Raw genomic sequence first — 72,089 nt, forward strand, 5'->3', positions numbered from 1 at the left:
TACTGGATTTTACACTGGGAATTGCTTCCAAGAACACCTGGATCTCTGAAGAGTGATGAATTCTCACATCATATGTAAAACTGCTGGCTTGTCACATGAGAGGGATCTGCTTGAGCCACTGGGTTGGGGTGGGGTAGGATAAATGTCCTGAACCTTAAAGCATCCTCGATGCTTTACACTAGAATGTCCAAAGGAGGGAAAATGGTATAAGTTTGCATTAGACTTCTCTTAGAGTGTTAAAAAAGTTTGTGGGGCCTCTGAATAAACAGCTGATTATATCTTACTCTTAAATCTCAACAGAAAGCGATGGGACAAAACAAAAAGAAAAAGAAATGAAGACCGAGAGAAAAAAGATAAGGAAGCCGAATAAGAGAGAGAAAAAGGAAGGGGCAGCAAGAAAATGAAGGTTGTTATTTTCAAACTTTCATATTTCATCCAAGAATAGTCTAAACTCAACTGAATGCCTCTAGGTCAGTTTTCCTGGAAGTTCGGCATTCTGCAATCCCTTTCAAAAAGAGAAAAGTTTGATAATGCGGTCCAGTTTTTAATGAAATTCAATAGATAGTGTACTAATATAAAGATAAACTCTCATTGCATTGAAACAAAGTGTTTTCGCAGGCTTGGAATGCACCGGTTTCTATTGTGTGGTTGCCTCCTCATGCAGAGGCAAGGTCCACACCTGCCGTTGGATCGAAGCTAACAAATTGATAGCCTTGTGCCAACTGCTTCAGCTCAAGCCCATTCAACTCAGTGTTTCTCTTTCATGTGCTGGAACTTCATTGGTAGCAAATAGAGTAAAACTATATTCAGGGTACAATTGATTTGACCCTCACAGAGCAAAGCATTGCCAATCAGTCATGCGGTGAGTCTGCTTTTATAATTTCTTTTATCGTTCCTTTCATTTTCTCATTACAAATCCAGCTCCCAAATTTTTAACCATACCAGATCCCAGGGCTAGGTGTGGGAGACCTCTTCTCTAGGTGATGGTCAGGCTGGGGTCTAAGAAACCCCAAAACAATCTAGGATATTGCTGTTACTCTTGGTTGCCTAGCATAACTTTATGCTAAAAGTCTATTGTTGAAAACACCACACACTTTTGCATCAGACATAAAAAAAAACAAATCAATGTTTCTGATGATCAGGAACATCCCAGCCTACTTGCTAGCTTTCACAATGATACAAAGTTCTATGCAGCCTTCGGGGTGGGCTTTGGGGAAGATTGTCATCAGTATTTCTATCCAGCTAGAAACCCTGTGAGCTACAATGATGAACAGTCTGGCAAGATGCTCCAATTGATGCAGTAATGGCATGAATGTTATAGGGTAACAACACACTTCCTAATTGCATTTAAGGCACACTCACAGGAGGAAACTCAACCCTGTAATAAGCTTACCTAAGAACCTATGACTGGAGAGGTCATAGAATTATGGAAGAACCAACTGGTAGTGTTTTGCTAAAATGGAATAGCTTCAAATTGATTTATAAATATCCATTTTCTAGAGACTGACTTATTAATGACATGGGATACAGCTAGTATCCAACTATTAATTGCTAATGCCGTGGATAAATATGAAGAAACCAGACTCCTTGTTGTGGGGGCTACTGATTGGGTGGCTGGATTTAGGATTTTCTAGTAATTCTGGGTTGTCTCATAATATTAACAATTAAGGATGGGAAAAGGAAGAGGGTGAGGATGAAGAAAGACAAGGAAAAGCAAACATATTAAAAGAAAAATCTCATTTTTGTCAACTATAGTAGTAATACTTAGAGTTACTTAGTCAATAAAAATATGAATAACTTTGAAATACACTCAACTAACCAAAGCTAGTATCCCTGAACAAATGTTGATATATTATAGATTTTCTCAAGAGTGGTCATTCTCAGTCCTTAAGCTCCGTGAAGAGGCCTCCTTGGAAATGCTGTTTGTTGGGCCTGTGCTATGGATCACGTATGCAGTAGGAAAGGTTTCAGTGCTAAAAGGAAGGGTGTCATACATCTTACTCTAGACTAAAAAGTTTGTAAAATTAATCATAAGATCAATATTCAATCATTGTAATAAGAAAGAGTATCTTTATAGTTTTTAAAGATATTGCTCATATGAGTACAATGCTAAAGCTATATGTTCTGGACTTTTGCAAATAAACTAAAAAGTAAGGCTTTATGAAAAATAATAAATGCTTATCAACCTGACCATAGATGAGTCCAACCTTCAGCCCTCCGTGGAGAACCCGCTTTGGTTTTGCAGTGGACAGTGGTTAACACAGAGGTTCACAACTGGTCAAGGTGCAAAGAAAAAGGGACTGTGGAGCAGACAGTTTTTAAAAGGACATCTATGTAATGCCCCATTGTCCTAAGACGAGGGGGACCTCAAGGAAGAGGAGATTGTAAGAGCCACAGATCAGAGAGAACTGTGTCAAAATGGTATCTTCTGAATACATTGTACTCATGAATTCACAGAAATCCTGTACAAGATCAAACCAGAAAACATTCCAGTGTGGAAGGGGAAAGGCCCCACTCTTCACTGAGGATCTAGGGCAGTTCATTTCTCTGAAGGGACATAGCTCTGTCAGCTGCCAACACTACAGTGGATGACTCTATACCCATGTGTGTATGGGCAACACTAGCTGGACTCAGAGGATGCAGAGTTGGGAGGAGGATGTGACAGGAGAGGGAAAAAAGTGTTGGAGGGTGTGTGGAGGTGTGATATCATCAAAATAAAGTGTTTGCGTGCATGGAGTTCTCAAATAAATTTTGTTTGTTTGGTTGATTGGTTGGTTTTTTTGAGACAGGGTTTCTTTGGGTAACAGTCCTCGTTGTCCTAGAACTCACTCTGTAGATCAAGCTGACTTCAAACTTACAGAGATTTGCCTGCCTCTGCCTCCCAAGTGCTAGGCCATCATTGCCCTGCATTTTTTTTATTTTTAAGAAATAAATCAAAACCTTGGTGGATAAAAGGGTTTTCTGTTGAAAATCACCATTGCAAAAGAAAATCTCTGTCAGTCTAAGTGGCAAAGAGGTTCATTCCAATAGCTAACTGTTGTTTGGTATTAGACAGGACCAAGGACCTGTAGAGCTCAATGTTAATTTCCTAAGTGATCCTCAGTGTGGTATAGATCCAACACAAACAGAATCTCTACACAGTCTTCAAGTGACTTGGCATATGGAATGTACAGACTTTTTAATTCCAGAAAACACAGAAATGAAGTGACTTGTCAGCCTTGAAAAACAGTCCAGAGCCTTCCACAGTTTGCAAACCCTGCTATTACATATCTAGCATCCTAAGCAATTAATTTTTGATTTAAGTACTCCCTAGATACATTGGACTCTTAAAGAAAATACCTAACTGGATATAATTTAACATCTGTGTAGAAATATTTTTAATTTATTTAAAAAGGCAATTTCTTAAGTGCATGTATTTACATGCACATGTAAATATACAATATTCAAAATATTGTATAATCAGCAATTGTAATTTATCAATATACTATGCTCTCCAAGATTTTCTTCACTACTGGGGTCCATTTGCTAAGGCCTGTAATTCAGGGACAAACTGGTAAAATCAGCTACCCAAAAACTTGAAAAAGTCAGGAAAAAATGGCTTATAATGCTTTCTAAAATAACAGAAGGACTTGTCCTAGCCGAATCTTTAAAAATCATCTTGTAACTTAAAACATTTCTTTTCCTGTTTTTCTCTGAAAAATATGTCAGTGGGTTCTGGATGGGTAGCTGAGCATCAGTGTTCAAAATCAGAGTTCAAAATCAGAGAACCCAGCTTTAGGAGATCCGACACCTCCTCTGGTCCCCCAAACATTTACCATTTACAGAGAGAGAGAGAGGGATATTAAATATAAATATTTAGTAAAAGACCTCTCTTCCTATTTTATATTGTTGAGCAATTCATCTGTTTTTAAAGATATTTTTCTCACCAGGAGCTATAGTCAATTTTTCTGATGAAATATTGCTTTATCTGAACATGCCATCATTTAAACTATTCATGTACACCAAAAGGAGAGAGAAATGTCCCTATACAGTTTAAAAATCCTCTGTGATTATTTGGATTCTGTTTTCTGTTTGTTTGTTTGTTTTACTTCACACTTTCTTTGCAGAAAAACAAAGTTTGCAGCCAGATAAACATCAGATCACATGAGCCGAGCAAAGAAACCTGTTTCAAAGGGCCAGTTTCCAAGACATTGGATTTCTTGACATAGGACAAGTTCATGATACTTTTTTGACAAACTCATACTAAATGCAGTTAGCATCCATTGCAGTATCCATCATGATTTCTGTTTCATCTATATAACCAAATTTCCCTTCTGTGATGTTAATTTATGTGGAAGTACATTTAGAAATAAATAAGAAACTATTTTTGAGAAATGGGAAATTTCTTTCTCTTAAGACCATTTCTGATGGCTAATTCTTGCATTTTGATTTCGTTCCTAGAATTAGCACAAGTCAACAGTTTATAATGCCTCTAATTGTAATCAAGATCAAAGGATAAATATCAATAGAGCAACTTGAAGAACACTTTGAGAATGGCAGACGAGCTAGATTAATAGCTGTAATGGTGATGAAGGCGATACTTAACGTACCAGTGATGTTATCATTCAGAGTCTCAGAGACTGACTTTACTAAGCATTTTTATTTTACCTAAATAAACCTGATTTTGGATTCATATGCACGTCTATAATTTCCTTCAGCTATCAGCATTGGTTATGCATACCCAACCCCTAAATGTCAGCTTTTCAGTCATTTTTGCATTTGGTTAATTTGAAGACTATTGATACACTCTTTGATTTTCTAAAGTAGTTCCTGAGGAAAAATTACAGGTGTTATCTATGTTAAACGTCTGCTATAAGCAATATCAAAGTAGGTATAGTTATTATATACATTTTCTCTAAGTGAAAAATGCGAATTTTAGTTATCAAGATAAACAACTTTTGGGGAATCTGTTTCATGTCATAAAATTTATTCATCTTGATGTTGCACGTTCAATTTGAATATTTGAGTAGAAAAAAATCCTATTTTCATAAATTCCACTTTACATTGCTGGGCTCAGGGGTGGTGTGACACTGTAAGGTGTCTAGGATGTGTATTTATCCTAGTGTGCTCTCCTCTGCTGTGAAAACCTCTCAAAGGTGGACTGAGCAGCGCATGTGCTATTAAAGGCCAGGCATCTCTAGGGGATAACAGAGTTTATGCTGGAGTACAAGGCCTTGTGAAGCCAAGGATCTCCTCCAACAATCTACTCTCAGACTCCAAGAACCAACCACGAGTAACCCCAGACCTCTGCCGTGGTCACGGAGTCACAGTTGCAGATATGAGCAGTGTACCCAATAGGATTGGTAAGAGGGCCTGAAGGGCTAAGGCTAACACTGTTCCTTGGACCACGCCAGACTCCCCATGACTGTTTACAGCACAAGAACAATCTTGCTGATAATAAATTAAACAAACAAAACAGAAAGTACGAAGTTCAGTTGTTGACTCTTACTTGGGTCCATGAAGTGCTCTCTTTGGAGAGATTTTAGGGGACTTATGAGTCCTCTGATTGCAATCAAAATTCATGATAAATTTGTGCATGGGAACTTTTTTGGAATCCATTTATCACATTCAAGATTCTAAAAAATCCTTCACTCAGACACTGTAGGGATCTTTTTATGGTCTAATAGTTATCAGGTTGTTAACAATAGCAATGATGACATAACAGGAAGGTCCCCTCCTCTCCAACTGGCCATGCTCCACAGACACACCCCAAGGAAGCCCAGATGATAGCATTTCTGTCTTATGCTGACCATTTCCTAATGATTTTGAGTGTAACAGACTATGAAGCTCACGTGCTACACTAGTGCTCCACCATTCCTGGGACAGTGTGCTTCCTGATAAGTCCTAGTTTCTTAGTTTCATTCTTGTTCAGTCATCATATCAGCTACTCCCCTTCCACTGACACCAGATAAAATGAAAGCTAAAATGCAATAGATGGTTTGCAAGATGAAGGTGCGGAATACCTGTGCCTCTCACACTATAAAGTTTATAAATCAGCTCTTAAGTATGGAAGTCCTGGTTTGAGTTAGGATAAAAGCCCCTTCCACTTTCAGGATGAGGATGTACTGGTTAAGTAGTGGGTGGGGTCGTACACAGCCTGTGTAGAGCAGAAGCAGAACTCAAGCCCAGTAGTTATGGCTCAAAATCCCATGTTCTGGAAAGTGAGATGGTTTTTCTGAAAGATGTGAGATTTGGCCCTTTACATCGACCACTGGTCAGGGCCTACTAGGGAATACCATTAGTTTGAATTCTACCCATCTAGAAGTTTTGTATTTTTTTCTATCTCCCTCAATCACAAATGACCCCTTGCTGGCACAATTATCATACCAGTGCAGGCACAACCTGAGCATAATAACCAGAGGAGCTGTCTTTTCTCTGAGGGGACTGTCTAGTCACATCTAAGATAGCAAAATTGAAACACTTTTTATTTTACTTTTTATATCTTTAAATATTTCTATTAAAAGCATTTTAGCTTTCATTTTGTCTGATGTTAGTGGAAGGGGATTAGTTGATATTATGAATGACTAAGAAGGAAACTAAGAAACTATTTTAAAATTTTTCCTATCTTTAAATATTTTTATAACTTTTTTTGGTTTTTCAAGACAGAGTTTCATTGTTGCTATCAAGCTTGTCCTGGAACTCACTCTGTAGCCCAGGCTGGCCTCGAACTCACAGAGATCCACCTGCCTCTGCCTCCTAAATGTTGGGATTAAAGGCATGCACCACCACCACCTGCCTGTATTTTTATATCTCTAAGTATAAAATAAATATTTTATATCTTAAATATTTCTGTGTGACAGTCACACAAAACTCTATGTATTTGGTTTCAAAAACCAATTTAAATGATCTTGTAGAAGCAATGGACCAAGAATTGAGAAAAAAATCATTTTAGTTTTCTTCCTCTAATAACTTCAAAACACATTATTATGACCAAGTTAGCTCCTGAGAGGAAAATATAGCTTATCTGTGTAAGTATGCCCAACTTTTAAATCCACACTACTCCTTATCCCACACGCTTCCCAAAGCAGCAGCCATCTCTATTTTTTTAAAACTGGTCCTATAGACTGCCTTACTGTTATAATCAGGTCTGAGGCATGCTTGTCAAATCAGTCTTCCTAAATCATAGGCCACATGACATTCATTCCCTGCCCCAAAATGCTCCACTAACTCCACTAGTCATGACCTACTATAGAATATCATTAATCTGAATTTTACCCACCTAACAGTTTTGTGTTTTTTTTCTATCTTCCTATGTCACAAATATGTGCCTTGGTGACACATTTGTCATAGTTTGTTTCCCAAGCTCAAGAATCCATCAATTACACAACTGTCAAAAAATTATTATGTCTAATGCATTCAATTAAACTTAGGAGTACCGTGAGCATAATAGTGCAGGAGAATTATCTGTATTCTGTCAATCATGTATTTTAATAAAACGCTGATTGGCCAGGCAGGAAGTATAGGCGGGCATACTACACAGGAAGTAGAGGTGGGGCAATGAGAATAGGAGAAGGCTAGGGAGGAGGAAGCTCCCTCCGCCATTCCTGCCCAGACCACCAAAGAAGCAACATGTAAGCTGACAGCTGAAAAAGGTAACAAGCCGTGCGGATATATATATAAGTTTATGGATTAATATAAGTTACAAGGACTAATAAGAAACCAGAGCTAAGGGCCAATCAGTTTATAACCTAGTGTAGACTCCGTGTGATTTTCTTTGGAATTTGCCAGCTGTGGGGTATCAGACGGTACAGAGACCCCAACAAGCTGGATGTCATGTTACAGGATAGATTCAAAGACAAAGAAAACCTCTAAATGTTTTACAGTGTGTTAAAAATATATGCAGACTAAAGGTTAAAGTTCTTAAAAAAGAAAGAAAGAAAGAAAGACAGACAGACAGACAGAAAGAAAGAAAGGAAGGAAGGAAGAAAGAAAGAGAGTACTTGGGTGTGTTGGTACACACCTTTAATCCCAATACCTGGGAGGCAGAGGTAGATTGACCTCTGTGACTTCAAGCAACAGAGGTAGATTGACCTCTGTGACTTTAAGGTGTGGTAGAACACACCTTTAATCCCAGCACTGGGGAGGGAGAGACAGGCAGATCTCTGTGAGTTCAAGGACAGCCTGGTCTACGGAGTTATTCCAGGACAAAGATATTTACAGAGAACCTGTCTCAAAAAGTCAAAAGTTAAAAGAAAAAAAAGAAACGAGTTAAAATAAAGCTGCATAAAGATGGAAAATACACAGAGAATCTTGATACTGTATGCTATTATGCTCTCTTTGAATTGTTTGATTCCTGAGGAAAGAGCAACAGCTGCTAAAAGACTTTTGTTTATAAATGCTGCTGAACTAATCCAAGATAGGTATTTTGAAAATATCTTGGCTTCAAAACTGAAGTCAAAAGGTATGTTACTTTGGAGAAGAGATTTTGCTTTTGTTTCCACAAAAAATGAGAGGCTGTGGATTCATTCTGAGTTAAGAAAAATCAGGTTCAATAAAAGAAGACCACTTGAGAAATCTCCAACAGGAACAGATGGCCCAGATGACAGAGTTCTTCATCCAGAACAGATTCAAGACTGCTGCCTGAGATGATCAAGACTCACAGGATACTCCAGTCAGAACTTAATTATAACTTTAAATTTTCTTTAGGTCCCCATAAGATCATCAGCGCCCCCAACCAGCAGGAAGTAGCCTGGAATACTACGCCCACATTCCTAAAAAATGGGCTATGGATATTTTCCTTTGTTTTTTTTTTTTTAAAAAAAGAAGGGGAAGTGGTGTGGGATAATTATCTGTATTCTGTCAATCATGTATTTTAATAAAACGTTGATTGGCCAGGCAGGAAGTATAGGTGGGTTAACCAGACAGGAAGTAGAGGCGGGGCAATGAGAACAGGAATAGTCTGGGAAGCAGGAAGTTCCCTCCACCATTCCTGCCCAGATCACTGAAGAAGCAACATGTGAGCTGCCACGCTGAGAAAGGTACTGAGTTGTGTGGCTAAAATAGATAAGAATAATGGGTTAATGTAAGCTATAAGAGTTAACAAGAAGCCTGACCTAATGGGCCAATCAGCTTTATAACTTATAGAGATCTCTGTGTGATTGATTTTCTCTGGGACTTGCCAGCTGTGGGTACTGGGCGGGAACAGATACCCCCAACAAGCCGGCCCTCATGTTACAGCATAAGATCTCTCACCTCACAGAGTTCATTATTAAGTGGAGAGGACAACAGTTCTGCTAATAAACAAGCCATGAGTATTGCTAAAGAAACAAAGTAGTCACTCTGAGAGATAGCAAGCCCATAGACTGGTGGAGGACTTGTGGAGATCTACGTGCAATGATTAGGGAATATACTGGCGAAAATGGCATTTAAATAAAAGGAAACCATCTCAGCAAGACAGCATCCTGGATTAGGAAAGTAATGTATTTGAGAGCCCGGAGAGTTTGTAAAACTGAAAGAAACCTATCTGCTTGCAGAGCAGAAAAGAGAAGAGGGGTCTCTAAGGGCATGGAGTCTAAATCACAGATTCCTGGCAGATGTGGGAAGACTTTGCACTTTATCCTCTGTAATTAAAAGTCACACTTCAAGGAGGGAAGTGCCACAGCTGTGAAACAGCATGGAGACTTGAATAATGGAGCTAGGCCTTTGGTCTTACAAGAAGTGCAGCAGTCGTAAGCAATGCTGGAAAGTAGAAAATAAGGGATAGGAGAAATGACACAGCACATTCATTATATAAGCATGCTTATTTCAGATATTACGTGAATAAAAAATAACTGGAAAGTTGTGGATTTTCTGTCTGTGAGCGAGAAGGATCTCAACCCTATCTACTCAAAGTCTTGTACTCCACACAACCTAATGATAAATATCCGTGTCCCCAAACATAACTAAACACCCTTGTTTATACCAATACGCTACAGACATGAGTAATGGGTTACACCATGCCATTATGACAGCTAGAACATTTCAAAAACATATAATATATGTATTTACCCACAAAACAGCAAAGTGAGCATGCCTGCAGACTATCTCCGTCCATTCTCAGTAATGCATTTGATATGCTTTCAGTTTCATGTCACACACCCTTCTGTCTTTTCTTAATCTATATATTATTTTTCAGCACAAATGTCAGGTAGATCTAAGAAGAAAAATGTAACATATAGATTTCAAATAAAGTATCTTAACAGTGAGCTGCAATGCTTCAGGAGACAGCAGCGCTGGGTTGAAAGTCTAGGCAGTTTTCAGACTTCTGAGATCCTCTGCGTTTGCAATCGACTTTCTGTCAGTTGGATCTAGATTGTCCTATTACTTAAAGCACAGCTGACCCTGAGTTTGTCGTGTGGGCTGATGTTGACATCTCCCTGCTCACGGTGCAGACCCATGTTGCTTTTTCTGCTAACCCCCTAGTGTAGTTCTGAATCAATAACTCTCTGTTTTATTTTTTTATTTTTATTTTTAACCAAACCTTTTCTTAAAAGCATATGAAAGCCTGGTCTACAAAACAAGTTCCAGGACAGGCTTCAAAGTTATACAGAGAAACCCTGTCTCAAACAGAACGGAACAGAAACAAAAAAAAAAACAAAAAACAAAAAGCACATGGACAAGATTTAAAGTGAAAGCGCTCCTGCATTGCTGGTGGGAATGCAAGCTGGTACAGCCCCTTTGGATGTCAGTGTGGCGATTTCTCAGAAAATTAGAAAACAACCTTCCTCAAGACCCAGTAATATCATTTTTGGGTATATATACAAAAGATTCTCAATCGTGCCACCAGGACATGTACTCAGCTATGTTCATAGCAGCTTTGTTTGTCATAGCCAGAATCTGTAAAAAACCTAAATTCTCCTCGACTGAAGACTAGATAAGGAAGATGTGGTCCATTTACACAATGGAGTACTACACAGCAGAAAAAATAACGGCATCTTGAATTTTTCAGGCAAATGGATGGAGCTAGAAAACATCATCTTGAGTGAGGTAATCCAAACACAGAAAGACAATTATCACATGTACTCACTCATAAGTGTTTTTTAAATATAAAGCAAAGAAAACCACCCTACAAACCACAATCCCAGAGAACCTAGACAACAATTAGGACCCTAAGAGGGACATACATGGATCTAATCTACATGGAAAGTAAATAAGTCAAGATCTCCTGAGTAAATCGGGAGCATGGGGACCCTGGGAGAGGGTTGAAGGGCAGGGGAGACTCAGAGAGGGGAGTAGAGAAAAATGTAGAGCTCAATAAATATCAATTTAAAAAAGAATAGAAATAGAAAAAAATAAAAGCATACTTTTTCAAAAGCTCAAGGCTTTTTCCTTCTTGCTACAGAATGTTGATCATGGCTTGCTGATATATAGCATGGGACAGGTAAAAGGATAATCTCCTAACCACACCAGACAAGGGTCACTAGCTCGGCAGCACAGTGCACTGATACACTGTGTGCAGATTCCAGTGTGACAGTCAGACTCTGCCAGGCATCAGCAGAGCTGTAGCATCGGCATTTAGGAAATGGGAAACAATGAGGTCCTTATGCATTTTGGGTTGTCATCTTTATGATGCTAACGGGAAGTCGGGACAGAAGAGTAAAGCAGAGAGTGAGATCCAGAAGTCTTTGCACCAGGGCTGCAAAATTAGCATGGGAAGAAAGCCTGTTAGCAAAGAGGAAAGATGGAACCCCTAATAGGGTCTGCTAGAACTAGATGGAGCCAGCAGCAATGGTACAGGAGCAAAATACTAAACATACAACCCTGAGCCAGGGGGAGAAGGGTTTTTAAGGAGGGGAGAGAAGAATGACAAGGGCTTTTGGACAGATGTGAGGACAGAAGGTAAGATACTTGCTATTCAGTGTCTCTGAGGACCATAACTCTACCTCAGTCTTTGAATGTTGAGTTCTTCAGAGGGGCAGAGATTTAGTTAAGTTCCCTTCATAGCTTTGAAACAGTCAGTATTTGAAGAATCAGAATTCCCACAGGCCTGTGCAGCCTAACCACTGCTTAGAGCAGGACAGTTACAGTTGCTAATTCAGACTGCCGTGGATCAAAAGGCAGAAACAATCTTAAAAAGAGGACAACAGCAGCAAAGGTATCACACCCTATACCATTCTCCAACAGCCATGCATCATAGGACACACATCTTTCCAAGCACATGCTGCTTCTCACAGCAAGGAACATTAAGCAGCAGTGTTGGAGGTTTATCTTCTTTAGGGAAGTTCATGGAGGTGAAAGTTCTTCTTGATAAGGAAACTAAACAAATTAAAATACACAGCAGACTATGTCCGCATGTGGTCCAGCGCAGAAAGAGCCAACTCATGTGGTAAAGTTCAATAGTATTGAATGGATGACATTTCTGGTGCTGTGACTGAGTCTGTCACAGTCATCACTGTCATTACTAAGAAAGGGAGCATGAGGCACTTTTAATTTTGAAGGAAAAGTTTCCTTTTCCTTCAGGTGGACTTTAGCTCAGGGATTAGGGTGTCGGCTGATCATAATCACACAGATCTGCTGCACAGCCAGAGGCCTCCGGATTTCTTGCCTTATGCATTCAAACGATGAAGTTCACAGATCACAGAGAGCGTGTCTTATAAAGAAGTTTGATATAGATCATAGTGGAAACATAAGAGGAAGAGAAAAGGCAGAACAGTTCCAAGCAAGAGAGGGTCCTGGAAATTTGGAGAGCATCTAACTGCTTTGTCTCGGGATTCTTAAAGGACTTTGGAGCCGAGTCTGTGGTGAGACGTAGAGAAGAATACATGTTGGTCAGTCTAGTTAGGATACCCATGAGTGTCCTGGTGCCTCCTCTCAGTAGCTGTCATGTCCTGGCTCATCAAGTACAGGTTCAAGTACTCATTTGGGAGAAAATATAATGAGGAGCCTAGAACACTCTTTGAACAAGGACACAGTCGGAGTTACCTCTTTGCAGTCCCCACTGTGGCAAGTTTCTACCTCTAATTTCCACCATTATCATCTCTGCATCTCTACTATGTATCATCTCTCTGAATTTACACACCCAAACTCTAAGGAAGCCTAGTCAAAGTATCTTACTATAATTCCAAAAAAAGATACTCCCTACAGTACAAATGTACTAGATTTTCCTCTGAGCTAAAGTGGAGTCACAAAGGGGAATCTGTGCCTAAAAACTGTGCAACTTTGAACATGGGGCATGAGAGGAACAACAATGCCATTTGGGGATGTTTCTGCAATGTCCTTTGTGTGTGTCTCCAATCGTGAAGTCCAATTCCTCCAAAGGTCTCTTTTCTCTTCCTGGAGTCTTTAGGTGTTGCAGGAAAGAGTGGTCGCCTGTGATGAACACTCACACTTCTCACTCTCTTCTTTTGGATTACAAAGCAGTTTCTTTCTGCACACTGTCTCCATACTCTTGGATTCTGCCTGTAGTTTCCTATGCTAGATGAATAGCTTTGCTCAGGAGCTATCTAACCCCTTTTCCGTGGGAGCTCGCCATACGTTGCCTCTTTCTCTCTGCTGTTTTCTTCCTGTACTAAGGCATCTTCCAATTGTCTTCTTTCTATTTCTAAAGAGGAGATGCTCCTTCTTTTGTCTCTCTTGCTTTTGTAACTTTTCAGTGGCACACGTTTCCCTGACATCTGCAGTGGCTGCCTGCACGCATTCCTGCGTCCTTCGGTAGAGTACTTGCTTGTTTTGATCCTCATTCCACTAATCCTCCAGTGGCCACTCCAGGAGCTGTGCTCTGATGGCACACGTATTCTCCTGTTAGCTTTCAGTACAACTGCCCTACCCTGCTCTTCCTCCTGCTCCTCAGCACACTTTATATTGTCTCCTGGAATCCTTGAATTCATTCTCCTGTACCGTATTTTTCTTCATTTATAAAGTTTATCATTCTGAAAGGATCTGATAGTCAGGAAGATATGCCCTATAAGTACAAGGCCCACATGATCTACACAGTGAGACACTATCTTAAAAGAACAAATAAAACCAATGAAGGAATAAAAAGATCTGTTCTTAAGCCTTGTATAATTTCTTTTGCTCCTCACCTGTACGAAGTATGTATAACTTGCTTCTGTCTTTCTGCTAAGCTGTGTCACCTCCTGATTTCTCTTTTTTTGTCCAAGTAATGCATAGTCTAGGTCAAAGAGGCAACACAGTATAAAGAACAAATGAGAAACTTGGGGTTCTGCAGGAATTACATCATTCATTAGAAGCCTCGTAATGTCTCTGAACTTTGTCTTGGTGTCTGCAAAGTAATAACTGAATACAGAAACCACTGGGAAACACAATGGTACCCTGAGGGGAATCTGGGAATGGTGCATCCCCCGCCACTTCTCTTCTCATCACACATACTACGTCTCTAGACTCCCAGAATTGAAAGCACGCCTTTAGATCTGACCTTTTCTTTACCAGCCCCTTCTTCCAGACTGTCTAAGTCTATCTCCCTAGCACATCCTGTGTCCCTCCTTCCCAGGGTGCCACCTTTGACACCTCTGGTGGATAGATGCTCCACGTCCACTAGCATATCATTCCCTTACTAGCAATTCCTCCCTGCTTTCAACTAATCCTCAACAAAGACACAAGGTCAATAGTCTAAATTTTTACTTCAGATAATTGTTGTGGGATATATGTATATTGTGTTAAAATTTATTGCTGTAATATGTAAAATTAAAAAAATTGAACATCCAATAGCGAGGCAGGAAGAATAGGTGGGACTTCCAGGCACAGAGAGAGGAAATAGGGGAAGAGAATCAAGGGGCAGGGAGACACCAAGAGATATGGAAAAAGTTGCACATATAGAGTGAAAGAAAGGTAAAAAGTCACGAGACAAAAATGTAGATTAATATAACTGTGTTAATTTAAGTTATAAGAGCTAGGAGGACAAGTCTAAGCTAAGGCCAAGCTTTCATAATCAGAAAATCTCCTGTGTTGTTATTTGGAAACTAGATGGAGGGACAGAGAAAACTTGTTAACAATAGTTACTTTCTAAAAGAACTTAATACACATAAATTTACACACACACACACACACACACACACACACACACACACACACACTTCCTTACAGAGAAAATCCCAACAAGTTGTCTGCTCTTGAGCCTTCAGCCCTGAAGCCTTAATTAATGCCCAGGAGTGGAATTCATCCTTATCCAAATCTACTACAGTGTAGCTTTCTGGGCTTTTCCTTCAGATCCTAAGGCAACAACTTCCTCATTCTTCCTCAAGTAAGCTTTCTTTATCCTTTAGGCCACAGCTTTGGGTTGTGTGACTGGATATGTGAATCATGAAAAAAAATTGCCACCAGTAAAAGATTTACAAAATACAACAACTAAAACTCAATTCATAGTCAAGCTGAAGTGAAGGTGTTGCTGAAGCACACACCTATGTGGTTTCTTGTGGTTTGACTTCAGTCTTGGTTCTGAGCACACAGCTCTGCAGCACATGTCCTCACACCACACAGTACCAGTGAAGGCTGCCTGACTCACCTGAGCTCAGATTTGGGACTATTATATGTTATGAGTTGCATTGCTTCTACTGTACATGAAAAATTTTCTGCTCTGGTAGTAGCATAATGATTTAATTACAGAAAGCAAAGATTAAATATTTTCTTCTGTCATTTCCTCAGCTTGAAGTATCAGCTTAGTATAACTTGGTACTGCGTTGTGTTGGAATGTTTTATTTTAAAAGCGCTAGCTTGAGTTTCAATAAAAATGACTTAATGAGGGGCTGGAGAGCTAGGTCAGTGGTTAGGAGTGCTTGGCTATTAGCATGCACATCAGATGGCTCACAGTGGGTTATAACTCCAGCCCCAGGGAATGTGACACTTTCTTCAGGCCTCTGGAGGCACTCACTATCAATCACACACACACACACACACACACACACACACACACACACTTACATAATCTTTTTTTAAAATCATTTAATGAATTTTGACTTATGATTAGGACAGAATTTCCAAATTTCTGACAATTTCTAAAATGAATCCAAGGATACTTCTGCAGCTTTATACTGTGAGTTGATAAAAGCTTGTGCTTAGCACTGACAATTATGTAATCAAACATAGAAGATGTTCTATGTTCTATATCAATACTTAGCAAAGATTTAATTCTATATATGATAGTGAATAAGCGCATCTATCTTATTACCATGTAAGTTCATTTCCATCTTTCGTAAATGATAAAATTATATTATATCAAAGAATTGTTTTAGTTGCTGATTTGTGCACCTATTTTACAACTATGCATCTGTGCAGGTAAAATAACAACAAGGGGTCACAGGTGCAAGGTTTAAGTCAGGATTGCTTTGGGTTTAAAGAGGGTGCTTTCAGCTACCTGAAACAAATTCAGGTGGGTTCAAAACTCCAAGGTTTATATATAACAATTCACAGATGTAGGACAGCTCCAGATACTTTTAACACCACAGTGGAACCACAAGTTTTGGAATGAGATTCCTTCCAACTCACTTGCTTCTCTGAACAGCGTATCACCTGAACTCCATGTATAGCTTTTCCAAATACAACAATATCCACTTCGAAGGGGAGAGAGAGAGAGAGAGAGAGAGAGAGAGAGAGAGAGAGAGAGAGAGAGACTATGATACTGTATGCAGATTTCTGAATAAATAATCTCATTCCTTCCCCTTTCTCTTACCTCAGCACCCTTAACCTAACTTTTTTTGATGTTTCACAGGCCAGAGTTGTCTCTCCATTGCTAAGCAATAATTTACAAACTAAACAACATATTACTAGACAAATTCAGGAGATTCCAAAAGTTTTGAATAATGCCCACAGTGGGAAATGAACGGTGTATTGGTACACACATAAGTTCATTACATACACAAACATAAAACACAGATGATCGTGACACAAAATTAAACCTGTCTTTCTAGTCCAGTCCTCAGTTTTTCTCTTCTGTTTTATTCTCTTTTAAAAATCATCTTCATTCTGACCAATAAACTGATTTGGGGAATCTATTGACAGCACGGCCAGAGTGACCTACCCTATTCATAATCTACCCAAGCTGTGAGAAAGGGGCAAGCCTAGAAGTAGAATCAGCAGCCATCTTTGAGAAGAAGAACAGCTTTTTGAAGCTATTCAATAGTGCTCGTTTCTAATGCAGCTTGATCGTATATTTATTCCTTTCCCAGATATTCTCATTTGACATTCATTTGCTAAAATGTTGGATGTTTCAACATACTTCTAGAGAATTACTATTTCCAGAAAAAAAATGGCAGACTTAAGTCAGAAAATAAGCTCCAGCAGTGCTTAAAATTTAAGATTTATGATGTGAGATCCCCCTCTGTGTGCTGTGAATACCATTGGTTAATAAAGGCCTGCTTTGGACCTATACCAGGGCAGAACTTAGCTAGGTGGGGAAATCTGACCTGAATGCTAGGTAAAAGAAGGGTGGAGTCAGAGAGAAGTCATGTAGCCCAACTAGAGACAGATGCTGGGAACTTTACCTGGTAAGCCACAGCCTCATGGCAGTACACAGATTAATAGAAATAAGTTAAAGGAAGAGGTGAGAGTCAGCCAATAAGAAGTTAGAGCTAATGGGCCAAGCAATGATTTAATGAATACAGTTTCTGTGTGATTATTGTGGGTCTGAGCTGCTGAGAAACTGTAACTAACTAGCAGCCTCCCTACAACAGATCTACTTCTTTTGATGATATTGATAGGGCCATGGGTCATGAGAGTTCAACTAATTTCATTTAAAATTCTCTTTTTAAATAGTGTTCAAGGGATAAATCATCAAAGATTAATCAGTGATGACTGGGTTGCTTTCCTTGTTTAAAACGTTTAAGGACCTGAAAGCAGCTGGCCCCATCTTTTGTCTCTCTTCTGATTCATCTTATGGTAACATCAAAAAGAAGTCACCTTGTGGTCCTAAATCACACAAAACCTGTCATTTCCTCTGTATAATCACCCTGCTTTTCAGAGTCTTGTTCAGCTAAGACCAAATCTTTACAGATCCTGATTTTTATTTCCCTCAGTCTGTTTACTCTGCTGAGCCTGTTGCTCACAGATCTGTGAGCATTGGTAGCTTTACAGTAACACTGAGATACCCAACATACAAGAGTATCTGCTAAGTTCCAAGTCCTGTGCAAGGCTTTGGGGAACCATGAGCAAGGCATTCATCTTATAGAACCTCTTAAGCAGTCCAAAATCTAATACAGGATGAGCCTCTGGAGATCTGCAGGAGAGAAGAGTTCGTAGTGTCCCATACTATCTAGCAATTATACACTAAGCTATGAGTGTGAGCCCTGTCTTACTCTACTTATATAAACCACCTCATCAGAAAGCATGACTGCTTTGCAGTGTTATCACCCCCAATTCACAGATGCAGAAGCTGAAGCTCAAAGAGACTCTGGAATATTCCCATAGAACATCCATCAATGCGAAGGAGAAGACAAGTTCAGAAGAAGATCCTTCAGGCTTCAAATTTTGGGGTTCTCATTTAATTTTCCCTGCCTTATCAAGCATCAGAGAATTTTACCCAATTGAAATAAGATATACCTAATAGAGGGCTTTGGGGAAGGATTGTATTTCCTTTGGCAACAGAGGAACTGAGCAGAAGTGCTAGGAACAGACCTGAGCCTTTTGTGAGCCATGCGGGCAGAAAAGACCTGACTATGCATTTTGGTTATTACATGAGGTGTGTTGAGGGGAATAAGAATAAACTAATCTAGAAAAGGGGGTGAAGACTGAGAGCTCCCACTTCCCCAGCTTATAATTCAGTACAGTAGCTGTTTCCAAGGCAGAAGCTCTCTTCTATAGCTTGTTCATAAACTTAAGTTAAGATGGCAGAAATATATGAACAGATGCAACCTTCTAGAAACAAGAACAGGATTTTCTATTTCGTTATGGCTTTCACTGCAAGACACAGAGGTTTATAACTAGAAAGTCAGAGGGATATATGCAATGAATGAATCAAAGATGAAAGAAATTGTCTATTCTTTCTTGTAATGGTCCTTAAGGAATGGTACTAGATAAGGAGACACTAGGCAACAGGATAGGACTGGTTGTACGAAGCTTGGTTGGGGCAAGCTTGCCTCTTTACTGTTCAATCCTAAGATGATTGTTCTAAACAGTGTGAGCTGTATTTGGGTCAGACATAATTAAGCAGGTTACAGGATAGGAAATATTCAGGAGAGAACAAACTGGAAAATATTTGAAAGGATTTCAGTGGTATCCACAAAGAAAATAACCCTATGACTCACATCACTGCAAGTCCAGGCCACATTTTATATATACACAAACTTAGAGTTTCACTTGACAATGAGGAAGGAAACAGTCTAAACCACTTATTGCCTTGTAGGACAGACAAAGAGAGGTGCCATTTGTGTGGCAATCAAGCAATGTTGTGCACCACAGCTCCCGATGCAAATCTGCGAATGAATACAACTTCACGGGCCTTGTGGTTTGCCAATGTACAGATTGACTGAACTACGTGAGAGAGTTTATCTTGAAAGATTCCTTCGCTCAGCTTTAGGACCCGACCAACTTAGGTCTCTCTCCGTGCAAAAACTCACAGCTGGTCAAAGTGCTAGAGCAAGTGTCAACACAAAAAGGACATTTGCAACCTCCCCATACCTCAAAGTTCAGGAACTGTTATAGAAAAAAGATCGCAGGAGTCAGAGGACAGGGATGAAAACAGCGTCTTTTGGACATAAATGGGTGTTTTCCTTTATGTCAAGAGATAAAACTAAGGAAATATTTGGTGTTAAAAAGTCCAGTGTAAGTGACTAACTACACCAGAAATTAGTCAATCAGTCATAGCTTTCCACGGTTTTTACATAAGCATCAAGTGATCTCTATACTGTAACGAATCTAGGATATCATATAACAGACACATCTTCACACGCATTGCCTTTAGTAACCCTATTCATAAGAGTCAAGTCAGGGTATCAGTCTAACTGTCAATCATCAGATGACTACTGAGGGGCTCCCTGAAGGTGTCCTACTGGGAAGCACGACGCTCGAGGAGATGAGAATGAAATCCTGGTGGAGACTGATTTCATCAACCTAGATCACACATCCAGGAGTCTAATGCCAAGCAGTTCATTATTTAAGACACAGTACAATTTGGGAAAAGGTCTTCAGGCAACAGTCATCTCAACTCCAGATACACAACAAAGCTTAAGGTATGACTACATAGAATCGCCTTTACAAAGCACACGTGACCATCAGAGTGGGTTCTATAGCCGAAAGGCCTAGAATCTTACGTGGTCTCTGGCCAGCAGCACAGAGATCAGCAGACCATAAAGTACATGTGACATCTCACCTAAGGTTGAATAATGGCCTAGAGAGGGAAGAATCAGAGACAATCATTCCAAAGAATTTTGGGGAGACCTGCCTCTATAACCAAAGATGGGAAAGGTCTACCACCACAGACAGCAAAAAGGTCACCAGGTCATTAGAAAAATCCACTCTCAGCTTTCTGGATGGAATGCAGGTATGTGACATTATCTCCTCCATTGAGGAGACATCCCTGCTTGACTAACATTGTTGGTTCTCTTAGTGCTTCTCTGTGAGTACAGGAGTTCTCTATATGCCCCCAAAAAACTACATAAATAAAACAAAGCACATATGACAATGAACTTTAATGAACTTAATGAGCCAAAGAGAACACAAGTGTTTCATGTGCAGCTAAATGGAGAGAATTGGAGACTGTCATGTTAAGCAATAAAAGCCAGACTCAGAAAGATTACATTCTTTTTAATTTGAAGTATCTACATTGTGTATAAGTACAAATATAATTATAAATACATTGACATACCAAATATATATCATGAACTAATATGTATGTGGTATGAAAGCAGAAGAGGAATTATTTGGGGGATGGAAAGGGAGAGGTAAAAAGGGACAAGACAGGGCAATGGGTGATGAGACAGAGCAAAATACATGACATACATATAGGAAAATGTCGCTATGAAACGCATCATTTAATGAACATATGCTAATAATATTTTAAGACTAAATTGGAAAAGGTTTTCCAAAAAGAAAATCTCTGGAACACAACTCAGTATATTGTAATTTTCTCCTATTCTCTCTTTCTCTCTCTCCCTCCCTCCCTCCCTCCCTCTCTCCCTCCCTCCCTCCCTCTCTCTCTCTCTCTCTCTCTCTCTGTGTGTGTGTGTGTGATTTTCTCCTCTGTGTGTGTTGTCTTGCTCTCTTACACACACAGAAATTCACACCCATCATCATCAACAACATCATGTTGCTGTAGATGAACTAATGAATTTTAAACAAGACTGATTTCTTGGAAAATCCAAATTCAAAGTCTGAGATTTTTGACCCGCTTCCCTGTCTTTCCTGGTAGAAATGTGTGTGTATCTGCTGCTATTTTACTTTCTTTCCCTCTAAGTAAGGAGCTTCTATGGGCAGCAACTAATTTTCGGATGAAGCTCCCTAGTCTTCAAGTTTCATATATTAGATGGAACTCTCTCTCTATATATATATATGTGTGTGTGTGTGTGTGTGTGTGTGTGTGTGTGTGTGTGTATCGTTAATGATCAAATATCACTGTCTTCAAAGACTTTATTTTAAAAAAAGACATCCTGAAGCTATAATATGCTGAGGTTTTGACACTGATAAAAAGGAAATGAGATAAATTTTCGCCAGGTGACCAGCTTCCTTCATACCTAACTGCTCCACCTCACATTTGACCACAGTCTCAATAGGAAGATAATATCTAGAGAAATAGCTGGTCTGATTTGAAGGCATCTTGATGTCTTCTGTTTGGAAAAGATGTCATCATAGAATGAATGAGTGGGCCTATTTCTTCTCATAAGTGAGGAAGTCTTGGCCCCAAATGTTTGAGTGACTTCTTTTCCCCAGCAGCCTCACTACAAGCAAATCTAAACTTAATCTAACTCCTTCCCCTCACAAATTCAATTCTTCAGCAGCATACTGTAGAAAAAAACACCAAAATCTGTCTTTGCAAAATCATGGAATTTCCTTCTGTAAAGGGTAGAGAAACTCCCAATATAGCAGAACCTTAAAAAGTCAAGTTTTGCCCAGGCATGCTGCTTCTAGGGAGGTCTTCTTATAACCCAGTGTCTTATTCCCCATGTCCATTGCTGCTGGCTTGGCTCCTTCTCCTTTCCCACCATATTGTTTTATATAACTACATACATGCTTGTATGTCAATTTTCTATACTAGATGTTGAATTTACGAAGAACATGAGAGTGTAAAATAAATTTTGTGAAATGAATATTAAAAAATGCAATACTTTTGCCTTTTTATTTCAAAACAAGAGCAATAATGCCCATTTTATAAGATTACTGTGAAGTCTAAACATGTTTAATACATATGAAGTATTAGCTGGGTATAGTGGTAAACACGTTTAATCCCAGTACTTGGAGGGTAGAGACAGATCTTGTGAGGTTGAGCTCAGCCTGCTCTCCATAGGAAGTTCCAGGCCAGTCAGGGATACATAGTGAGACTTTGTTTCAAAACAAAACAAAAAAATGTATACTAAGTTCTCTTCACATAACCTTTAACTATATCAAGTTACACACTAGTATCTCAAAAGCATCTCTCTATTGAATGTTTGCACATTCTTCTGGACTTATCCAAAAGTGATAAAGTATCTCTACAGGCTAATAATTACATTATAATTTCTTAAAGTTCAATATTTCTTTGGGCTGCCAGCTCATGAATAATGACATGGAGATTTCTTATTAATTATAAAATCATGGCCACTATCTTAGGCAGGTCCCACTAACTCTTATAACTTAAATTAACCTTCTTTTATTACCCTATATTCTGCCGTGTAGCTCAGTTACCTCTACTCTGGATTGCATGTCCGACCTCATCAGTGTCTCTTTGGTATCTCCATACTGCCTATCCTGCTTCCTCAGCATCTGGCCGGCAATTCCCTTTTCTTTCCAGAATCTTCTTTGACTCTGGAAGTTCTTTCTAACCTCTTCCTGACTAGTTATTGGCCATTCAGCTCTTAATTAAACCAATCAGGAGGTGGCTTGGCAAAGACACATCTTCACAATGTAAACAAATCTTCCTCAACAACTTCCCTCTTCTAAGGAATGGTAAGAGGGTGAGTGAGATTTCAGAGACTTAATTTTGCGACTGTGCAAATTCTCATGGAACCTTCGCCCACCATTAGAAACTTCAAAAACCGCAGATAAGTCTGGTTCCTAAAATGAGCTCTGTCATCTATCACAAGTCTTTAGCACGGAGTAAACTCTTCCTGATCTGAGCAAAGCATAAAAGTTTGAGGAAGGGAGGAAGACTCAAGAAAGAGGAGAGCACATTTCCTTTGCTTTCTGTTTCTAATATTAAACTCAAGACCAAGTCCATTCTCTCCATCATTCCATCCTCATATGGGTCAGAACCCGTACTAATTCCCGAAAATTCTGGCCCCAGTAAAATAAGCCATTTGCCCTGAAGAAACCAACAGGCAAGGAAGGGGGCATAAAAAACATTTCAGCACAACATAATGTTGGTGATAGGATGAATGCCAGCATATGGACTTTGTTTACCTTTAGTTGGATCATTCAAGTAAACCTTTGTTTATCTAATCTATGCCCTATATTTTCTTTCTCATGTATGTCAAATTCCTTGAGAATAAAGATGTTGCATGGATTAATTTTATGTGACCGTTTATTTAAATGCCTCTTGTCGGTTAATCACAAGTGCTTTCTCATCTCGTATTTACTCTGATCAAAAGCAGGTTAGACCAACAAAACCTAGCCGACTTTCGTACAAATACAGATAATTCCAGTCTACAATGGGTCAACTTGACAATTTTCTGAGTTTCCCATGATTCAAGAGTAATCCACAGAAACCAGGTCTAAAATTGTGAGTATTTATACCCCCCTACCAAGGACTATACAAAGGAAGAATGATTCTCTCCCAAGATATTGGACAAAGACAGTAAACTGTCCATCTAAGTCGGTCACACCAACATGAGGGAAACACTTAATAGAAACTGAGCAGGCTGTGCTCCTAAACTTGGGTGTTGGGCAGGACAGCAATTTACATGTATTTTCAACTGAGGATATTTTTGATCCGTGATGGTACACACTGGGATATAACCCCTTCTAAGGATCCTGTCTGTACTGCTGCTATCCCTCGCCAGCTCAGTGACCAAGTGGCCGGTCTATGCCTTATGTTCTACCAGATACACAGAGAACTAGGGTCCCAAGTGACTTTTAGAACACACACAGATCTTTGCTTACAGCTTAGCTGATTATTGCTCATCATCTGGAAAGACCAAATGCTTATTACGTTCACCCCCCACTTACTGTAATTGTGCTGCTTCGGTACAGCTAGTAGCATCCTCAGCGATCTCCGTGCTAGCAATCGGGCTCCCTCTAAACATCCTTGAGAATGTTTATTTGAAAAGATTACCCTGTTTTCCTTCAGGGTTAAGCCATGGTCACTGCAGGAAGACATGATGCGGAGCAACAGCCAGCAGGGGCTGAACGTTCCTTAGAGACGGCCCTTGCTAAATGCGTAGTCCCGTAGAAAGGTAAAATGCATTCTAGCCCACACACGTTAGCGACATTTTTCAAACACCTAGATTAAGGAAGATAAGTATTACAAATAACATATTTGTTGGAGAGAGTGAAGAAATCCCAAACTTGCTTGGATAAACACTATTAAATGCATACTTCAGGGGCTGGTTGCGACAGGTCCCCCCTGGCACTCACCGACAAGCTTGACTCTGGCCGTAAATTAGGTTGCAAAACTCCCTTGTCAGGAAGCTCACCCTGTTAAGAGGACTCAACCCTGGCTCTGAATCCACAAGGACAGAAAAATCAATGCGACAGAGAAGCAGTTGCTCTGTCAAGCCTAAGCAAGGAGAGAAAGAGGTTTAAATTAATCATGATTTGAGGACACAGGGGAGCAGCGCAGAGGCATATTCCCTGAAACACGAGAAAGTGGGGCATGGAATGTTTTGCGTTTGCTACCCACAGATACTCTCCTGCTCTCTATGCCTCCGTGTTTACTGTGGAACTAAGAAGGCATTGCTGATCGTGTGTGACCCGCTGGAATGCATTGACTGTTGACGATTACAGCTGAAGCAATGGAGAACAGTCCTTTTGGCGGGTAAGCTGTGACTAATAAAAGCTCCGTATTCTCTTCTAGAATCTGGACGCATCTCAGGTCCTACATTAATTTTACACAAAAGGAGTGGGGAGGCTGGGTGTGGGCAAGCAAACTTCTTTTGGACTGGCCAATACTTTCGAGCAGAAATTTTAAAATGGTCCAAAAGATCTGTCACCAGAACTGTTACACATCATCATGACGTAGCACCAGCCAAACAAGAGTCCTCTATGGGCAGAGATGAAACCCCATCTCAGTAATTATCGTCCATTAGTCAACCAAGACCACCATAGCAAGATGCCAGCCACTATAGACTTTTTAGGTAGCCGAGTCTCTGCATCCGAGGGACTAGCACCTCCATCAGTTGTCTGCAGACTGATCTTGTCCCAGGGCTGGTACCACCCCTTTCTCACTCTCACCTCAAAAGTCAGCCCAAGAAGCCAGATTCCTATGCTCACAAGAATCACCTCTAACCAGCAGAATGAGAATGTTGCAGACTATTATGGAACATTGTGTTTCTTCAAGTTCGGTGGCTGATCACTAGCCCCGCCAGCAGGAAACCTGCAAGAAAAAAAAAATTGAGTCCCTCAACTCTTCATCATGGATAGAATGAAAGACCCATGAAACCCAGTCCCTCCCCAAACATGTATATAGTTGCATACAGTGTCCCTCCCTGAATATACAGAGAAAGTTGACAGTTGTTGGGGAAGAAATATCTTTTTAGTGGTGTAACCACCTACAAGCTACCTCTGTTCCTTTAAGTAACTCCTCACCCACGTTTCTGTTAGTAAAATCCTAATTAAACTCATTGGTTCACCAAGCTAGACCTAAATGTAGTCATTTCTCTAGTTTATTGCTGGTGCCCTTTCAGGGATGAACAGACTCTTGTTGTCTCTCTAGGAAAAGTTTACACAACAGAAGCCTTAGTTATGAAAATCTTCGGCCAAGATGGGACAATGACCCCCACTTTACTCCGCAATCGCAGTGAAGACAGCAGCACCAGACTCTGTTTTGAAAACGTCCTTTGCCTTACATTATCTAGAGTCAACTCTATTTCTGTAAAGCAACCACAAAGCACAGAATGTTCTTCCAAGCACTGTGCAAAAGGATGATGGGGATGTCCTTCCTATCTGTGCGGTCTCTTGCTAGAAATGATGGGAGACTAAACCTTATCGCTGTCATACGGAAAGTTCATATAAACTATAGAATAGACACTACAGAATAGAAATGATAAGTCAACAGGAAGTAGAAGATGCCTCTAAGGAGGACTGAGTTAGAGGGATGCATAGTGTAAATAAATGTAATTATGAGGATATGACTAATTAACACTAAGTTTTCTAGAAATCCAAAGTAAGGAAAAGAAAAGGTTGTTTTGCTGTATGGATTTCCTAGGCCTGAAAGTGCACAGCGGCATGACCAGTTCTCCAAGGCTGCCCCTTGATAGCGTCCCTTAGCTTTGTGTATTAAACAGCTTGCTTTGACAAGGCAAAGCATTCTACTTTAAGAAACAAATGCGTGGCCCTCAATTCAGTCTTTTTTGAACCTGAAGAACAGTTTTGTGTTCAAGGTAGCTCTCCAGGCACCTTGCAAGCAAGCGCTCTCTCAAGGGGTCTTTGTAGTTCAGACAGCTTTTCACCTGCTCTGTGTGGTTTCCCATGAAGTCGGTTCTAGATGATTCTTTCCTGTGGCCTTCAGCGGTCTCATCTGGGTCACTTCGTAGTCGTTCCACTTGCTTGCTTTTCCCCCCTTTAGTTTCTAACTTTTTTAAGGAGTCAGGAAAGAAGGGAAAGAATTAAGAATTACTTAACCTTTCTCTATTCCAAGAACAACTTGATTTTTTTTGTAAGACTAGGGAAAATTTTTATGATCTCCTTTCTTAGACCAAACTCATAGGCTGCAAAAAACATTCAGTGTGCCAAATCTGATCGCGAGCCCTTGACGTGAATGATCTTATGCAATCTCACGGCAACCCTGTGAAAAAGACATTTTATTATTCCTCTTTTGTAGAGGAGAAAACAAAATCTTAGTTGGTTCTACATGAGCTGTCAGAGCTAGGTAGGACCAGTTGGAACTGAGATAAATGTAATTTATTCCGTGTAGTAGCTATAACAAATTAGTGACAGCCTTCATGGCCTAAAACAACACAACATATCTCCTTTCCCAGGCTGAACTCTGAAGTCAGTCACAGTGAGCTAAAATCAAGGAGGCTGTGGAGTAAGAATCTCACTTCTTTCCTTTGCCAGACTGGAGGATGCCCTCATCCCTGGCTCACAGCCTGGTCTTGCGTCACCTGTTTCTCCAGGCTGCAACACCGTATCTCCTTTCCTTCTTATCAAAGCTCCCTCCCTTCTCTCTTGTAAGGACGTTGTGATTACACACAGAGCCTACCTGAATAATCCAGAATCATCTCGTCATCTCCCTATCCAGATCTTTAACATAATTGTGTGTCTGCAATATCTCTTTTGTCTTAGAAGGAGCAATCACAATCTCAGCAGTAGAACCAGTACAGTTTTGGAGGTGGGGCGATTCCTTAGCCTATGAAAATCAACAGTCAAGCTACCTCCCACTTTACCAAGGAACACAGTCTTCTTTCTAGATAAGCAAGTGCTCCTGCGCCAATGACTGATCCTCAGCAAGCTGGGGCCGGATCTCACACGAATGACAGAGAAAAAGTGAAACCCATTTTGCTGAAGAGTAATACAGGGGAAGGAGTCCTGGGCTTATGCTTATGAAAGTAAGTTCTTGCCACCGTATCTACCCACTTCCTAGCTGTGCTAGTCTCCGTGTCGTGTGGATCGGGGTGGTGCAGAAGTCGCAGCGTGCCCCACCCTGGTCAACTATTGGGGGGCTCTACAAACCTTCCCAATGTTCACGGGAAATGTGAAATCCTATCTTCAGTGTCTTCCCTGCTTTATCTTTTGACGTTGTCTCAATGTCAGCAAAAACTATAGCTACTGATTGCTCCATTAAAAATTACTCAGAAACAGAGGAGCTTTAAAATAAATGACTTAATTATCCCAAAAATGTCTTTTGTCTGACTTGGGAAGTGGCTTCCCTGGGAGGTTCTGACTTGATTTGCTCATGAGGTTGCAGCCAACATGCAAGCAAAGGCTGAAGTCTTTTGGAGTTTTCACTAGGACTGTGGAGTCATTTCCAAGGTGGCTTGCTCACATGGCACTTGAGTAAGGGTTTCAGTTCTTTGCTGAATAAGCCATAGGCTTATAACAAGGAATAAGCCATAGGCTACTTGAGTGTCCTAGCAGTGCACTAGCTCCTCCCATAGAGAACACAGTTCAAGAGACAAAGCAAGGAAGCAGTCACAGTGTGGTTTATGACCTGGCCTTGGATGTAATAAACCATCACTTTTGTTTTGCCCTGGTCATACAGACTAACTCCCATACAGTGGAGGGGATGGAATTTTACCAGGATATGGGCATCAAGAGGTTAAGCTGAGGTCATCCTAGAGGCTGGCTACTAAACCTAATCTCCTTTATTCAACATAGTACTAGCAGTCCTAGCCAGAGTAATAGACCAAGAGAAAGATATAAAAAGCATCCGACTTGGAAATTAGAAAGTCAACTCATGACCATTTGCAGAGGACATAATCTTACATTCAGGAAAGCAGGTTCCACCCAAAAACCCGATTCCGTGACTTATCTCTTCTGAATACTGCTACATGAACAAGGGTGTGTTGGTTGATGTTTCTGGTGAGTGCTGGCTCATTGCTTGGGTAATGTGCAGGCGCAGTGTAACTGGACCAGTTCGTAACTCTCTTTTTAATTCTTTGAAGCATCTTCGTATTAGCTTTTCTAACTGGCTGCACTAGCTCAGATCCCCACCGACATTTCGTAAGTTCTTTCGCCTCACTCCCTCAACAGCATTTGCTTAATAATTTTTTTTGTTTGTTTGCTTGTTTTTTCTTGGTGATAGTCGAAATGGCCTGGTCTAGAATTCCAATGTAGTTCTGATTTACATTTCACTGAAAGATGAAGAGGTGGATTAGGTTTCATTTATTTATTACTCTTTTGTATTGCATCTTTTGGAGAGTCTCTACTCCAGTTGTCCATCTAATGGATTATTTTTCTCTTGGAATTCAATTTTTTTGAGCTCCTCATATATCCTTAATAGTAATTCCCCATCAGATCAATAGCTAAAAAGATAATCTTTCATCCTGTAGGCTGTCTTTGCACCCTGGTAATTATTTAGTTTGCTGTGCAGAAGCTTTCAACTAAATATGATTTCAACAGTGAATTCGTGCTATTATTTCCTGAGACATTGTCGCCCTTTTAAAAAGTCATGTCTTTGACTGTGTTTTTCCAATCTTTTCTCTGACAATTCTAAATGTTTAGATTTTTCATAAAGTTTCTAAGCTGATTTTTATACCAGGTAAGAGGCCAGGATCATGTTCTCCTCTTTTTCAAGTGAATATTCAGTTTCCCACACCATTTGTCAAGGAGGCTGTCCTTTCTACAATGTATGTTTTGCTGCCTTTGTTGAGAAGCAAATAGCTGTGATTGTAATTGTGTTAGTGTATCTCCAGGTTCTCTGTTCTATGGATTGTCCTGTATGTCTTTATTGTGCCAATACCATGCTGGTTTTGGTATATGGCTCAATGTTATGTATGAAGTTGAGTAAGTGCTAAATCTCTAGCCCAGGATCTTTTATTTTTATTTTTTACTTTTTATCTTTGAGATTGCTTTGTCTTTTCTGCATCCCTCTTAGCTTCAGGATTGTTTTCCTTCTTTCCTTCCTTCCTTCTTTCCTTTCTTCCTTTTTTTCTTTCTTTATTTTTTTATCATTTCTTTTCTTTCTCTCAAGACAGGGTTTCTCTGTCCGACAACCCTGGATGTCCTGTAACTTGCCTTGTAGACCAAGGTGTCCTCGAACCCACAGAAATCCACTTACCTCAGTCTCCAGAGTGTTGGGATCAAAGATGTACACCACCACACACAGTTAGGATTGTTTTTCCCTTTCTGTGAAGAATACAGTTGGAATAATGGTGGGAGCTCCAATGATTGTATATATTCATCCTGTATGTATGCATACATTTCTTTAATATAACTACTCATACAGTATTTTTAAGTTTTATGGTGGAGATATTTCCTAAGTTTTCTTTTGGGGGCTTCTGTGTGAGTGTTTGCTTGAATTCTTTTTTTTTTAACATATTCACTATCCTTGCCTAGAAAAGCTAATTAGCTCTGTATGTTGCCTTTACGTAACTACTACTCTGATGATGCTGTGAATCAAGTCTAAGAGTGTTCTGGTAAAACACCATGTCGTCTTTTTAGGACAGGATCATATCATCAGAAAATGTAAGTAATTTGGCTTCTTCCTTACTCTTTGAATTCATTTTGTTTCTTTCTCTTGATTTATTGCTCTCATTAAACTTTCAAACAATATTCAAAATGAAAGTAAAGAGAGTAAAAAGATACTCTTATCTTGTTTGTGAATTTTGAGAAAATGTTTATTTTCCTCCATGGACTATAGTATTGTCTCAAAGACTACCATTTACAACATTCTATTAATTATGAAGTGAGTCTTTCATTCTTAGTTTTTTCAAAGCCTTATTATGATGAAAGCATGCTGGTTTTGTCAGAGCCCAATTATGCATTGGTTGAGGAGATCATGTGATTATTATCTTTGATTCTACTTACGCCCTATATTATTTTGTGTCAGTTTCTGTATGTTGAGCCATCTTTGAGTTCCAAAATGAACCCAACTTGATTGTGGTGTTTTGTCTTTTAAAAGTATTGTTGAAGCCCAATAGCAAGCATTTACTGCCAAGTTTTACCTCGACGTTCCTCAGGAAACCTAAACTGTAGTTGGGCTTTTTGCTATGTTTTTATCCAGCTTTTGTACCAGAATAATACTTGCTTCATGAGTTTGGAGACATTACCTATCCTCTCCTTTGTAAAAACAGTTTGAGAAGTACTGGTGCTCTCGCTTTAAGGGGCCGGTGCAATTCACCAGCAAATCTACTCATCCTTGTGCTTTTCTTTGTTAAATGACTTTTCATTATTGCTTCAATCTTGTTGCTTCAATCTTCCATCTTGCTTCTTTATTTTTGGTCTACTGAGGTTTTCAAAATATCTTATTAGGTCAGTGTTGTCAGGGCATATGTGTCTAAACTTAATCCATTTTGTCTAGAGTTTCCTAAGTTTCACAATTATATTTTCAAAGCATTCTTTAGTAATCCTCTATATTTCTATTGTGATGTTCCCTTTTTCATCTCTAACTTTATACTTTCTCTCTCTCTCTCTCTCTCTCTCTCTCTCTCTCTCTTTTGCTTAGATTTATCAGTCTTTTTGTTCTGTCAAGTCACAAGCTTTTTGTTGCATCATGCCTTTGTATTGTTCTCTTAGTTTCTGTCACACTGACTTACCTCGTATTTTAATTGCTTATTTATTTCTATGATCTGGGGGCAGACTAGCTCTTGTCTTAATAAGACTTTGATGTGCATAAGCATGAAGCATGCCATTTTTTAGATTGTTCTGATTTTTCAACCTAGGCACTGGCAATGATCATCTTCCCTCATACGGTCACTGTCATTGTGTCTTCCTGACTGCAGTCTGTCGTGTTTATATTTGAGCTTGATTATACAACACTTTTCTTTCATTCAGCGTCTTGCTACGGATCCCAGGTTAGCCCTGAGCTCAATACCCTTCTGTTTACAAGACCCCCATGTATCCCTAGCCTCTTATGTCCAGGAGATCCATTTCAAGATACTGTGATATTCTTGTTTGCATAGCAGGCCTGGTCCTCCCCAGACCTTGCCTACTATTCTTCAAGGCTTTATGTTTCATAAAGAGTCCCCAGGGTCTACAATAGAGCAAAGAATACCTCATAGGTTCCCACAGCACTTTATTCATCTGCTTCCAGTAATTTTCAAGCTTTTTCTTTAATAACTTAATTATATTTTCTCTCTGTGAGGTTTGGGTCAGCAAAGACCATGATCTCTGATGATAGCTAGAATACTAGTTCTTTTAGTTAAAAAACAAATTTATTCCAATAAGTTGTCTTCCCAATACATCAGTTAAGTGAATTAAATGAAAATCAACCAGGCAGTATGCATAGTTCTGGGTCAGTAGCAGCAGGTTTCTGCCTTCAGGCTACATAGAGATGCTCCATACACGGCTAACAAATATGTCCTCATTCCCCCTCTTTCTACATTTTCTGTTTTCCTACCATCATTTTCTGTCTTCTTTTTCACTTATCCTTCTCCTTTGACACTTTCTGGGTATCACTGAAAACCTGAGCTTGGGTAGCAGCCAGTGTATTTCCACTGTAGTATTACCACATGTACCATGAGGCTCTGAGCTGTGTGTTCCCTCTAAAACCATGTCTATATGAGCATCTATCTATTGCAGCCTCCCAGACACCATTTAGAAAGACGATGAAGGAGAAAAAATAAATGCCCACATATCTATAAGGCTTAAAATATTTTCTGTGCCTGTACTCAATGGTTATGTCAGTCAAATGCTGAAACAAATGTTCAGCTGTTTTAAAATATTGATTAGAGGCCCATCTGTTGTTAGTGAAGACGGCGGCACGAGCTGGATGTAGATGCCACAGGAAACTCCATCTTTTCCTCCCTCCATATGTTAAAACAGCTCTTAAATGATTGCCTATCACTTAACAATTGTGATGTTTGTTAAATGTGATTCTTGAAGCTATGACTCTTTACATGCTAAATTTAGAATGGCTCTGCATTTCCCCATTGCAAGTGGCTACGTGGATTTTGTGAAGTCACTTAACTCAAGTGGTGCTTTCCTCTACCTCACTAGTACCTCTCTATCACTGTATTCATAGATGGCATGATTCATGGGGACATCAGACAAGCTTCTTCTTGGAGTAGGTGGGAGTCAAGACAGAGACCCATGACTGGATGATGAACAGAGAGTAACTGACTTTGGAGCACTCCGCCCTAAGTGGGAAGTTTTCATCAAGCATCTCCCCTCAAGGCTCAGTGAGCTCCATGGAAGAGGAGAGTGAAGATTACAAGAGTCAGCGGTGACAGATGACTTTAAGAGCCTGGTGTCTTCCAGATACAAAAGGAGTAATCCATGTATGAACTCACAAAGACTGTTGCAGCATGAACAAGACTAGGAGAGGATCAAGCCAGACAGGGTCCCAGTACTGAGGAGAAGGAGACATGAAGTCTCACCCCTAGCCAAAAAGCTATTTGTAATTGATACCCACTAGCAAAGTAGGGAGTATTGACAGAGGTTTTTGTCCCGCCTAGTCCCACAGCCATTCAGTCCGAAAGGAGCACACAAAGGCCTATATTAACTATATATACAAAGGTATGCTTGAATATTTCCTGGTATTGCGATCAGAGATTCATTAGGCAGATCCACATACCTATTCTCAGAAGACAGAGCTGAGTGCCATCCATGTAGGGAGGTAGATCCCCCAAAGAACCCTCTTTAGCAGGGCCAAATTCCTTTCCCCCAGCTCACAGAGCAGACTGGCCATCTACACACTTGGGAAAAGAGTGTGTAAGGAAGGAGAGAAAGGCCAGGAGTGTTGCACAAATGGAAGATCTGGCCACAATAAAGAATCATCAGAAGTAGGGGTGCGTTTTTTAGTATAGTGGCACACAGAGAGACATGCACAGAATAAGACGACTTCCTATGTGGATACAGGCCTGCAGCTATGCAGGGACAGCCTTGGGTAAACACCATGCAGAAAGGAAGCAACAAGTCGCTGGTAGTATTACTTCCCAGTTGCTGCTGTCACTAGTTGCCTCTAAGCCAGTGGTTTTCAACCTGTCGGTCACTGCAGGTCAAATGACCCTTCACAGGGGTCTCTCAAGTTCATTGGAAAAAACAGATTTTTAAATTACAATTCAGAAAAGCAGCAAATTTAGAGTTATGAAGTAGCAACAAAGTTCATGTTATGGTTGGGGGTCACCACAATATCAGGAACCGTATTAAAGGGTTGCAGCATCAGGAAGGTTGAGGACCACTACTCTAAGCTAACAGTTTCAGCAACTTTTGTCCCAGGCTTCTGTAGCTTCAGCATGTTCACACTAGGCCAAAATAAAAGTGCGGAGGTGCATTCGCCTTTATGGACTATACAGAAGAAAATCTGTTTGCTGCTTTTTTCAGTTTCTAGTGCACCTGTATTCCATGACTCACATCCCTTTCCTTCCATTTTCAAAGCCAGCATTGGCCAGTTGAGCTTTTCCACTCTGTTAATCTGACAGCCTCTTCTGTCTTCCTTTGGTACTTTTGAGGATTTTTCAAATGTATTAAGCTTATTTTTAAAAGGTAAGACCAATTCCCTATTTTAGAGTCAATGGATTATCAGCTTCACAACCCTCCATATGACCTAACCTATTTTTAGTTTCCAGACATGGGGACACAGGCATGTGTGGAGGGAAGGGAACGTTTCTGATGTTCTGTGTATCACACTGCACATGCCCCAAGTGTAGGAAGTACCAGCTTTGATCAGCTTTCTGTCAGACAGTTTGGATTTATTTTGTAGTGGAAAAAAATAAATAAATACATCACAAAGATAAATTCCTCCAAAAATAACTGTCTTCTGCCTCACGGTTTACCAGGCAACTTAGCAAAGATCATATATATATCTTTATATGTTTATATGATTTAACATATATTAAATGATATGCATGTTTATATATTTAGCGTATATTAAATGATATATATGTTTAATATTTAACATATATTAAATGATATATTTATATAAAAAATAAATATATAAATATATTTAACATATATTAAATCATATATATATATATATATTGATTTAACATTGAAAAATCCTGGAAAAATAAACTATTCATCTTCCTGATGAAATCATATGCCCCAAGAGAGAAATAAGTTTGGGCTGACAAGAAACTAAACAAGAAGTAAGTGAACAGAAATGAAATAGAGTTGATTGATTGATTTATTAAGATAGGTAGGTGATACATGGATTCAGTTTTATGAAATGTAGAAAGGAAGTTTATAAAGAAAAAACTCACATTAATGGCTGTACTGAACTGAGGATGAGAACAGGGCAAAGATTGCCTAGAAACTGGGCATGAAGAAGCTCTGAGGAATACTGGAAATCTCCAGTGGTCATTCTTACCTTACCATTTAATATTTGAATTAAAAAGTCATTGAATTTTTCATTTATTGTAATGGGTGAGTTTGATGGTATATCCATTATGTAGTCATGAAGCAACTCGCAGAGGACACAAATGGCCTTTACATTGGAGGTTAGCTGGTCAAGGCTGCTGTTCAGTATGAAGACATTGCAAACACTTGTCCACTTTTAGCACCTCTTTTCCTGCCAGTCCAGGTAACAAACAGTTAATTTAGTTAGTTTCTCCTTCTTGTGGACAATCTCAAACATGGAAGGGAAAGGAAAATGAGTGAATTCTCACATGACCCAAACTTGCTGGTCCAGCTCTAGAAATGAGTCACAAAGGCAAGTTTTTCCTCACAAAAATGTTTGAGGAAAAAGCTATGTGCTTGGTTTAGCATAATTGACCACAATAATTACAGTGCATGGGGATTTATGCTGTATTTATAAGACTGCTGGGTCTGGAGGGCAAAGGGGAGTCACTGTGGAGTGGGGGTGGGGTTCAGAGCTTCAAATCCACAGAAAACTATGCACATTTTTCTTAATGGCACAAACTAGCAATTATGGGCTGCAGAAGTATTTGTGCTTGTTCAGAGGTTTCATACCAAAGGTATGAAGATGTTCATTTTCTCAATAAATTCAGCTCTCAGGAAAGGTGTTAAATTGTCAAATCTGAGAGAGCTATCTATTTTTGTGATTAGCCTCACCACCAGAAATGGGGTTCAGATGGGCCCATCCTCTATGGAAGCCAAGTCTGCTCAAAAGCTATTTAGGATGAATGTACGATTCATGTTCTTGAAAAGGGAACAAAATGCAAGTTATAGTTTAATTCCAATATTAAGCAGTATTGATGTCAGGTTTATAGCACACATTAGTCACCAGTTTTATTTCGGACCAGTAATAATGACACAAAAGCTTCTTTGTGTTCCCATTTAGCATGTCTATCTTCCAAGCTACTCTTCCATACATTGCTAATTTTAACATTTCTCAGAATACAAGAGGTACCAAAGTAGTTATTGAAACCCAGATTAGAGCATCGGACGGGTGTGAAGAACCGCCAGTATCAGCTCGGTATCATATCTGTGTTATGGTATGAGGTGCCTATGCTACCGTCGTTGTGAAACAAAGCTTTGCGAGTTAAGGTCATTTCATAAACCATTATAGTGTCAGCGGGTAGTCCTTACAGAGGAGACGTTCCCGAGTGTTACAACCTTTTAGTTTGTTCTTCTCCAAGTCGCTAGAAAGAATAAAGAGAAGGGAGAGCTGGGAAGGGTGGCACATACTTTTAGTCCTAGCACTTGGGAGGCAGAGGCCAGCAGCTCTCTGTAAATTTGAGGCTAGCTTGGTCTACAGGGCAAGTTCGAGATAGCCACCATTAAACAGAGTGACCCTTTCTCAAAAGAAGGAAGGAAGGAAGGAAGAGGAAGGGAAGGAAATGAAAAGGAAAGGAAAGAGAAGGGAAGGGAAGGAAAAAAGAGAAAGAAATGAAAGGAAAAAATGAAAGGAAAGGAAAGGAAAGGAAAGGAAAGAAAAGGAAAGAAAAGGAAAGAAAAGGAAAAAGAATGCTTTAACTCTGCAACATCTAGTAGCTGGTTGATGGTTGGAAAAGAGATTTTTATTCTCTTACTGAATTCCAAGAGTATTTATAAACCCTAAATGCTCAGTCTCTGTCTTCCACAACTGAGTAACTAAAGAAACCCTGCTTACAATGTGTGTAGATGTATGTGTGTGTGTGTGTGTGTGTGTGTGTGTGTGTGTGTACGCGCGCACACACACACATACACACACATGCACATGGGTTCTTAGAAGGGTACACGTATGTGGAGGTCAGAGATGAACCTCAGATGTTTTTCTAAGGAACTCTGCACTTGTGTTTTGGGAGAAGGAGTCTCACTGAGTCTTGGGGTTCATGGATAAGCTAGATTGGCTAGCTAGTGAGCCCCAGGGTTCTGGCTTTTCCTCTTCAACACTGGGACTATAAGCATAGAACAACCACATCGTGCTTTTTGATGTGGGTTCTGGGAATTGTGCTCTGGCTTTCACACTCATTAAAAAAAAAAAAAGCACTTGTCATACCTGGCTATCTCCTCAACCCTCTTGTTGGTGCTTTATGTTGAAAATCTTCAATACATATCTGAACCTGACTCTAACTTATCCTGTCCATAATCAAATGAAGCCAACTCCTATTAGTGCCAGAGGGATCAGACCTCCATGTGAGCCACAACCAACCACCTACTCAAGCTGTAAGAAGTACATCAGAGGCCCATGACTAGCCTGAACTTTGCTTCATGGGGCCTCAAAGCACCATCATTGACTTCCATCATAAGTCAAGATCTCAGGCCTACACTGACTTCTCGGAGCTATTGGATCCTTGCCACCAACACATTCTAACTAACTTGGGTAACAACATAAACTTTGTTTGGTTTCCTTATGCTTTTGGATCTTTGAATTGCCCCAACCTCCCAGAACTCCCCCTATGCTACTGTCTACATCCCTCAGAGCTGGCATTTGTTCTAGTCACATCATGTTAGAACAGAACTCTCGTCACTGCAGCAAGAAGCTGAGTTCAATTACACTGTGGTGCAATGCAGAGGCACCTGTAATTTGTATTTGCACTCACTATCTCAGTTCAGCAAACATTTTTTTTAAGGTTCTCTTCTCTACTAGATACTGACTCTGAAAATTGTGAACTGAAACATTCCTTGATTCTACCTCAAGATTCTTCTACTTTTTAAGAGCACACCGAGGAAGAGTTAGTAGTAATAGGGGCAACAGCTGAGTATGCGTGTTTTGCCCAGTGAAGTATGAACTCGAAGTTCGCTTTAGCTCACGAGTCACAGCCAGGATGACAACATCCTTTGAGGTCCTTGTCCTTGGGATCCTAGTAAGAGGCGTTTCCTAGGCTTTTCAAAGGGGTTTGTGGCGATTAAGGATCTTACTGGACTACTTCAAAGGCAGGAGACCAGCACAAAACATAACATAATGTCTCTTCATAGCTTACTTCTCAAGCCTTTAGAGAGCATTACTCAGAAGAAGAAGAATGTGAACTATGCATGTCAACTGTAGATATACCAGTGATTAAGATGTAATCATACTTAGCAAAGTCAAAAGAAACAAGTGAAAGAAACTTTGGCAGCATTCATGGTTTAACCAATTATATACAAACACTGTTTCAACTGTCTTTAAAGCCCCATATATTCCCTCCACTTTAGGGCACATCACAATTGAGCAGAAACTGTGCTCCATAGCCACAAAATGTGCTTAGTGACTCCTGAGCACTGGAGGTAGGCATTCAGCAAAGCCAAGCATCTAAAACGTTAAACTTTTATAGTAGACTGAAACTTACGCAGTGCCATGCTGTCAGCGCCTGCTTTGAGTGAGGCAGGATGTCAATCTAAAATAACGTTTTCGAATGATCAAAGCTTACAGACGTACATGACTGATAGACTTTGTCTAATGATTTGCACAGATCTCTTCCGATGTGGAAGACTTTCCATCACAGCAAGAAGGGTGTGAAAAAAATGTAAGCTGTCACAGCAAGCTGGACGAGGATTTTAACTCTAAACCATTCTGCTGTTCTCACAGAGGAGTTTCTCAGATCCTCCAAGGTGATGGTGGTCAGAACCGCTCTGCTATCAGCAGACAGCAGGCTGAGAACACAGCTCTAGTTAGGTTCCATTATTTGCATATCTCATCCATTGCCTGTGATAGTGCTCTGCCCTTGCCAAAGATCACGGATACAGACGTGTAGCCTGAAGGACTGGTCTCCAACCTCCTGTTAATTAACTCTACAGACACGAAGTTGCTGATCCTAGAAAGAAACGCCCTCCTCCACTGAGAAAGAGTATGGACTCTTTCCCTGCGTGAGAATGTTTTGCTTCAATGTAAACAAACTGAAGAGGGCAAAAATGAGGTTCAAATATGCTCTCATCAGAGTAAACAACCAAGCCGGGTAGGATATCATTTCCCTGGAATGTGTTGTGGATTCCAAAGGCAGGCACACACATGTCGGAGAACAAGCTGTCCCCTGATGGACAGAGCCTGAAGACGTAGGTGAATACATTCATGAATTCGTGTTTACATTCTTCGTCTTGGTTTTTATAGATTCAGATATTTTTGAATCTTAAGAAAAATCAAAGCATACCAAACCTTTCCAACGACAACTTAATTCTGAAGACTGTCCCAAGCAACGCTATCAGGAAGCCTCCGTGGATATTACAGCATGCTCCGGGATCACTGACGCCCAAGCAACGCTATCAGGAAGCCTCCGTGGATATTACAGCATGCTCCAGAATCACTGACGCCCACTTATACTGGAGTTTTCCTTTTATAACAAGATAGATACAGCATGATGGCTAAAGAATACTAGCTTCCCAAACCAATGAATATTTTAGGACAGCTGTAAAAGGTGTTCATTGCACTACTGAGCATCCTGCCAGGTAGGAATATATCTCCTGATATTCCAATCACGAGTGAGAGTGAGTGTGTGTGTGTGTGTGTGTGTGTGTAAGAGAGAGACAGAGAGACTTGTGTGTGTGTGTCTGTGTGTGTATGAGAGAGAGAGAGAGAAACAGAGAGACAAAGACTTTTAAAGATATTTGAATTTGGTTCTATTTCACTCTGTAAATGATGCATGATGACAGGACTGGGCACATTTTCACCAGACGAAGCACAAAGCTGCGTCTCTCACCACCGATCCTGGAACAATACCTTTCTGTACTGTAAAGCTGATCCAGAGTAAACGGGGCAGACCAGAGTCTGCTTCTTTAGATGCTCTTCAAGGCCTCAAAACCGTTTCCTCTGTCTATTTTGTTGAAACCGTCCTTCCCCTTCGCTCCTTGACTTCTTTGGCTGAGTCTCCAATCCCTGGGATTTTCTTCTTTAAAGGACTGATCAAAGATGTTGCTAGCGAGGAGCCAGGAAGTTTGTGTCACCATTCCCCAAAGGTCAGCTGGAGGGCTGTGGCCGGCACCATGGGAAGTGGTCCCTGAGCAAGGAAACAGGGCCACGCATTTTCTTCAAGGCCATGTGACAACCAAGAATCCTCCAGAGCCAGACAAGAGGAAATATTCCAGGAATGGCTTTGTGGTTAGCAGTATTTTCCCACAAATTCCTCAGGGATTTTTAAGGAACCTGCCCAATCTCTGCATGTTTATGTAGGGGCTGTCGCTTGAGTCCTTTGTTTCTGTATTTTCTACATTGATTGATGTCAAATGGAACATAATTGAGCCATTAGCAGTACTACCAATGGAATGAACTGGGACGAAATGAATTCATAAATGAAAATTAATATGGTAAATAGATACATAAAATATCTTTTTTACTGGGCTTGGGGTGTTTGGTTGTTTTGGTTTGTTTTTTAATAAGAAAGGTCATTATCAAAAAGCATCACATGAAACCTGTCTGTACTCAAAGAGGTCTGGTGACACACGACAACCCTAACCTGACCTCTTTGCTCTGCATCACATTCTCCTTCCGTACTGCCTTACCTTAGGGCTCTGCTCTTTTCCTTTCTTCAGTTACTGGAGCAATTTCCCCGCACGAAATGGTCCAGACAAAGGTCGGTCATCTAACGCCAGAATGTTAGCAGGAGCCATGTTCTGGAATGTAAGAGTAAATCACTGCTGATCACAAGGTGGTTGGCCTGGGAGGAGGGAGAGTGATTGAAAATCAGTTTCCTCTTTCACTAAAGGAATAAAATTGTGCTTTGCACATGCACACTTATACACAAGCAAAAAAAAAAAAGCTGGAGCAAAGCACATTTTCGCTATCGATCATCTTGGCTTTGCTTGTTTTATATCTACTGCAAATAAGCCAGGGACCTTTTCTCTGGCTGCCTAATGCCTTCGCTTCTGTCCCGACTGTGAAAGATTTCTGCCCTTCCCAGTGTGGTTTCTGCACATTCAGGACGGGCAGCACGGAATCCTCAGTCTATGTGTTCTGCATCCTCACTAATGACGATTTTTCTGGAACTGAATCTACACTGTAGATTAATTACAGCACCAGAGAACAAGATTCTGTTTAAAACCAAGGCAGGTAAATTCTACCTCGCATAAAGGTTAGAGGTTATATTGGAGAAGCTGCTCTACTATTGCCCTGAAGCCACCAGGCAAAACGTGAAACTTTTTCTATAGCTGATGATTGGTCCTGTTTGTTGGCTTGTTAATCTAAGACAAGTCATGCTTCATAAAGGCTCTGGACAACAACAGTGAACATTTTGGAATTCGTGGGACATAAACAGTTTCTATAGCAATTTTTGTCTTTTGTTTGTTTTTCTTACATTTCAAGATGTGAAAGTCATTTCTGATTCTTCATATGTTTACAACAAACCACACACCAGATTGGGCTCACAGACTCCAGTAGACTGTAGTATCTAAAGCCAAATTTGGTTTACAAAATACTTACAAAACATTAAAAATCATGGGCTGGGGAGATGGATCAGCAGTTAAATCCTTTATGCTCTTGCATGGAACCAGAATTCAGTTCCCAGCACCCACATCAAGCAGATAGCCACATTCCTATCTTCAGCTGCAGGGTATTCAAGGCCTCTTTCTGGCTTTTTTTTTTCATGCACATACATACACATAATATAAAATAAAATGGATAAAAATAGATTCATAAATCAAGACACTGAATTGTTTAAAAAGAATTCCATTGGGTTGTAGTTCAAGGATAACAAACAAGTTTTAAAAATATAATTCAAAGGGTCAAGTCAGAGGGTAGGCTTTACAGTTCTCCTTTTCTTCCTCATTCCAGAAAAATAGTAATCTAAGAAAATAATGAAATCTAATGTCTAATTGTGATGCTTTGAAAATTGAGGTTGTTTTTCTCTTATTAAATTTACTTAAAAGCCATAAAAATATATAATACAAGATAATAGACATCTAACAAAACTTTAGATGCCCAATTATGTTTTCTTCATAAATACTAGGGTAATTTTTGTTCTTGGTTTCGTTATCTAAAAGGAGAAAAAAACCTGTGGCCATATTAGAACAGGCCTATCTTATCTACAAGAGGAAGAAACAAATGAGAACAATAGATAGATAGATAGATAGATAGATAGATAGATAGATAGATAGATAGTCGTAGCCACTAACTTAACAAGAAAAGGACTCTAGTAGACTAGTTATTAATACAATTCAGCCAAACAGATATGTCTGAACATGTACAGTTGGGGTAAAAATACTTTTTTAATCAGAAAAAGTAATCAAGGGCTGTTTATTGAACTTCTTTACTATGAATATCCTGGAATACTTAACAAAGCTAAGAATGTCCTTCATGGAGGGGGAGTGTCAGTAAAGCCTAAAGAGGCAGGTACAACAGTCCATCCCTATAGCGGCTGTACTGTCAGCAGCTTTAGACACTGCTGTCTCCTCAAATAAAAAACTCCATTAAAGCCTTGATATGAATTTTAAACTCTCTCTCCCTCGTAACCAATTCTCATCACATTTTCATCGAAAAATAGGGATGTGATTAAACTTCTGAGTAGGGCTGAACTTTTACATGGGTTTCCAATCTCTACCTAGTGTTTCACCTGCTCTTCTGACACCATGCACCCCTGACTTCCACCTTACCATGTTAACTCCCAGGAGTCCACTGAAGACCCACCTGTGTGTCTCTGCCCTGTGCAGTCTCCTTTACCTCCAACTCTCCAGGAGACTTTCTGCTGGAAAACTAGACCACAGAAAAGAAAGTAATGTTATCTATTCTTCCATAGAAGTTTATGAACCATATTTATATCAAACTTATAGAAGCCAGGGGACATTTTTAATGCACAAGGAAACTGCTCCTATAACGAAAGCAACTAGAAATCCAAGGGTAAAATTATTTTGTAACCCAGATTTTCATCTATCCTCTTTGCCTATAAAACTAAATTACCTGTGTAAGATTATGTTGTAGCAATCAAAAGAATACCATATTAGCCCCATTTCAGAGCTAAAATGATTGAACCTTAGAAAAGTGAGGGATAACGTGCAAACATAACAGAGCTAGAAAGTAGAGACCAAGGTGATCCCAGGTGGTTTGGCTGCCAATGAGCCTGGGAGATTTGGCTCCACATCCTGGCTGCTTTGCTTCTGTAAGCGTGAAGATATTTTCTGGAAATAAAGCTGCATTAAAATCAGAACAGTTCTAAATATCTCTGCAATTCTTAGTGCCTTAGCGCTTTGTGCTAAAATTAAGACTGCACTGACTATTAGTCAGTTTTCTGAAAAAGGAATAGCTGAGAGTTGTGTGTATGTAGGGGATTTACATGGATGTGGTCCTTGTAGCCCAACAATCATTGTCTTGCAACAGAAAGCCCCAGAATCTGGGATTTGTTCAGTCCATGGTGCTGAATGTCTATGCAGTTCTAACCTGGCGCTGACAACCTGTAGGGCTCCTGCCGGTCTTCAGTATACAATGGAATCATAAAAAAAGTTGGTTCTAATACTGCTGAAGGAATGCAACAGCAACAGGAGAGATGGACATACCAGCGAGAGTGAGGACAAGCAGGCAGCAAGCAAATTTATTAGTCCCTGTCCAGGAAGTACCTCCCACAGTGAAGGTGGATCTTCTACTTCAGATAATCCTGATCAAGCAAACCCCCCACAGAGGCGTCCCAGTGGCTGGTGTTTTCGGTGACTCCAGGTGCAGTCAGGGTGGAAAACATGCTTAGCTATCATGCATCACTTTGACAACACCATTCCCAATTGCTGTCAGCTGAAACGCTACGGCATCAAGAGGGAAGAGAATGCTCGGAGCTCTGAGAGTTCTCGGGACTCCTGTCTAAAGCACCACCCCATCGGTTCACACTTTGAAACAAGCCACTTGAGATCTGCAGAGTCCCAGCTCTCATTTAGGTTAGGTATTAGTGCTCACCTGCAACTCCTTAATAATAGATCGATATGCAGTGATTTCATGTTATTGTCAACGCTTTGTCATAACATGACATTGTTCTTTGCCTGAGCATCGCCACGAGAAAGCTCGTTACGTGAACTCGAAATGTTCTATCACAACACAGACATCCTGAAGCCCTGACGATAAAAACAAAAGAGAAGATCAAGTGTTGAAATGATAGCAACGTCATGGGTCACTGTGATCTTCTGCAGGCTCCTCACCATGCCCAGGCCTTGCCTGGCAGAATTTATCACTCCTGCCAACCCTGGGAAGTATATGACATTTTTCGGACTCTGGTTGTAAATGATGTTTGGTTACTATTCTTTGTGCTAGCCCAGTGGGTTTTCCCTTCATATTTTCCTCTCAGATGTTGTCACGGTTACCTTCTTTCTAGTCCCAGTCAGTTTCTAGCTTCAGAAGCATGATGATGTTGACATGCTACCTGGTTGGGTTGTATTAGCATTTTCTTGTCACTGTGAACAAATGCTTGAAAGAGGCAACTGAAAGAGCAAAAAAAGGGGTTTATTTTGCTCACAGTGGAGGAGTTTATAGGCCACTGTAGTGGGGAAGGCCAGCATGGGGCAAACGAAGCAGGAGGCAGCTGGGTCATCAATGAGGAAGCAGAGATCATCCGGAGGTACACCAGGTATGCCAGGGGTTAACAGCACACCCAGTGGTCACTTCTTCCAAGGAGGCCACAGCTCCTAAAGGCTCTGTGATCCCTCTAAAAAACATTTGAGAAAAAAATGTTTAAATGCACTATACTATGGGAAATATTTTATTTTAAATTATAAATGATTTTTCCATAGTGTTCTTTCAAAAGCAAAATACAATGCAATTACCAGAATGGGGTAAAAGGTCACGTGAGATTCCAGTTTCTACATGTTTTGCATATGGGCTTTCCAGGCCAAGAGTGCAGTAAAGTCAGAGATAAAGGCCCAACTCTGGCAGGCATCATCCCTGACTCCATAGCAGATAATGACATGTAGAGACTATGAGGTCCAAAAGCGAAGCTTCACACAAGAGGCTGTATAATAAAGATTTTATCAACCCTTTTAGGAATCTGAAGCTCATGGTTAGAAATGCTATTATTAAAGTATCTTATTTTTTTATTTCACAGCTCTGTTACACACTAGCAGGAAACACACTGTGCTGGTAAACCACTTATGTGTTATTAAAAGTGACCAGGTACAACTGGGAGGGCTACCCATAAAAACAAAGGTTTGTGGCATGATTGCCTATAGTTAACAAAAGATGATGTTGTGCCATTGGTCTGTTTTTATGAACAACTTTATACATATATAAATACACATGCATACATACACCTATATATGTATATATTCATGTATTGCATATATATGTACTTTATATGTATAACATGTGTATATATGTATACATATATATGAATATGTGGATATATACATGCGTATCTATTTCATTACAGGCTATATGAGGAACTGCTGTGGGAATTCATTCAACAAGCAGCCTTTAAGATACCAGTTCACTTTGGATGTGGTCACATGTACTACAAAGACATGCAAAAAGCATGTGTGAATCTCATGTCTACTGGATTTGGTTCCAGTTCCCAACACATGCATAATACTGCAGGTTGCTACTCTTTCATTGAGTTTATACCCAGATGAATAAACCTTTGTTATACTCCATTCCGGGCTATTGTGGAACTCTCTTGTATGCCAACAAATTGGTGCCCACCATCTGGGGTATGGATTCACTTAAAAACTTAAAAAAAGTTTAAGAAAAAAAGAGGGCTTCTAGACCCACAGAAATGGGAACCAAGTGCAGCTTCTTGATAGCCATATTTTTTTTCAGATAGGCTTTGTTTGCTGGTCACAGGCATAGGAGCGGCTCCTTTAAAAACCGGCTTCCTGGTTCATGCTCGTCCTATTACATATCAGTTAAAAGTGAGTAGCATGTTACAAATTGCCTAATGGCTACATAGACCCACTGCATCCCTGGAGTTGGGGTGGTGATCATGGCTTGCAGAGGTAGTGAACATGACTCTGCCACATTGGACTGGGCAGAACAAGCAGGCAAGGCCATGGAGTTGGTCCTAGCCACGTCAGCCTAAAAAAAAAAAGTGCTCCTGGTCAGAAAACAATTACAGATACACAATAAAGGCAGATTCAGATGAAAAAGATGTCTGAATGGATCATCACAGTGTTTGATAAGTGCACATAGGCGTGGGAGAGAAAAGAAAAAACTTATAGACAGTTATAAAAAGAAATAGTTTTAAAAATAAAACAAAGTCTTTAAAGAGATAGTAAAAGTAATATAAAAAAGGCAGTTGTAGATTAAAGGAGAAAAAATAAGCCCTGTAAAGATGGAATATACACAGAGAGTCTGGATTATGTATATTATTGTGTTTTCTTTGAACTTTTTGCCTGCAGAGAAATATTTGATTCTGGGGGCTGCTAAGTTAAACCAACATATATTTTAAAGGTTTCTTGACTTCAAAATGTGAGCCTAAGAATATGTTTCTTTGGAAAAGAGGTTCTGGTTTTGTTTCTACAGAAGATGAAAACCTGTCGATTCCTTCCAGGCTAATGTGGTTTGATGGAACAAGATCCCCCACCAAGGGTTTCTGTGAACCCTAAAAATAAAAATACTTCACCCAACAAACAGTAGGGAGCAGTTTGGATAAAACAATGCCTAAATTCCCAAAATGACTGGTTATAAATGTTTGTTTTCACTTAAAGGGGGTTGATTATAAGTGATTAATGGTTACAGTCAATTTCTAGAACAAAAGATAAAAATAAGGGGGATATGATATAAGATGAATACTTTGCATTGATATGAATCTTGGTTATTGATACCTACTTAAGGTTGATTTTGTTATACTGCATATATGTATTTCTGCTCTTGTTTAAAGGACTGTGTTTATGCAGCTCATTTGAAATATAATGTATAACTAGGAAATATAGATTAATAGGTAGTCATTTGTAATAGTCAAACTTATAATCATATAAGTTAGGTTTTCTAGATGTACAGAGATACATTTCAGATGGATAGGTATTCTTCAAACACTTCAAAGAACTGTAGGATATGAAATTTAAATAACTTAGGATTTTGTTGATGTGAGACAAGATTGCTCCTGGAAGCACTGATCTATTCCTGAGAGAATGTTGGGCACCAAAGACACTCCACTTGGAGTTTGTTGTCTTCTTGGCAAAACTGGACTTTAGGCAAAGAACTGCCCCTGTCTTGACCACTGAAAAAAATGCATGTTGTCCTGACTGGACAAGCAAAATATAAGCAAAAAGAGGATTACTTCTTTTTCTGTGAGTTTATCCTCAGAAAAATAAACCCTTGCTATACTTCATTCCAGACTATTGTGGTGGAACACTTTTGTATACCAACAAAGAACCATCACCCTAACACTGTGTCTTTAAACACTGCCACCCTTGACCGCCACCCCTCAGAGTCATCTAAGAAGAATGTTGACATAATTTTACTTCTCAGTGTCACACTAAGCATCTAAAGGTGAGTTGTGTTTCTTTAAAATTCCTATGACAAAGACCTAATCCCTAGAATTAGGGAATTCCCTAGAATCTCAAAAGCTGACCTTGAACGAGGTGATTAAGTTAGTATTGGGACCTCAGAGTAGGTCCTAAACAGATAGAACTGACCAAAAAGAGATTTGGGCACAGACCACACAGATGGGGACATGCACAAGCAGATTCAATTTAGAATATGACAATCTGCCAGTTAAAAAACAAGGTCTGAGAAACAGTCATATTGCCAGCTCTTTGGCCTGACTTCCAGTCTCCTCAACAGTAAGAACAGAAGTTTCTGCAGCTTAAGCCACCCAACCAATGGCCTTTTGTTATGGCTGCCACAGCAGACTGGCATACTGCAAAACGTACATAATTCACAAAGCTTTCAATGTAGAGAAGTGGCCCAGACAAGAAAGACGAAGAGCAGGCTTTTGAAAATGAAGATGCTAGTGAAGTCATTTACTTCCTACTGAGAAATTGCAACCATTATGAAACAGAGATGTGGAGATCGTGTGGTGAGGATTAATGAGATCACCTCTGTTAAATGTTTCTTCAGAGATAAATTCCATAATTTTGCCACCTGGGTTCATGATTTTTTTAATCTACTTTTCTTTAAGGCATGCTGTATAAATTCAGCAATATCAATAGTCCTTATTAATTTTCTCTCTTTTGTCTCACTACTCATTAAAGTAGCTAGGACAAAGGATGTTGTTCTAAAAGAAAAGAAAAGGATAAAAAAGAGATAAAGTCAAGGAAGTCAGAAAGCAAATAAGAGTTCATTCATTCATATCAACATACTAAGAATATTAATCTTTTTCAAGTTATATGAAATTCACATGTCAGTCTGTCAAAGATGGAGGGAGGAAGAAGAGAACAAGAGAGAAATTAGAAGACCAAATTGAATTGACGTGCAGCTTCTTCTGAGTGGTATCTTGCTTTGAACTTAAGTTTCTGCTTTCAATTGTTCACAATAACTATAACCCAAGTAATTTAAACCCAACTCCCATTGAAAATAAGCAAAGCAAAGTCACGATAATAGTAGTTCTTGGTTTTAAAAACGTCAAAGAGACAACAGGATACTGAGTAATTATTAGAGTAAAATAGAGAGATAAGATTCCAGAGAAATAAAGTCAGGGCTGCAATTCATTTATACTTGGAAGTCATCAGGAACTACTGGAGCAGTGAATTCAAGACACTGCACCTATGAGTGGTGGCACAGGCCTTCAATCCTGGCACTCAGAAGGCAGGGACAGACAGATACAGATTTCTAAGTTTAAGGCTAGCCTGGTCTAGCTAGAGACTGCCAGTTCAGCCATTCGTCCTGTCTCAAAATGAGAGAAAAAAGGAAAAGAAAAAAGAAAGAAAAGAAGAAAGGGAGGGAGGGAGGGAAGGAAGGAGGGAGGGAGGGAGGAAGGAAGGAAGGAAAGAAGGAAGGAAGGAAGGAAGGGGGAGAGAGGGAGGAAAGAAAAGAAAGGGTTTCATTAGTTAGTCTGCACAAACGCCCTACTGAGATTCTGTCGGCTGCCTAGTTTAAATCTCTAAAACATACTTTCTTAGAGAGCTAGAGATCAAACTTTAATGTTTCCTCTTTCTTTTCCTGTAGCTCTGACTTGCTGGCAGGCAGAGAGCTATCTTCCTGTTGTATTATCACGTGGCGCAGAAAGACGGAAAGAGGAGGGGGGAGGAGAAAAAGGACACTCCAAAGTCTCATAAGGACACTAATCCTATTGGAACAGTACCCACCCTTATAATCTCATTGCATTACTTAGCTTCTTATTTGAAGTACGGTAACATGGGGTCGTAGCACTTCAACACATGGCGTTCAAGGTATCTGACTGTTTGTAATAGTGAACTCAGAGCCTTAAGGTAATGAGGCCTGGAAAGGACCTAACTCTGCCATGGGTCTACGGTTTGCTTGGGGGAGACGGAGCAGTACAGAGAACCTCAGAAGTAGGATAGATTCTCTGGGGTGACTGGGATCCCTCTCAGTCAACAGCAGCTAAGTGAGCATCACTCACAGCATAAACCTTAAATCTAATGAAGTGTTTATATATGGGCCAGTCTTCGCTTATCGAAGTTTGGTAAACTGGAATCCATGGGAGAAATGGGTTAACCTGGGAGGAGTGAGTGGGAGTTGTTGAGGATGGACATGTCGGAAATGATCCAGAACTTAGTCAGGAGACTCTGAAAGGTCTGTCAATGGCCTAAAGCACCCATATTTCAGACTATATATATATGTGTGTGTGTGTGTATGTATGTATATGTGTATACACACACACACACACACACACACACACACACACACACACACACACACACATATATATATTTATACTGGAACTTGACACTGAGTTCAAAGATTCAACACAGTGCCTGGTACCTGCTCAGGACATTTTGCTGTCCTCTCCCTTACCTCTGTTTCTCTCTGTCTCACATCTCTCCTCCTTTTGCCCTCTTGACCTTTCAACACTCAGCCTCCGTTCTTGTTCCAGCTGTTTTCCCGCAGTCTCGTGAGTCACTGACAGGTGGTGTCATGTCGTGTGGGAAATCATGTAAGGAAGAGGTTGAGTGAGGACAGACACATGTAAAGGCTACTTGGGGACACCGAGAGTTTTTCTCAAAACAGGCCATTTGAAGGCTATTTTATAATATTTAAAATTCCATCTATTTTAGTGGGTGCTGAGTGACATGTCACTAACACGAGCAGATGTTGGAGAAAATGCAGAAGAATGAAAGGCAAATTTCTGCCCATCAAAGGTTTCGGTTTTACTGTAGCTGAAGACGGCAAAGGAAAGCGTATCAAGCGATTACAGAAACAATGGGGATTCAGAGGAGACTAGAAAGGAAGCACAGCTTCAGCTGGGAGTTCGGAAGGCAGTGGTTTGTAAGTTGCTGGGGAAGAAGAGGAAGAACAGCACCCAGAGGGTGATGAAATGCAAGGATGGGGATAGTGTGTGGGTGGGGAAGTAACCGTAAATCCACAGGCTGAGTGTCTCTCTGTGTGTGTCTTATGCAAATTCCTCCATTTCATATGTGAGAGGCACGAAGAGCATTTGAAAAACAACAAATGGAGACTTTGAATGGCCACATACTGAGCATATTAAGCATCGAGCTAGAATTTGAGGTTACGTCTGTGAGGCACCAAAGCCTGGACCTCATTTCATTAAGGTCGATGATACAAAGTCTAACAAGGAATGCACATTTGTCCTATAGACAGTAAGCATGTATGTGTGTGTGTATTTGTGGGTTGGATATGTATATGTACATATGTATGTGGTGTAGTGAATGTATGTATGTATGTATGTATGCATGCATGTCCGAAGAGAGAGAAAACGGAAGAAGAAAAATGCTAAAAGCATTTTGTAACAATTTATTTAAAAGTGATTAAAGATGGATGCTTAAAAGAAATCCCACGCTAACTTAGAATTGAGAATAATAGAAGGTTATTTATTTAGGGGTGACTCACAAATCAATATCCTCTGCTGGAACGGAGAACAGCAACCGCATCCCACAGCCGGAAAAGAGGCCTGACATGTGCTTTACATGGGCATAAATAGTATAAGAGGCCACGCCCAAGTGGGCAGATAACTTAAAGGCTACTGGCTGTAGGATTTCCTATAGCAATTGATATAGAAAAACATATAATTCACGTATGGCCAAGAGATAGTTAGACCAATTAACAGATTGCAGATTCTGTCCAAGGCATTAGATTTGTTACAGTTTGGGACTAAAATGGTGGACACACAAACAGAGAGCAGGAACTGAAATCTGAAAATTAGTTTGAAGAGGAAACAAAAGACAAATAAAGAAAAGTCAAATAAAATCTCAGAGAGATTGATATAAAAAAAAGTAGGTACCACAAACAATAAAGAAAGCAAGTAATTAGAAAAAGCCATTAGACAAGAACATACTGTGGTTTATTCCACTTGAAGAAATGATGGGGCCTCCTAAGCACTCTACATAAAAGAACACAGAAGGATGAACAGAAAAACAGAAGGCAACAGAGCAATGAAGCATCAGGGTGTTAGGGGTGAGAGACGGCAAGGCACTCAACCCTAAAGAACGGGAGAAGTTGGCCCGCTACCACTTTCTTGGCCTCAGCAGCTCTCCTTTGCCTGCCGCCCTTCAGGGTGCAGTGAGGGCTAGCTCTGGGTTTTTCAATGTGAAGTGGATTTCATGTCTGTTTGTTTAGATATGTTTGTACCATGACGCCTGTGCTATTGCCCTGCCATCTTAAATAATAGGGAGAGCAATGATGAGAGTATTCTGGTTTCCAATCTTGCACTGATGGTATGACATGCTTGTATACCATGTTGTCTCAAGATAAAAATGAGATTAAACTCGATCACCCTGAAGATTAAAATCTGGAAATTAGCTTCTCTAATCAAGCTAACCTCAGAGATCTCTAACAAACATGAACTTTGTTACATGACTTTGGCTAAAGCTGAGTCATTAAGAAAAGTAAAATGTTCAAACTCTGGAGGCTCCACCACATAAAATTTAAATTTTCACTCATAATAGCGCAAATAGCATTTGAGGCCTACTAGGCCATTTTTGATGTCTCCTTATGGTTTTTATCTTAGAGACAAAGGGGCTTTCCGTTTTCCTGGAGAGGAAGAGAGAGATGGGAGAAAGTCAGTCTCCTTTTTTATGAAACTAACACAGAATATAGTCCCTGGACTTTTACTTTTGCCTCATTGGTCAGCACTTAGGGATCAGGCAAGGGTTCCTGGAACAAGCAGGCCCTCGGTGGATATTGCCTGCAACCAGTTCAGATGACAGGAATCTGGGAGACTGACGATCCATTGCAGCAAAAGAGAGTGTGGCTGCCGGGCCCACCTGGATTCCAGTCCTCCTCGTTATGTGGTACTCCTCATTCAGAAAGATTTTCCTCTTTCCTCGAGGTGTCAAGCTAATTTTTAAAGGGACAACTTCATCTTGTGCTTCCATTGTCATAGTTTGCATATTACTGTTTAAAGTGGAGCTAAAGTGTCACCGAGCCTTGCCTTTGGCCTCCACACCTCACTATACGGACTGCGCGATTCTGAGGAACATGTTTCAGAAGCTGCTCTCACAGCGCTCATTACCAACAGAGAAAAGGTCATCTTTTCTAAGCAGCCAAGAGCGCCCGGTGACAAGCATTCTGCCACAGGTTGATAATGACAAGCGCTCAGATCCTGCTGTATCCCAGTCTCCCGTAGCTAAGTGAAGGCCAGCCAGTGAGCTTGGGGTCATTATCCCCCCCAGAGGGTGTCAGGGCACCCCACCGCAGGTAAATTCATAGTCACTCAGATTAGGAATGCACGGCGTGAAGGGAAGGATATTTCTCGAATCTGTTTCTCAGAAATATAATTTTGACAGGTGAAATAATGTGCTGTCACATCAGCTAATAGGCGAGATGGGAATTATACGCCGAAACTGAACCTAGTCCAAACCATGCCAGACTCTCCTTGACTCTATCCTCCTTCAAGAACAGAGAAGAAAAAAGTTAATCGATAGAAAAATCTATAGAAATAAAAACACCAATTATCAAACACGATTAGGGAGGTTTTATTACAGTGACTAATCCTGTGGTTTCAGTAACCCAAAGAAAAGAACAAGTGGCCAGCACTGTGGCGGGACCATGTGGCTATGTCAAACCCTGTGGGCTGAGACTGGGCCACCAAGCTCATTGGGGCTTTATGACTGTATCCTCTCCCTTGTGGTTTACTATCCCTTAAAGCTTTATTTTCTTTTAAGATATGTTACATAGTGGAATTAATCACTTTAACTACATAGAATCAAAGTATAGGTTTCAAAAATATTGAACCAATTTTCTAAGAACAATATCGCAGCTCAATTTTACTGACTCATTTCCTAATGACCACTTCCAATAAGGCATTCTGGTTTCTGGAATGCCAATGTTTGTCATATAAGCCATTTTTCCACATCACCTCACTGTGGTAGTAATTCCTTTTCAGCTACATGAGGTGGATTATGCCAAGGCTCCTGCTGAATGACCTAATTACCTAAATTAACATAATATAGAAGTTTTGTCCTGTGAGACATCCTCATAGAGATTCCTCGAGGAGGTTCTCCCTTGGGCTAATAATTAGGAAGCCATTAAAGGGTCCTTATAAACAGTGATAAAGATGCTGAAGGGTAGCTCTTCACAGCTGATGGCTTCTGGTAGAGGGAGGGTAGGGGGTGGGGAAGGACTCAATTTCCTCTAAGAGGCTGCTCACTGGGAGTTTGACCATAATCCAATGAGTATATGGGCAACATAAATTGAACTTGATAAGGGATGGGGGGTGGGCACAAGGGTGAGAGGGTAGACCTGGGAGGAATAGGAAGCAAGTGTGCTTTGTATGAAATTCCCAAATAACTAATAAAAATGTTATATTGGAGGAATACTGTCTTTTAATTAGAGAGGGAAAGACAGACAAACAGCAAGGAAGAAAGGAAGGAAGGAAGGAAGAGAGAGAGAGAGAGAGAGAGAGAGAGAGAGAGAGAGAGAGAGAGAGAAAGAAAAGCTGAGCAAGCCAAGAGGAGCAAGCCAGTAGGCAAGACTCCTCCATGGCTTCTGCTCCAGTTTCTGCCTCCAGGTTTTTGCCTTGAGTTCCTGCCTGTGGAAGTATAAGCAAAATAAATGGTTTTCACCACACACACACACACACACACACACACACACACACACACACACACAAACCCTGTATTAAATGGCCTGTTTCCAGACAGCTGTGGTAGGATCCTCCTGTAATCCCAGCACTGAAATAGCTGAGCCCAGAGGACTGTGAGGTCAAGATTAGTCTGAGATACATAGTAAGGCCCTATCTTACAGAAGAAAAAAAAAGGAGAAAGAAAAAGAAAAGAAAGAAAAATAATTTTCAAGTAGAAACTTAAAGTGTTAACATAGCTACATTAGATTTGTCAAATATTTCTGTACTTTTTAGTTTGTTTCTGCACTTCTTAAGAGCTCTCTCAAGTAACTTCAATGTCTACTGTTTTATTATCATCTAGTGACATGCTGCTAAAGAGTACAGAAAGCTACCATAGAAACAGATAATGAAATAAGTGACTTACGAAGCTCTCGACGTTTGTACCGTCTTCAATTATATTCATAGCCAGGACTTCACAACGAAACTAACACAAGAAGGGTAAGACGGTGCATTATATGGTTTCTATCAAGCAATATTTAAATGAATAAAATACTGTTTTGTGCGTCCCTTGAGAACCATGAATAATCACTCTTATTTGGAAGAGAGAATCCTGGCAAACAACTCTGCCTGCGAAATCTAATGTGTTATTTTATGAAGAGCTCAGATTCTAGGTGTCTGATCAAACCAACAATTAAACCATCTAAGCACTGCAGAGATGAAATCAGACTAAAAGCAAATCATGACACCTTGTCAAATACTTTCCCAAATAGAATCAAGAGGACAAATAAGCACTTTTCTTAGAACACAGTCTTCAGTTCATAAAATAAATGATCATTTACCAAGTCCTAGCTCAAAGGGGTGGGGCTTGTTTTCATGTATCCTATGACCCTAACAGTTACTTTAAACTATGTGGCTGCTTCCTTCTGCTCTTCAAGTGTGGTGTGTGTGCTGTCATCCACAAGCTCTTCCTTTAGAAGTCCATCCTACTGTTATTACAACAAAGTTCTCCAAACTTTACAGGACACGAGCAATGGCTTCCTAATTTACCTCAAGTTCCTAGTGTTTAGTACAAGTAAGTGCAATAATTCTTTCTACGTTTTCAAGACAAGGTTTCTCTGTGTAGTCCTGGCTGGTCTGGAACTCACTCTGTAGACCAGACTGGCCTCGAACACAGAGATCCACCTGCCTCTGTTGCCTGAGTGCTGGAATTAAAGGCGTGTGCTGCCGCCACCACTACCTGGCATACACCATCACCACGCAGCAACAAGTCCTAACGAATTGATGGATTAATAAACAAGTTCCAAGAATTTTACTCACCACTCTATAAAAATGGCTTTTGTAAAGGACATTAAGAACTTCATAGCTAAGACCGGCTGTCAATGTCCAATTGTTTTATTTTGCCCATGCAAGCAGTGTTTATGTTGATCCTCCAACTTCATTGCTCACCAGTGTTAACCACTTTTCTGGCTTCTCTTCACCAAAACCTCAAAATTCAAGTAGTGTTCTTCTCTGTGGCTGTCAATGACATTGATATCTGTAATTTACCCTAAATGCCAGACTATCCAGTGTTTGAAGTCCTGGCTGAGATACCTAAAGCTAATCTCAAAGTCAGCAAGTACAGACCTGAATTCCTGCCTCCCACTCTTCCATACACACCCCTCCAACCTAAACATGTTTTGTTTGCATTTGTCCCGTATCATTTGATGGTTTTTTTTTTCTAGTCTCCAGATGCTCTGTTACCCACGATCCCATTCCCAGCAAATAGACTCCAGAGACGCAAAACGGGCTTTTCCTTCTTTCGGCTTCCACTGCTCCACCACGCTTTTCTGTCTTAGAAGCAGTAGACAAAGAAATGGTAGTTTGAAAGGTTTCCATCTCTTGGCAATGAGGACACTTTAGGTGACAGAGTAGAAATAGGCACCCACAGGCATGCTATGCCACTGCCTCTTAACTAGACTCCGGGTTTTGCCTGTATTACTGTGACACAGTGTTCTCTGAGGACATCTTACAGAAGGAAAGGTATCTTTTGGATAAGAGTTCCTAAATTTTGGTCCACCACAACATAACACAGAGCAGGGAGTGGGGAGTATGGCAGGGACCAGTTCACAGCCTGATAGCAGGGAGGGGAGAAACACTGCCTGGGCTAGGGAGAGCTCTTCTCCTTTCCCTCTGGCTTCATCTAGGCCCGCAGTCTTTGCAGTGACTATGCTCATTCTTCCTCCTGTCTTCTCCCTGAGTTAATCCTCTTAGGGAATATCATCACGGAGAGCTAGGGGTGTGGTTAGTAATTTCCTTGGTCCTTCTCCAGTTGACAGCTGCAACTGACCACCCAAATCCACCTCTGTCGCCTTGATATGCAAAAACATGTCCTTCAATCGAGCAGTGTCTTGCCCTTAGTGTGCAGTCAACAGTATGCTGAGAACAGTTTCTAAATGCTGCAAATCAGATCATGTCACTTCTGTGCAAAAATAAAGCTAAACACTTGTTGTCCGTTTGCTGATTTAAAGAACAGGTACTCAGTTTTTAAAAAGTAAAAATATTTTTTTAATTTGTGTACTTTCATTTTTCAAATTATTTTCATGTATACTGGTGCATTTAAATTATATAATACCACTCGATCTTGACTCTGATGCTGTTGCAATATTCTTCTGAAGCCCCATAGCCTCACTCTGGTATACACACACACATGCTGCAATTTTCATTTCCTGCAGGTTCAGTTACTCAGAGTCAATCACTACCCATTGGAAGCTTCCCAGCTAAACAACTCATACGCCCTGAGTTATATACTATCCTGGAGAGTGTGATGAAATTGTGTCATGTTGCTCTGCCCAGCCCTATGACTTTATCCAGGGAATCCACTCTTTCTCTGTGAACCACCTGTGCCTTGGTTCATAGATAAGCACCTCAGCTATTAGTACAACCGAAGGACTACTGCAGTGCGGGTTTTCAAGTAACCTCCTTTCCCTTAATAATGGCCCTAGAATGCAAGAGTAGTGACGCTCAGAAGTCAGATGGGAAGAAAATGTAATAATAGTAATAAAAGACTTCTCTCCTTTTTTACATTTCTGCTGTTTTCAATCACGTTTATCTTTGGGGAGGGGTTGTGTTACGAGAATGCAGGTGTCTGCGGAGGGCAGAAGAATGCACTGGATTGCATGGAGCTGGAGTTACAGACAGTGTGAGCCACCTCACATGGATGCTAGGGACTAAACTGAGGTCCTCTGAAAGAGCAGTGGATGCTCTTAACTGTTGCAGGCTGTGCCACGTTGAGATGCCATATGTTGGGAGCCACCCTGTTGGAGTGACTTCTGCCAGTCTCCTAGCCACAGCGGGTTTGCCTGTTCCAGGGCAGGGGCATGAGGATTATAAATGTTAGGTAGGAGAAACAGAGATAATAAGGAAACATAGAATACTACCAGGAGGGCAACTCAGGGAATACTGAATGCTGAATTCTTCTTCTGAGTCCTGAGTCCGGAGGCTGCCTGTGTTTAATTTTCCATACACTTTTATACCCCAATACGAAAAGGAGGAAGAAGGCAAAAGACTGCTTTAACATGATACAAAGGACAACGAGAACAGTTACTTGCTTCAATGCTCTGAGACATCAAGCCATTACTTCTTGAGAAAATCATTCTGTGGTTTAAGAGATGTATCTACCCTAGACCAAGTATCCTGAAGGCAGCAGCTCTGTAGGTCAAACCTCCAATTTCAAAAGAAGGAGCAGAAGTATGCTTGAATTCTCTGACCTTTGGTCAGGGTGGAGTGGATCTACCTCTGTGAACCACCTTGATGTCCATAACATCAAACAACCACACCCTAGGTCAGGCTGTATAGTCACAGTTGTTGTTAATGACTTTGAGCAAGCTGGTCTTCAGACAAGGTGGAATAGCTCACATTTTTGGTCTCCACACTTAACCACTATGCCATCTCTTCAGCCCCATAAAGTTAAATGTTCTTAATGAGTCAAGAAAAGTGTCATATGCTGCAATACCTAAGATCTACCCTGTAAGGTATTTTGAGAGAAACCACATTCACATAACTTTTACTAGTCTAGTGTTAGAATTGTTTGTTTAATGTTACTGTTAATCTTTTTGTGTAGTTTGTAAGTGAAACTGCATAAATGCATTTACATAGAAAAACAGTGTAGCATGCACAAGGCACAATAACGCCCACAGCTAGGGACTGACTATCTCAGAACATATCACATGTGGATAACTAGACTGTCTTGTGTCGTTAGTTTGTGATTTGTTAACACTATTGAATAAACATTAAAATTTTGGTTCATTTCAGCAATTTTTGTCTCATTACTGTCCTTATGCAAAGATTCTACCTTCATGGATTCAGTTAAGCATGAATCAAAATTATTTGGAAAAAATTATACCTATTCTGAACACATAGAGATTTTTTTCACATTATTCCTTTAAAAGTATACTGTAGTAGTCATTTACATATTATTTGGATTTTATTAAGTGCTATTTTAACCTAGAGGTGATTTATAGTATGCAGCAGAATTTGTTGATCATATGTAAATACTGTGACAGTTTATATGGACTAGAAATCTGGTACTAGGATAAAGAATAAAGAATCAATATGAAATAACAATTTATTTCAAAATCATTTCCCAACACTAAAATACTAATCATGCTATATAATTCCAGAGTATATACTGAAAATGTGTACCATTTGACCAACAAGTTTCCAGCCCCAGATTATTTCTCAGGCCCTAACAATAATAATAATTTGACTACTCAGTGTATAAGAACTTGGCTTTTTAGATCCACATTTGAGGAGAAACTACCCAATGTTAGTCTTTCTATACCTAGTTTATTTCAGTTAACACAGTGTTCTCCAGATTCATTTGCTGCTGTTACAAACATCTCTTCTAAGGCACAGCATCCACTGTGTGCAGCATGTCCATGTAGCAGATTTTCATCCACCAAGGGACATTAGGTTGACCCTGGACCTGGCTAATATGAATACTGTCACAGTGTATAGAGCATAGGTCTCTCTTTGACATTTGAATTTCACTTATTGGGATGCATGCCAGGAAGTGTGGCACATGGTACTTTCATTCTTAGTTCTTTGGAGAAGGAGGAGCTTCCATGGGTTTTTCTGTAATGGCCAAGCAAATTTGCATTCCAACCAACAGCATGCAAGGGCTCCTGTTTTTCTGTGTCTTTGCTGGCACTGTCTACCGTTCATCTTTCCTATTATAAGCAGGTGTGTGTTCGTAGCTCACTGTGGCTTTTGATTAAGCACTTCTCTGAATATTATTGATGCCATACCTTTCTTCATGTGTCTGATTGTCTCTTGTGACGTCTTTTTGGGACTATCCCTTCAGAACCACTGTCCTTTTCTGATCATCAGTTGTTTTCATCTTCTTGCTGAGTCAGTTCTTTCTGTGCTGCGCCAAAGCTCTGCAGCTCCCTGTAATCATGCTTGTTTAGTTTTCCTTGTGTTGCCTTAGGGGTGGGCTATTTACAAAAGGAGGGGGACCATCACCCAAATCATTATAAAAAAGATTTTATCATATATCTGTTCTGCTAGCTTTACACTTTTCTTCTTGTGTTTAAGTCTTTAATCTATGTTGAGTTCATTCTTTTACAAAGCAGTACTGTTTTATCATTTGGTGTTAGAAAGCCAGTTTTCCCCACACTATTTATTGAAGCAACCCTTCTCCCCAATTCTTGGCACTTTGTTGAAGATCAGTTAACTCCAAGTAGAGTCCTCTGGGTTTTCTACTCTGTTCCGTAGGCATAAATGGCTGTTCCCCAGGGTAAGTGCTGTTCTCTTGTTCGCTTCAGCTTTCCTGCAGATTTTGAAAGTCATGGTAATGTGTCTCTGACTTTGTTTTTATCTAGGTCTTGGCAATCTGGGGTCTTGTCAGGTACCAAAGGCATTGCATTTTTACTTAATAAGAGTTCAAGGGCCTACAGCAGTGATTCTCAACCTGTGGGTTGCAACCTTTTTAGGGGGGTCAAATGACCCTTTCCCAGAGGTTGCCTAAGACCATCGGTAAACACAGACATTTACTTTAAGATCCATAAGAGTAGCAAAATTATAGTTATGAAGAGCAACAAAATTAATTTCATGGTTTGGAGGTCACCACAACATGAGGAACTATATTAAAGGGTCACAGCATTAGGAAGTTTAAGAACCACTGTCTTTGAGTAAGAGCTATTTTGGTTTAAAAATGTATATCCACAAATCATAGTATAGATTTTTGACAATAAAATATGGGAAGAAAAGATAAAACACATTCATTTATATACTTACGTGCTTTCTTCAGAGGAGTGTCACTTCATTTGACAAGAATTACAATTTCTGTAACACATGAAAGTCACATCCTTTTTATTCTCCCAAAGTCAGATATCAAGCCATAATTTTTCAATTGCCACCTAACGTCCAAATCAGAATAAGAATGAAAATGTCATTGTTATACCCATAGAGCAGAGCATTGCTCAGCCTTCATCAGAGAAGCTCCTTCTTACATCTGAACAATGTTTAAAGATTGAGAGACCTTGGCACTCTCAGTCCTAAATGAGATGTCCCCATCACCTTGTCAATGGGAGGCAGAGGGATTGTAAGAGCCATAAGTGGTGGATGACTCCAAGGAAAGTGACTTCCAGACATAACAGGACTGTCACACATCAACTCATAGAGACTATGACACCATGTACAGACTTACAGAGGGCCAATGAAGACAAAACCCTAACCTTGAGAAGGAAAGTGGCCATAAAATTCCAATCCCTAGGCAAGAAGCTGCTTGCTGCTGATACCTCTTGGGAAAGAAAAATAAGTTTTCTCCATTGGAGAGTTATTGGACAAATCAACCACATTCCAGAGCAAGCCCCATGCTCAGGAGTAGTTGGCCAACACAAAACAGACTCAGTGGGGTTTTCTTTTAAGCCCTTTTCTTATTTGCTTTGGGTGGGTTGCTTTTGTTTGTTTATTTCTTTCTTTCAAATTTTTGTTTTTTATTATTTGTTTTGCTTTTTGGGGGTTTGCTAGTTTTCCTGTTTTTGCTTTTTAAGGGGGGGGCAATAAGAATGTGAATTTCAGTGAGTAGGGAGCTGGAAAGAATCTGGGAGGAGCTGGTGAAGGGAGAAATCTATTCAAATTATATTGTATGACAATAGTCAAAGGAATATATATGATGTGTGAGCATGTGCTCACTAGTACAAGTAGTGTGCAGAGGACAGAGGGGTAGGTGCAAAGCTGGAGATAAACAGTTGTAGACTGCCTGGCATGGATGCTGGAACCTGAACTCAAGTTTCTCTCTAGAAAATATTCATTTAATTACTGGCCCGTCTCTCTAGCCATGGGACCTTAAAAACTATCATGATATTAACATCTGTTATCAACCAAATCCCAAGCACATTTGGAATCCCTGTTCCCTATTATAATGACATTCTTTTCTTTTCTCTTTTTAAATTTGTTTTTTTCAAGACAGGATTTCTCTGTGTACCAGCTCTGATTGTCTTGGAACGCCCTTCGTAGACCAGGTTGGCCTTGCACTCACAAAGAAACTGCCTGCTTCTGCCTCCTGAGCGCTGGAATTAAAAGTGTGCACCACAATATCAGACTCAAAAAAGGAAATTCTTTTTAGAGTACTGCATATGTGATCGAGCTCTTATGTTTGTGAAGTGATAATCATCCTTGCTCCTATGTTTTCTCTGAAAATGTTTCACTTAAGTTACCATTGTAGTTCTGAAACTCCCTTGACTCAAATGAGATCACCTTGGCCACACAGGATGACTGAGTTCTGAGGAGACAGTCTCTCTACCACAAACATACATGTCTTTAGACTCCTTTTGCTCTGTAAGCATGTGCTTTGGGTGCATCAGAGAACAGCTAGCTTCAGCATGGGTTTCTTACAGCCATGGGGAAGGAAAGCGAGAAAGCTGAAGTGAGAAGTACATACATTTCCTTTACACAAATGTATGAAAATAGAAAACAGATGGCCCCCTCAAAAAATCTTGGGTCAAAGAAGACATATTAAGCAAACAGTTGGAACAAATGATTAATTAGACATTCTCAGAACAATTTCTTAACATAAAATAAATTCTAACTTTAAGAAAAATTGAGAAAAGGATTCCTGCTTTGCATTACAGCATAAAAGGGTAGGAGTGTTTTATCGATTAATAAAGTGCTGTCTTTGCCAGGCAGTTTAAAGTAGACAAACATTCTAAATCATTAAGTTGCTTGTTTGCTAATTTTATCAGATATTACTTAGCCATTCCTGTATGATACAGTACTTGATAATTAGAGTATCTTCATAGAGAAGAAGAACAACACTTTTTAACACCTCATTCTTTAACATTTCCAGTGATCATGAAGCCCATAAAGCCCTCCAAATTGGAGGTGGGTTCAGAATCACCTCTAGCCTCTTGGGAAAATATGCCTCCTATCAGGACCCACGTGACTATGAAGCTCTTTGCTTCATTTGTAAAGCAATGTCCTTGTACTTAGCATTGTCTTCATCCAAGGTTTGAATACAGATGCAAATCATATATATCAATGCTTCTAAGAGCTCCCATGTTTGTCACGAAGATAGATATGCAGGAAATCTTTAGTAAGCAACAGAGAGTACAGTAAATGTAAGAGCAGAATGGTGATTCTTGGAAGAGAATGAGTAAGTGCCTCCATTCCTCAGAGCAGTGTAACGACTGAAGCTTGTGTCCATAGCACCCTCAATAGTCCTGATATCCTCCGGGCTCTAAAGCGGTGTAGAGCCAGGGGTAGGGCCTGTTGAGTACTTAGATGGGAGAGAGATGTGAAGAGTAGGAAAGAGTGGCCATAGGTATGGCAGAGGGAAGAATTAGTACAAGTACAAAAGAAGCAGGGTCAGTTTGTAGTGAGCGACTCGGTGGTTTGAGAAAAAGTAAATATGAGGAAAGAAAATAAAAAGGAAGAAAAAATGGAGAGAGGGGTTAAAAATGAGGTGAAACACACTTTAATAGACTTTTCAAGTGTTATCTGTAGATAACTGCATTTACCAGTCATACTACATTTTAGAAATTCCCCTCCAGCATCAGCGTGGGAGGGAATGAAAGTGGGGGATTGTGAAGTTTGTGTTTGTTTTGTTTTGTTTTTCTAATGGGCCAGATTATCTCCTTATTATAGACATAGGATAAACACTTAAGGAAGCACCAGTGGGGATAGAGGCCAGAGAGGGTTGGAATTTGATGTAATGGGCAATTTGAAGTGCCAGAATCAGAAGAAGCTGTCAAGGTTCCACCTGGCTCAGAAGGAAAAGAAGGTGGGATGCGGAGGAGCGAAAGATGTGGGTCGTTTGTTTGCTCTATGGTTGGTCTTCTTAATGCCAAGTTTAGACCTGTGTGGGCTCACTGGGGAAAAGGCCCATTGGGTGATAGGTGCGGATCTCTATTATCAAAAGGCTAGACGCTGAAGATACTGACGTGAGAAACTCTTTACAGTCAAGGGAGAACTGAAGATGTGAGAGATGGTAAGATCAGTCCTGAAAGTTGTTTAGTGAGAAAGAAGATGGATTGAGTATTGCCAGCATCTAATGGAAGATACGGAAAAACTACCCAGACAGGATAAATTGGGACAGATAGAGAGGTGAGGACCGGACAGTGTGCTCAAGCAACATAGAGTTTCTTAGTGGCTTCAGTCAGAGAAACATCCAGCAATATTACAGGCAGCACTTCATTTAAAATCTACAGTAATGAATTGGGGGAAAATGGGAGATGGAGAGCACAGAAGCTGGGCAGCAAGGTTGACCAAGAGAGAGGGAAATATATGCGTGTTGGGGCAGCAGAGGAAGTTTACTAGTAAAGCCCTCGTGTGGTATCTGGAAGCCCCTGGCATCAATGTGCAGTACTTCAAAGATATACTTTAACAAGAACCTGCTATTCATAGAGTCTTGGATTCAAGATAGTTGGGAGAAAGAAAGAAGAGAATGGGAGAAAGGGAGGGAGGGAGGAAGGAAGGAAGGAAGGAAGGAAGGAAGGAAGGAAGGAAGGAAGGAGAAAGAAAGGAGGAAAGGGAGGGAAGAAAGAAAGGAAGGAAAGAGAGAGAGAGAAAGGGAGGGAGGGAGGGAGAGAGAGAGAGAAAGAAAGAGAGAGAGAGAGAGAGAGAGAGAGAGAGAAAGAAAGAAAGAAAGAAAGAAAGAAAGAAAGAAAGAAAGAAAGAAAGAAAAGGAACAGTGGTCAAGCCTAAAAGCTAGGTCATGGGCAGTCAATCACAGCACCAACTATTCCCAGTGCCCACCTAAGGACAAGACCATTAAGATATTCACTACCCACAACATTGTAGAGGCCACTGACTGCCATCAAGAATATTTCTAAAGCAAATGTCTTTGATGGTTGTGCTTCCCAAGATGCATTACTGTGTGAGCTGTGCCATTCATAGTAAGGTGTCAGTCATCAAAATCTTAAAACCCAGTAGGACTGGATACCCAAACCTTGATTTAGACTGCTATTGCTGTCCCTCAGCCTCTACCAAAGTCCATGTAAATATCTGGTTTCATAAGGATGAAAGAAAAAACATCTGGGACAAGTAAAATGGATACTGTACTTTTAAAAAAGTAGATACCTTTTACTGAGTGTGGAGGCATACACCTATAATCCCAGAGTTAGGGAGGCTGTGGCAAGAGGATTTAAAGGATTCAAAGTTAGAGGCTAGGCTGGGCTATATAGTGAAACCTGTCTATCCACCTTCACCACAAAAAAAGGAAGTGTGTGTGTGTGTGTGTGAGAGAGAGAGAGAGAGAGAGAGAGAGAGAGAGAGAGAGAGAGAGAGAGAGAAAGAGACAGGCAGAGACAGAGACAGAGAGACAGAGAGAGAGAAAGAGACAGACAGACAGACAGACAGACTCATGCCTGGGTCTTCTACATAGATGCTGAACTATGTATTGAAAACTTTAGAGAGTAGAAGTAAGGAACAATGTAAATTCTAAGGATAGAGAATAGAGGATTCTAACAAGATATAGTAAGCATTTGCCCAAGAGGGGGAAGGATTTCTTCTCTTGAGAGTGGGGGCAAAAGTTTGGGTGAACAAAAACTGCAAATGTATTGCTGGGTAGGAGACAGGGATTGAGGGTTGCCTCTGAGTCACCAGTTACTCTGTGCAACTACCTAAGTTATCTTTGGAGAAAGAATCATCTTGGAGGTCCCTCTGTTGCAAACCCTGGTGAGAGGGAAAAGGGAAAGAGGGTGAGGCCTTCCTAAGGTGGTTAGAGGCTGATAACTGAAATGTACTTCCCCAAGAAGAGGACCTAATGACCTCCCCCCAACCCCCGCAAATCAGTCCCAAACACCCTCTTTGTTTTGAGCTAACTAACCAGAGATGACAGTCCACTGGGAGACACTGGAGGACCAAAAGCCTGGCACAGAATAAAGTGGCTCCTGCCTCATAGGAAACTCAGGCAGGCTCTGGAGGGTGTCAGTCAGGTCTCTGAAGATGAATCCCAAGTTAATGAATTATGAAAGTAAAGAAGCTTTTAAAGAAATGTATTTAATTCATCACTCTGCTTACAGTTCAGCACTGAGTGTGACATTTCATTTTAGAGGACAAGGCTCACACCAAGAGCCCGTCACTCTGTGAAGATTGGGAGGGAGGGGTCAATACTCCTCCAGGAGGCCTAGGAGGTGGAGTGTGAAGCTAATGGGTTGGTCTTGTTCCATTTAAAACTCACCACCTACCTACCACCCGTCTTTCTGACTTCGAGAAAGGTGAGTTCTACCCCCATGCCCATCTCACATCTGGATTTTGGGAGCATGCGAGCTGTGTGGCTTCGCAAATTCAAGGTTAGAAAGAAATTGTGCCTCAGGATGAATTGCTTAAGACTCGCTGTCAGGGTTGAAGGTGCGTGGCCAGGAATACCTCCCAAAGCTACCCTCAGAAGCCTGCGGAGTTCCCCTGGAGCTAAACTTTTGAAGGAATAGACTACTCACGTGTAGCAAACACTACATATATATATATATATATATATATATATATATATATATATATATATATATATATATATATATATTCCAGGCTAAGGACGTAGCTGAGTTGGTAGGTGACTGCCTACCATGCCTGAAGCTCATTTTGAGTTGAACCCCCTACAGATCATCACTCCAGCCTTCAGGTTAAAGTCAAACTGAAATTTCACGTGTTGGATTAGCACTATTGCTTGCTGTGTAGTCAATCAGAAAGCTCACATCTGGGCAAATTCTCTGCCATTTGCCCTAAGAAAAAGCTGAGCTCACAGGTACATAATTTATCCCACCAGAAAGCCATGTTTTTCCTAGGGAACAGGTTTCTGCATTTCCCATGAACTTTTGCTTGCTATTAAGCTGCTATTGGATGTGGACTTCTCAGTCCACATTCTAGATGATTTAGAGGATGTCCAACTTCCCAACAGAAAAGTGGCCTCTGTGTGGGGAATCTCCCGCTGCTGCTGAGCGTGCATGGTTGCTGGCTTCCGTGGAAATCCATGCCCTAGGCAGCTCACCAGCCTTTTGATATGATTTTACAGAATTCTGGCATGCTCACCTCAATTATCATGAAAGCCTCGAAACTGAAACTTCATTTCTAAGTGCTTCCAGGTTCTAGTAATGAAATTGATGGGTGTGACTAACCAAACAGCCCAGACACCTGTGCAAATGTACACTGTTTTAGCCCATGCCCTCAGACTCACTAATTTCACAAGAGCTGAAGTTCCAGTGAGTTTTACACTCAGTGTCTCTGCCTCATCCCATTACTTCTTTGTGTAGAAGATTACTCAGTGGGTAGAGGGGTGTTTGTACAGAACTGATGACATGGGAGGACACAAGGCTAATAAATAGACAGACAGACAGACAGACAGAGCCCTTGTTAAAATGAAATGCCTATGGCAAGGATATACGTGGGAATATCATCAACTGATATCTCATGTACATTCTGGAAGGAATCCTGGAACTTGTCCTAAGCTTGTCCTGGGCAGCTGTCACTTTCACAAGCACCTTCTGTGGAAATAATCTTGTTAAAGACTCTATCTCCCGATGGATTAAATCATTTGGCCTTTAAGGTGGTAAAACAAAGCAACATTCCTATCCTGCCTAATATAGTGATCTAAATTGATATACAACCATCAACCATCTCTATTTCTGTCTATCCCTACATTTCTACAAATAATCCAGTAACTCTCTCCCTGTCAACCAAAAAAAAGTGTAATATACATTAAACTAACATGGTGTCTCTACCCCTATTATTTCTTCAGATTCTCTTCAGTGAGCTTTACATACATTTCACTTTTAAAGCTTATTCCCCTACTATAAGTAATAAAGCTTTAAAATTTCTATGCTTATATTATTTTATTAATAAAGATCTTTGCTTTCCGTTTTGATAAAATTTTACAAAAATTATACTCTAAAATAGCCTAACCAACTTGTAGAACATCGTCACCCACTCCATAACATTTATTCACTGGCTCGGCAGTCAGCAACACCTCCTAACGTCTGCAGGTCTTGCCATTCTGGTTATACCAGAGGGATGAATCTGATTTGTTCTTGCCCTTTATGTAAACAAAACCATACTTCTGGTTTTCATACTAGGTATTTTTTCTTAACATCATTTTTAATGTATAAGGAGTTTATCCCATTCATTGCTAAATAACAATCATGTGTAATTACTTGACAACAGAGATGTGTTCTATAAAAGACATCATTAGGTAATCTTGTTATTTGAACAACATAGTGTGTACAAACATCAATGAAGACAGCCCCTGAATCACTGCACAATTTTATGGGATCACTATCACATATGTGATCTAGTGTTGACCAAGGAGCATTACTCATTCATTACTTTATCTATCTGATGTAACATAGTTGGCTAAACTTTTCTTGATAACATTTTTCTATTATGAATACAGCTGCTATTATTCTAATAGAAATCTTTTCCTGGATGCATGTGAAATGGATTAGTCATGGGGAAAGCATCTTTTTACTGGAAATAATCAAACAGCTTTTGATAGTGGTGCACCATTTTTATATTTCTACCAGCAGCCTATGAAGCTTCCAGGTATTCTCCACATAGGAAGACATGTAATTATGCTTCATTATCTTTCCCATGAATACTGGAACGCTTCTTGGCCAATCTAGTTTAGTCCTATGGCAGGTAAAGCATATTTTCTGTTTTCAGGTTGAACATTGATGAATCTTACATTTATATTTTTCTGAGGTTAAAATTAAAGAGTATCCATAGAAACCTGGAATCTCTCACCCAAGTAGAATTTCTCTATGAAAGCTGTTGTGCACTCTTGAAGGAAAAGACACTTTTTCCTGACATTTTATTACCTGACTGATCATTTAGAGAGTCTCTTGTCTTTGAAGGATGCATTGGGAACACATACATTTTTTTGGCTCTCACCTTATAGCCTGGAAGTTTGGGAGATAAAAGTCATATTTCCAGGTAGTCATTGGGTGCTGAGCAAAAATAGCCACTACGAAGCATGGTTTCCCTGGAGAAGATGCTTAGACATGAGACTCACAGTTTTACCAAAACTCAAAACAGTGTTCCAAGGAGCTCTAGAATTAGAGTTTAAAGAGATTCCGCACCTGGAGATGTAATCATTTGAACTCCCTCTGCTCCTCAAAACATCTCAAGTATGCATCAGTGGGGAGTAATGAGCACTTGGCTGCCATGAGCTATTTGCTTCTGGCCTAGGCAACATCAGGTGCTCCATAACCAGCTCCACTGGGGCCACACTCAACAGATGCAAGTGGTGGGACTAGAGAATAATTTCCTAAGAGTCTGTTTCATACTTGATTAAGCAGAAGCAACCTCTTCTCCATTGAAATGCTTTATGTATCAGAAGAATATATTTCAGCTTTTCTTTTGCTCTGTTCTTTTATAGTAGTTGCATTTAAAATGAATTAATGTATCATTTGACCAATATTGAGCTAGTCCACCTTAATAGTATGTTTGAAATGTTTTGAACAAACGTGATTATATATTGTGCTTGTTATGTTTTTGTTGACTTGACAAAGTTGGAGTTGTCTAGAAAGAGGGAACCTCAACTGAGAATAAAAGGCCTCCTGTGTGTTTAAATATTTTAAACAAAGATGATTATATATTTTGCTAGCTAATTTTTTGTCAAGTTGATACAAATTGGAGTCATTTGGGAAGAGAGAACCTCAGCTGGAAAATAAAAGTCTTCATCAGATTGGCCTATAGGCAAGTACGTAGAGCATTTTCTTAATTGGTGATTGACTCAAGAGGGCCCACCTCACAATGCACAGTGTTACCCCTGGACAGATAAACCACAGACATAGAAGAAAGCAAATTGAGCAAGTCCTGGGGAATAAGCCACTAAACACTGTTGGTCTCTGTTTCAGTTCCTGCCTTCAGATTGCTGCCTTGAGTTCCTGCCTTGATTTCCCTTCATGGTGAACTATAAGCTGCAAGATGAAACACAAACTTTCCTCTTCAAGTGTCTTTTGTTTTCGGTGTTTATCAATAGCAAACCCTAAGATGGAAATTAGTACCAGGGGTGGGGTGTTACGGTGACAAACTTGGTGGAATGGTTTAAGGGAGGAGTGTGGAGCTAAAAACAAACAAATGAACAAACAAAAACAAACAGAAACAAAAAAACCCACTAAGTTCTTACAGTTTAATAGGTTTCTCAGTGGGAGTTTGAAAGACAGGAATGCTGAGAGAAATACAGGTGATGGAGGCATGACTTGTGAAGTTTCAGAATGGAAGTCCTTCAATGACTATCAGGGTTATGCACGTGATATTTTATATTAAGAATATGTGATTTCTGATTAGCTGGGGCTTAAGAATCACCTGTAACAAGAGACTAGCACCACTGAGGTGACCCTGGTGTGGGAGGTCCTTCTGTCTGTGTGTTGCTTTTATTGGTTAATGATTAAAGAACTGCTTTGAGCCTATGACAGGTAAAAGCAGAACTAGGCAGGGAAAGTTAGGCTATCTGAGGGAGAAAGAAGGGTGGAGTCAGGGAGACACCATGGAGATGCCGCTGGAGATAGATGTGCTGAAACTTTGCTGATAGGCTACAACCTTGTGGTAATATACAGATTAATAGAAATGGGTTAAACTAATATGTAAGACTTAGCCAATAAGAAGATAAAGCTAATGGGCCAAGCAGTGATTTAAATAATATAGTTTTTGTGTGATTATTTCGGTGCTAAGCAGCCAGGAACCACCAAGTTCCCTCCTCCAACATGATCCTTTTGTTTTACTGAGACAATTGATCCTGAGGAATCAGCTATGGTTAAGATGAGATGAACATCATTAAAGAGAAGTCTTCTGGGAGTATTTTCTCAGGGTCAACACCAAAGTTATAATCCAGAAAGGACCAAAACTGCATCCCAGGTTGGCAGCCAAAGTTGAACATGTATAAGAGTCTCTCAGGTGGTACTGGTTTTGAAGGTATGAAAGGGTCATGGAGAATATTTGAAGCTTGGCATTGTGAGAGGCCATTAACGAAGGTATAGTCTCAGTTGCAGTATAAACTTAAAAACTGAAGGATTATAGGGAGAGGCCGAGGATTGGTACAGGATCAAAGTCTTTGAAGAAAGACCAGGAGGCCATTGGTGACAGTGCAGTCTGTGGAGACTCCAACATATTGAAAATGCCAGGACCACATGATAACTACCAAGTATTGTAGAATGGGGCTGGCCTGAGCCTCTGGAAGGAGCTCTGTGTGCTGTGAATGGGAGCAGCAAAGAAGTAGAGTCGTCTAAGCCCTGTAAAAGGCCCAGGAATTGTGAGTGAATCTCAGATATAGGACATTGAGCTATGGGATTAAATTTACACTGTTGGAGTTCAGTTTCACTTTGATTTCATGACTGCCTTTTGGTTCTTCCTGTATGGGATAAAGAGAATGTAACTTATTTTTGTATTTTTGTAGGAGCCAACAATTTAGAGACTTGGGGTTTTTAGAGAGATTTGGAATATTTTAAAGAGAATGAACTTTTGGAGACTGTGGGACTTTTAATAGCTAGAATAGGTTACTATTGTGGTATTGATGCTAAAATGATACTTTTTAAATATTGGTTGCATCAAAAATTAAGTAAATGTATCACTTTACCAATATTTATCCTCTAGCCCACCATAATAATACATGTATTTATCTTTTTGAAAAATATGAATGATTTTATATGGTAATTATTAGACAACTTTACCTAATGTACTTCAAATAACCAATCTCAGTCATAATGTTTATCTCCATTAAATTGAACTACCTACCTCTATATTAATATATGTATTTGCATTTGTATGTGCATAATTGCAAGTTTCATACCTAATGAAATTTGGAAACATAAAACTACACAATACTGTAAGCTGGGTCCATTATCTCTCAAAAGTCTAGAAGGAGTCAGCTATCCATTTTCTTCTTCTGGACTCTTTGAAAGGCGGCTGGAAGCTGGGTTCTCTAGAGCTCTGAAGTCAACAGGCATTTTCCCCAGAGGTCTCAGCAGCAGCCAAAGAGACTGGTGACAACTGTACTATGATTTTTATCCTTCCTTGATCACACATTTCCAAATCACATTATGATTACCTCAAATTATAAAAATATATAATTATTGGTCCACTCTTTCAGAGTGGCAAGACCATCTTTGATATCATTCCTCTCTAAAAAGCAAGGTTTATCCAATTTCTCTTAGGAAAGTTGTGGAAATGTGGTGTGGGCCGGCCCTCATGTTACAGAAATGGATGAAGAGGTAAACACGAAGGCCTTTGCTAATATTAAGGCATGGGCACAATATTTGTTATTCTTTAGAATCGGAAGAACTCAGATGAATGTCCTGATAAGGTATTGCCAAACGTCTATATCTAAATGAGTAAGTAATATGTACAGTGTTTCTCTCTGAGGGCTTTATATTTAACACGAGTGGGTAAATATGATAAGATGTATAGACAGATCATGGTACAAGTGATAAC

At 40.1% G+C, this 72,089-nt stretch overlaps 4 long non-coding RNA genes across 4 annotated transcripts; 1 reads left to right on the plus strand and 3 right to left on the minus strand.

Annotated features, from left to right (window-relative positions):
• Positions 1-21,095: 21,095 nt before the first annotated feature.
• LOC146895880 (uncharacterized) lies at positions 21,096-27,688 on the minus strand. The gene is made up of 5 exons (XR_015002170.2): positions 27,455-27,688; positions 26,703-26,825; positions 25,486-25,627; positions 24,670-24,811; positions 21,096-24,535 (listed from the first exon to the last, which is right to left on the minus strand). It is a non-coding gene; the product is annotated as an uncharacterized LOC146895880 (long non-coding RNA).
• On the plus strand, positions 24,889-34,590 carry LOC146895879 (uncharacterized). The gene is made up of 3 exons (XR_015002165.2): positions 24,889-25,069; positions 27,663-27,800; positions 32,876-34,590. It is a non-coding gene; the product is annotated as an uncharacterized LOC146895879 (long non-coding RNA).
• A 271-nt stretch (positions 34,591-34,861) lies between these two features.
• LOC146895878 (uncharacterized) lies at positions 34,862-40,799 on the minus strand. The gene is made up of 3 exons (XR_015002162.2): positions 40,648-40,799; positions 39,869-40,145; positions 34,862-39,482 (listed from the first exon to the last, which is right to left on the minus strand). It is a non-coding gene; the product is annotated as an uncharacterized LOC146895878 (long non-coding RNA).
• Positions 40,800-42,765: 1,966 nt separating this feature from the next.
• LOC125394538 (uncharacterized) lies at positions 42,766-50,068 on the minus strand. The gene is made up of 4 exons (XR_015002161.2): positions 49,964-50,068; positions 44,419-44,759; positions 44,018-44,172; positions 42,766-42,832 (listed from the first exon to the last, which is right to left on the minus strand). It is a non-coding gene; the product is annotated as an uncharacterized LOC125394538 (long non-coding RNA).
• Positions 50,069-72,089: the final 22,021 nt, after the last annotated feature.

This window comes from Myodes glareolus, chromosome 1 (assembly GCF_982192425.1).
Source record: "Myodes glareolus chromosome 1, mMyoGla1.1, whole genome shotgun sequence".
In the NCBI taxonomy this organism is placed as follows: Eukaryota; Metazoa; Chordata; class Mammalia; order Rodentia; family Cricetidae; genus Myodes; species Myodes glareolus.